Source organism: Ochotona princeps, chromosome 13 (genome assembly GCF_030435755.1).
Source record: "Ochotona princeps isolate mOchPri1 chromosome 13, mOchPri1.hap1, whole genome shotgun sequence".
NCBI lineage: Eukaryota > Metazoa > Chordata > Mammalia > Lagomorpha > Ochotonidae > Ochotona > Ochotona princeps.
Genome location: NC_080844.1, coordinates 38770386 through 38841090, shown reverse-complemented (window position 1 = coordinate 38841090; position 70705 = coordinate 38770386).

The following is a 70705-nucleotide window of genomic DNA, read 5'->3' as shown; positions in this document are numbered from 1 at the left end:
GTGTGCTATGAGTGGTGCACCTGCATCTGGCCCTAGCCAGCATTGCTGGCGTCACAGACACCAGTGATCCTGTTAGTTTGCAAACTCCCTCCCCGCTACCCCTCCCCTCACTCTTCTCCTCTCTAGATCCCAAGTGTTGCCTCCCCAGGTCTCTCCAGGTCATGGCACTCCTGTTCTTCCACAGCTGTCCTGTGAGGGAGGTAAGGAAGCTGAGCTTCTGCAGGGGAAGGGTGTGGCTTGCCTGCTTCAGGTCCAGGACTTTTATCTGCCTTTTGGCTGCTTTGTCACCTAGAAGGGTGGCAGGTATGGCTTATTCTTCCCATTCTGTTGATATAGAAACTGAGGCCTGAGGAGGTGAAGCAAGGCTTCTTGGCTTCCACCCTGAGCACCCATGAGGACTGGCACGTAGCAGGTGAAGGGTTTATCATAAACCCCTTGGAGCATGACCTGGGAACTTGGGCCCAGCCAGGAGAAGTGCATGCACCTGGGAATGAAGGATTCTCTGGTATATAGCAGGGTTTCTTAACAATAGAACAGGCACCTGGAGGAGAACTGTGTGTCCCAGGGACCCATGGAGTCCTTCGGCACCAGTCTGTGTGACTTATACGTGGACAAAATGGTCCCTTTGCTAATGGAGAGGCAAATCCAGGGATAGGGTAGGCAAGGTAGCCTTCCTGGAGGAGGCAGCATGTACAGTTGGAGAGAGAAGCACTTTCAGGGCTGAGGGTTAAAAGGCCAGGTGTTTCACATATGCTCATTTCCTCCTCACAAGCCATGGGGAAGTCACTGTTCTGTTTCTGGAGCAAGTTGATTGTTTAAAGTTTACTGACTTAGGAGCCCTTGGGGTGGCATAGCTGATAAAACCCCACCTTGCCACATCTGCACCCCATTTGGGTGCTGGTTCACATCCAGGCTGCTCTATCTCCTATTTGGCTCCTTGTTAACACACATAGTAGAGCAGTCGATGATGGTCCAAATGCTTAGACTCTTGCATCCATGTGGGAGACCCAGATGAAGCTCCTGGCTCCTGGCTTCAGCCTGACTCTGTCATGGCTGTTGTGACTATTCGGGGAGTGGACCAGTGGATAGAAGATCTCTTTCTCTGTCTCTCCATCCCTCTTGGATTTTTCAATAAATACATCTCTAAAGTTCACCCATTTAAGTTGTAAGATGCAGTGGTTTTTCATTTATTTACAGAGTTGTGGAACCATCACCACAATCTAATTTTATAACATCTTCATCACTCCCCAAATAAATATTTTTTTTTTTAGAAAATTTATGTATTTCATGGAAGGCAGAGTTACAGAGAGAGACAGAGAGATGAAGATCTTCTACCCACTAGCCCGCTCTCCAAATAGTCATAATGACAGGAGCTAGCTCTCCCATGTGGGCTCAGGGGCCGGAGCACTTGGGCCATCCTCCACTGCTTTCCCAGGTACATGAGCAGGCCACTGGATCAGAAGTAAAGCAGCCAGGTCTTCAACTGGTACCCGTATGGGATGCCTGCATCAGAGGTGGAGGCTTTACTGCTACACCACAGCGCCGGAACCCAGGGAAATCTTGTATGTGTCACTGATCACTCTCTCCATTCTCTCCCTCTGTCTCCTACATACCAGACCACCAGGAGATTGCCATAACCACTCCTTTGGTTCCACTACCCAGATGCCATCACTGCCAACTTCTGTCCTGGTTGTGGCTGTCTGTGCTGAAAACCTCCACATCCTTGCCTCTCCGGGTGTTGGCTCCAGTCACTGTGCTCAGCATCATGTACATGAATGGCTCTGGGGAGAAGAGCAACCTCTCTGGCTTTTGTGACCCATCATCTTTTTGTGCTTTTAATAGGCAACTGCTATCACATCAAACTAGGCACTCATGGTTGTATTTGGCCACCATAATCTGATTTAGGGGAATGGGCTGTGCAAGGCTGCAGGTGGGGATCAGGGAAGGCGTCACTCCAGGAGATGAGGAGGCAAGGGGCCTAGAGTTGAGACAAGAAGGCCAGGCAGGTGCCTCTGCCCTGTGGTTGTGAGAGCACCTGCTGATCTCACCTTGGCTCTAGTGTATGTTGTCTCAGTAGGTGTCTTGACGGCAGCCGGGCCTGGGGTCCCTCCCTGGAATCCCTGTCGGTATATGATGCTGGCTGCCAGGCAGGGAAGTGCAGACTGCCCTTGCCCAACATGGCACCTCCTTGCAGTGTGCAAGCAATGTGGCTGCTGAGTGCGCTGCCTCCTGCAGTTGGACACCCAGTCTGCCACTGTGTGGGGTTCCCCAGATGCATGCACTTCTGGTCCGGTGGGCTCTCCGTGCAGACTTATCCATGCTGGTGTGTGGGTGGTGGCCCTCAGCAGGCTAGGTCAAGAAGTAAGTGTCTGTACCTCTCTTGTAGTTGGGGGGGGGGCATGCCCCAGCCTTCATTGCTTTTGTTTCTCAGATTCTTAGGAGCTGCCATGTCGCTCCCAACTCTGGCTACAGAAGTTCCTGTTTTTTTTTTTCCCTGAGGTATGCTACTTCTGCCCGGGCTCTGCAGGTGCATGGACCTGTGTGAGCAGATGTGGCTCCTGCAGCCTGCCAACACCTCTCCAAGAGCCCTTCCAAGTTCTCTGACAGAGTGAGCTGCAGCCATGTGATTCTGGCCTGGGTTAGGAAGTTCTTCCTACTATCCCAGCTCTCCTCCCTTAGGGCTGTGCCTAGGAGCCACCACTCTTCCCTTGCTCTCTCTCCCTGTCCTTCAGTGGCTCCCCATGGCCAAGGTATCAGTACCTGCTATCAACACCTGCCTTGCCCCATCTACGTGTTCTTGATGCAGACCCCATGTCCATGCTGTCACTGTGCTGCCCAGATGCCACTCTCTTGCGAGGAGACTCTCAGCCCCTCCACTCCCTTGTGAGGAGACTTTTAGCCCCTTTGGGCACTCAGCACCCAGCTAGCAGCTCTGGGGAAACCCTGTGTCAGCTGGGCAAGGCACCTTTCTCCTAAGATGGAAGGTTCACCAGGGGAGGCAGGGAGATGTGGACAAGGCTTGGTGAGCTGGGTCAGAACCCTCTTCTACTCCTAGCCCTGCTTGCAGCTGGGAGTGGCCCTGTGGTCATGGCCAGGTAACGGTGCCATCTTGAACCTTCTGACTTTCCCCCACGGGGTGTGGAGAGAGAGGGGAGGAGCAGTCGTGACACTGGAGTCGCTATCCCTTTCCTGGTTGGTGGCCATGATTTGTGTCTGTGCGAGCCCAACTTTGTTCTGAACACAGAGTAGGAGGACAAACTGTTCAATTGTAGTTGCCAGGCTTAAAGCAGGCTCTGGGGGATGGGAAGGGATTTGGTGATGAGGGGCTAGTAGTGGATGTGGAGAAACCGAAGGATTTTCCCAGGAAGTTGAGCTACAGGGGTGTGGGGTAGGGTGGAGGTGCAGGGCAAGGTGCTTCAGGGGCAGGAACCCATGGGCTGGGAGGATCTGGCAGAATCGGCCAAGGAGGCAAACATCCAGGATATGTGAGGGAGGGTGGAGAAGGGTGGGGCACCCAGGGATGCTGGAGGCAGTGAGAGATCACTCAGGGTCAGTCTGATGAACTTGGACTTTGTCCACCGGGCGGCAAACACTCAAGGATGGCTTTTGAGCAGGAGGGACACATTGGAAAGCGTGCCTTGGCTCTTTCCAGTTCTGTCTCTGTGCCTCCCTCTCCCCTGCTGGGCACAGCTGATGCCCTGGGGGCTGGCTGTGGCTGGGCACTGCATGTCCTCCTCCAAATCCCACTGACTGTTCCAGCACACGCTCTGGGATAGGGCATGAGACTCTCAAAGGCCACAGCAGCCAGGAGTGCCCTTGGCCTCCGGGGGGTGAGGCAGCTTGGAGGGACCTGGTCGTGTCCCTGTTTGCTTTCGCTGGATTAGACTGAGTTTAGAGGCTAAAACCAAAACAGCCCCTCCTCCCTGGACGAGTGGTCAGAGTCGGCCCTGGGGCCCCAGCTTGCTGGTTATTTTTAACACCCAGGGTGTCTTATGGCTGGAGGGAGGAGGGCAGAGAGGAGGTTGTGCTTTGGGGGTCCTTGCTTGGGGACACAGTCTTCTTAGGAGCTCCACCTTCTTCTACAGCTTCCAGGAATCCTGTCTGGAAAGTTAAAGACCCAAGGGGCCATTCACTAAATCTGAATGGGATGTGCTGGCTAAGGTCACCCTAGTGTCCATGGCTGCGTCTTTTGCTCCCCAGTGGCTGCGTCTTTCCTGGCCAGGCTGACTCTGTACTTGGGGACTAAGTGGAGTGAGAGAAGGCTGGAGTGGAGGGCAGAGTGGCAGGAACGACGAGTCTGTGTGAGAGAAGGACTGGAGCTGACATGGACTCGGTCACACACGCCTGATGGCTCGTTTTAGTTGCTCTGATAGTGGCTCCAAGCTTGAGCCTCTGCCCAGCATGGGGCAGTCCACCAAAGGGTGGCAGCACCAGGTTTCTAAGGTTCTCTGAGGATGGGCCATTAGCTGGGCAGCACTGGGCCAGGTGTCCTTCTCCCCTTCATCAGATCTCTGCTGGGCACCTGGACGTTTCTGAATGCTGAGGGTTACAGGTCACAAGACTCCTGTAATTCACAGGGAAGAGGGCCCCACTCTAAATTAGTCCACTCAGTTGAATGCCCAAGAGCAGAGCCTCTGACCTCTTGTGGGAGGGGGATTAGTCATACAGATCTTGCTGGAAGAGGAGGCAGCTGAGCTAGGCCTTGAAAGACAAGAGAACTGAGCAGACAGCAGCTGGGTCCAAGTGCTGTCAGCAGATGAAGCAGTGTGTCCCACTATGCATCACGTACTAGCTCCTGTGTGGAGCAGCAGGATACAGGAGGGCTCAAGGGCACCCGCTCCACTGGCTGGCCTTGGACATGTCTACGCTTGTATGTGTCTGCTCTCTGCACAGTGACCCAGCCAGCTGCTTGGCTGCTGACTCAGAGTGAGCGGAGGCAGGAGGTGGGGAGGCTGGCAAGAAGCTACGTGGGCTTGACCTTGGGCTGTGGTCACGCAATGAGTGGACAGACGTTTTCAGAGGTCAAGTCATTGGGACTGAGTGGCTGATAGGACGTGCAGGCCGGGGTAGGGGAAGTGGGGAGGGAGGAACAGGGCTGGCCTTGTCTGCCATGGCTGAGCAGTCCCAGGCAGAGACCCAAGGCTAAGGCAGTAGCAGCAGTGACAGCAAACCTGGGCTGTGGAGATTGGGAGCCAGGGCTGAGTTAGACACAAAGAGCTGGAAAGGATGAGTGTGTGTGACAGTGGTGGAAACCGCAGGAGGGGAGTGGTGGCCCAGGGAGGCAGTGCTGAGTGAGGAGGTAAGCTGTGACCTTTAGGGTGGGTGGAGAAAGAATGGGCCCCATGGGCGAACTGGGGTGATAGAAGAGGTTGAAGGGCTACTTACCATGGGGATGCCACATATGCCAAGGATGCCCCCAGCTGAGGGAGACAAGAGTGGGCACTGCCCAGACTGGGCCCTAGAGTGTGCTGAGGGTCAGGAAAGGCAGAGTGGCATGGGCATGAACACCATAAACCTGTCACTACCAGTAAAGAGTCTGGCTGTCCAGAGAGATGGGGCAATGCCCAGAGGTCCTGGGCACACAGAGACCCCATGCCTACCACATACAAAGCTGAGGTGGCACTGGCTTCACCTTACGGTTCTGGAAGACGGTGATGGGGCAGAGCTAAGGCTGTGTGTGTGGAGGTGGGCAAGGGTAGTGGGTCTCCCAGCAGGTGTTCCAGAGTCCTTAAGTCAGGTGTCTCAGGGAATCGATGAGGGCAGAACAGGTGGGAGGGTGGAGGCGAACAGTCCACCAGGGTACAGGAACCATGGGAGAAGGGGCTTGGAGGGGCAGCAGTTGGATCTCATTCAGCAGCTGGTGACAGGCCTTGGAGGAGGGCAGGAGGGTGAGGGACATGGCAGGGGTGGAGGGGCAGGTAGGCCTGTGGGGCATATAGGCAGCCAGAGAAGTTAGGACAATCTTCAGGCAGTGAGTGAAAGGTGTGAGAACTTGGCAGCTGACTCGAGGGAGTGAGCTCTGGACACAGGAGCAGCACCCCAGAGAGGATGGAAGGGGTATGCTTAGAACAAGTGGTAGGGGCTCTGGGGAAGCATGGGAAGGAGGCGTGAGCAAGCTGGGTGAGGTCAGTAAGGGTGGACAAGGGGTCCCCATGGGGAGGGGGAATAGAGGAGGGGGAGGAGCAGGACAGGGGACGTGGCTAGTTTAAAAGCCCTGTATTGACGTATTGGCCTATCCATTCATTCATCCATCACTTCCCAACTTCTCATCCAGGCTCTCTGAGTTGTGTTGATGTGCCTGGGAAGCAGCAGTGAACACAATCAAGCCCTTCCTCTCATGACGCTGCCCTTCCAGTCCGTGGTTGGGATGAGGTGGGACAAGGGCCAATATGAAACGTGATAGGAAGCAATGAAGTAACTTCTAGAGTGTGCAAGGCAGGGTGTCCAGGCAGAGTGCAGTAAGATGGGTCTGGAGTAGTGCGGGTGGGGCCAGGGGAAGTTCACAGCATGGAAGTCAGGTTCTGGGAGTGGACAAGCCAGACTGGTTTGGCTGAAGTGGGCCCAGGGCTTGTGTGGCCTTGGTGGTCCCTGGGGCAGATGGGAAGGATCTTCCTGGTTGGGTGACAGCAGGTGGCCAAGACTGGAGAAACAGAGATGCAGGACAGCTGTGAGGGGCTGAGCCGTGTGCAGGGGGCAGTGCCCACAGGAGCTGGCCAGGACTTTGTGCTGGGCCGCAGGCTGCTGGGGTCTTCCTGATGCACCTGCTCAGGTCTCAGGTCACCATTTCCACCTGCACAAGATGCATTGAGATGCTGGTGGAGATCAAGGGCTTTCTGGATCCAGTGTCACTCACCTGCTGCGTGCCTTTGGGCAGTTCCTTAACCTCTGGGCTGGGTTTCCTTATCTGCAACTGGGGGCAGTGAGGGTCAAGTCGAATGGGATCTTGCATCTCCCAGCGCATCCATAGTATCTGCTGTGAAAATAAGCACAGCCAGGATCCTAGTTTGCCAGGATGCCTCAGATTGGAAGAGGTCAAGGGTTTTGGACAAGAGTCAATGAAGGGGAGCAGTGTGGCAGGGCTGGCTTCTTCTTTTTCCCGGTGTGGTTCTGGATCCAGGCTGGGGAGTAGGCAGCCGACATCCTACACCCCACTCCACTGCCCACCTCACTGCCCATCAGCAGCAAGCACGTGACATTGTGGGGAGGCGTTTTCCCCTCCTGGTGCAAGATGTGACTCAGAAAGACACGCGGGACACGCGGGGGGAAATGAGTTTCTTATATTTACCCACCTCCCGCCCCTAAGTTCTTTCCATCAATGCCACTCCCTTCCCGCCCCCCCCCCCCAGCCCCCAGGCCCTCCACGCCTCCCTCCCCATCTCACAACTTGCTCCCCAGCTCAGGGAGCATCAGCACTGCTCTCCGGCCAGGGGAGGGTGGCAATGGAGGGGAGGAAAAAAAAAAAAAGAACCACCGAGGCAGGAAGACAGAGGCAGTACTATCAAAACAACCTTTCCTCCCTGTGTAATCTGGGCAGCGGCCAGGAGAATGGGTGTCCACCGCCCTCGCCCCCTCGCCGCCTCTCCCCCTCCCTCCCGAGCTGTTTTCACAGGAAGCGAATCCTGGAGCACTTTCAACGCGCCCCTCGAGGCGGAACAATGAGGCCCTTGAAGCCCGCGGAACCCGGCTGGCTTCCCCTCCAGTTCGCCAGGGTCTTCGCGGAGCCGGCGCCGAGGGGCGCCGGGGGCATCGGCGGGCCGGGGGGGAGGGGCCGGCCGCAGGGTGTCGCCGCGCCGCACGAGGGAAGCCCATTAGCCAAATAATAGGTTTGGATCCGACTGTTTTGCCGAGGTACCCGGCATTTATGCGGCTCCCCGATTGGGGGCGGGGAGCTGGGAAGAGGCGGCGAGGATCCAATTACGCTTGCTCCAGCCCTGTCGCCCGGAGGTTGCGAAGGGCCGGGGCCGGAGCCGGGGCTGGGACCGGGGCTGGGGTCGGGGCCGGGTGGGGCGGGGAGGGTCGGGGAGGAGCGGGATCGGCCGCCTGGCTCCGCGCTCGGGGCCCGCGGCCCCTCGCCGCTGCGCCCGCCACGGCGCTCAGCTGCCTCATTGTTTATTGTGGAGCCGGCCTCCCTCTCTCCCTCCTTCCCTCCCACCCCGTCGCCCTCCCTCCTCCCGAAAGAAAGAAGAGCCAGTGTGTGCAGACGAATGAGTCATGAATAAACAAACAGCATGGTGGGGGGGGGAGCTGTCACTCCGCTCTGACTTCCTGGCCGCCATGCGCTCAGCCACCTCCTAGAGGGCCTTGCAGGTTGGGCCGGCTGCTAGGGGCCCAGGGATCCCCATGCCCAGGCTGGCTGGCCTTGTCCACGGCATTCCTTCCGGCCTCCCACCCCCCCGCGTGCATCATGGCTCCTTAAGAGTTGCATGCCCGTGTCTGGGAGGCCCTGGATGCAAGCTCCAGGTTGCCTGATTGCCTGGGGTTTGACAAGCACCAGCCAGACAGTGAGCTCTGTCATCCTTTGGGGATGCTCTGTGTGTGTGTGTGTGTGTGTGTGTGTGTGTGTGTGTGTGCGCGCGCGCTTGCGCACTGCAGGCTCAGGGGTACTGCAAGAATCGCTGTGCCCATGGTGTGTGTCTGGCGTGTGGCATGCACTGCAGTGTGTGTGTGTGTGTGTGTGTGTAGGGTGTGACGGGGCTCCTGACATGGAATTTGCTTCTGCCACTTGAAGCTAGCTTAGCGAGTCTCATTTCAGTCCTTTTTCTTGTCCCTTGTTGATCCCCTGGGTCATCTGGGGCCATCTCTGTGAGGTCCACGGCCCCCAGCAAGGTCTCCAGCCGCTGTGACCACACACAGGCTGAGGGGCTGACTCATGCCTGCTCCCACTGAGCCGGGTCTAACCAGGGCTTTTCCCCCTGCACCCGCCCCAGGGGTGGGGGCCTGGCCAGCCCCCATGGTGGGGAAGATGCTCTTTCTTGGCGTAAGGGAGCTCTCCGCAGCTGGGCTGGTTGGAGGAGAGGTTGGAGGAAGGGAGGGTGCAGCCAGATGTTCAGGAAGATGGAGGTCCCAGGCAAGGAACACAGTCACTTCTTCCAGTGTCCACTGCTGGTCCAGGGCTGATGGCTGGGCCTTCAGGAAGGATGTGGGATGTAAAGACCAAGATCACTATGGCACAAGTGACAACCCCAGACCCCTGCTGGCTGACTGGGTCTAGAACCTTGCCAAAGCTGGTCCTCCTCCTTGCTTCCTTCTCCCTGTCTGGCCCCAGCCCCTGCTGATCCAGCCTGCAGAGTCTATGCAGGGACAGATGGCCTGAAGCCCTTTGCCAGGATGGCTGCTGCTGGGCCCTCCAGCAGGGAGGCAGGCTCTGGGGTAGGCCAGTCACAGCCACTTCTCTAGGTGGCAGCAAGCAGGAGTTGGGAAGTCTGAGCGATAAGTAAAGTGTGGCTAGGAAGTCTGAGTCGGCTCTAGCTCTGTGACACAAAGCAGGTTGCTTAACCTCTCTGAACCTGTCTTCCTTGTGAAAGGCATGTCTTGACCCTGCCTCGCTGGGGTGATTTGTTGCAGAATTCAGCAGGAGTTTTCATCTTTGCCAGTCCTGAATACCCAGTGGAGCTCGGGCTGGAAACTTGGGAAGGACTGTGCTTTGTCCACTCTTCCTGTCCTTGGATATTGCGCCTTGGGGTGGAGCATTTGGGCTGTCCAACCTGTCTGTTCCCTGACCAGAGGGAGGTATAGGGACAGAACTGGAGGATTCTGAAACTGTTCCACATGCTATTTGTGGCAGAGGTGGTGGTGGGAGGGAACTGTCTCTGATTCCAGGGCGGTGTGGGGTCTGCGCTGACTTGGAAGGACAGCTAGGTCGCGGGAGCATCGTTCTGGGGCTTTCCCTGGGGCGGGGGGAGGAAAAGAAGCCCCCACCCCTCAGATCTCACACTGATACATTGTTTGGTTGTCCTGGGAGGAAAAAAGGGAATGTTAAGTAATGAAGACATTTCATGTGCAAGTCTGGCTTCTCAATTTCTGTCAATAGTTGAAAGATCTGGCCATACCAGCTCACATGTCCACGTGGCTCCCGTGGCTGCAGCCGAGCAACGGGGACCCCTTCAGGCAGAACACATACCCTCCCATTGACCGCAGTCACCGCTTCTCCCTATTGCCTGGTTCTCAAACTTGAGCGTGCAGAATTGGGCCCGGCGGCGTGGCCTAGCGGCTAAAGTCCTCGCCTTGAAAGCCCTGGGATCCCGTATGGGCGCCGGTTCTAATCCCGGCAGCTCCACTTCCCGTCCAGCTCCCTGCCTGTGGCCTGGGAAAGCAGTTGAGGACGGCCCAATGCTTGGGACCCTGCACCCGTGTGGGAGACCCGGAAGAGGTTCCAGGTTCCCGGCTTCGGATCAGCGCGTATCGGCCCGTTGCGGCTCACTTGGGGAGTGAATCATCGGACGGAAGATCTTCCTCTCTGTCTCTCCTCCTCTGTGTATATCTGGCTGTAATAAAATGAATAAATCTTTAAAAAAAAAAAAAAAAAAGAATTCCCTAGAGGACTTGCGAAAGCAGCACAGCCTGTTTGACCCCACCCCGGGGTTCCTGTGTCAGTCTGTGGGTAGGTCTGAGAAGTTCTCTGGGTTATGCTGAGCCTGCTGTCCCAGCTTTACACTCTTAAACACGAATAGGTCACCTGCTGCTAAAGTTGATATTTGATCATACTTGGCTTGTTTTTCCATACAGGAGAGGAATATTTCTCTGTGTTCACACTGTAGCAAGTTCTTGAAAAAAAAAAAAAGCACACCAAAGGACACAGTGTCAATTGTTCTAGCAAAACGGAGAAGTTTGTATTTCTTGGGGGGTGTGGGGACTCTTGCCTGTGTTTGCATGTCAACAATGGGCACGTAGGTCACCTGAACACAGCCTCAGGTACTGCAGTGTGCTGGTTCTCCTCGCCTCTGCCCTCTCTTCATGCATTTGTGTTGTCTGCAAGGCCAGGCAGGTGTGTCAGCCCTGACTGCCTGCAACAGCCAGGATGCAGACTGGATTCTGTCGCCGCATTGTCAGGATGTGGAGACACACAAGGAATGTGCCAAACGAAGCACATGAAACCAAGCCGCATGCGCACGAGAGAGTGCTCAGAAGTTGTAGAGTGATGAGGTGTGGAGCTGGGGAATAAGGCAAGGTGAGTGGTCAGGGGAGGTTCTCTGATGTGGGGTGCCTTATCTGAAGGCATGGTGGGACCTGGAAACAAATGGGGTTGGTTCAGTTCCTATCTGTTTTGATTCACTCCCAAGATGCCCACAGCATCTGCTGCTGGGAGCCCAGAGTTCAGTGTTCCCTTGTGGATGGCAGGAAACCAGTTGCCTGAGCTGCTTGATTGTCCTCACATGGTCAAGCTCAAAGTGAAGCATGGAGTAGGACATGGGATTGGGAACCAACTCGTCTCATAGGAGCACCTCCTAAGAAGGCTCTGGAGTCCTACCCAGTGAGCTTGATGTCCAACTTGTACTGTGCCCCTAGCAGGCATCGCTAATAGATATTATTTTTGTCCACACAGAACCCTATTGAACACAACCCCCAGAAGCTGATGTCCATGAACTGGGATTGACTCACAGATTGACATTTGTCAGCTCCTATTGTTTTGGGAAGAGCTGTCTTGTCCCGTGAGTTGCCTCTGGACTGGAACACGGACCTAGATAGGACTTAAGGCACCTGAGCCAGACCTGGAAGAAGCAACTAGACCAGCCTGTTAGCTAAGGCTGAGAGTCATGGGGGAGTTGTCAGGTAGTGAGCAGGGGTGCAGACTGATCAGAAAGGTCCTTTGGAGGAGGACTACAAGTATGAGTGTAGGCAGGACCTAAGACAGCCTCATGCTGGGGGCAGGTGTATCCCACTGTGAGTTCCCTGGAAGCAGGTGCAGGGCTGGTCCCAGGCTCCTGAGGGTGAGGCTATGAAGGAACAGAGCCAGCCCGGGCCTTGCTCCTGTTCTACTCATGATGACATGTCACCTTCCCCAGAAGGTTAGAACAGCCTTCCTGTTCCCCAGCCACCAAGCAAAGGTGACCCGAGCCACTTAAGATGGTTCCTCCACAAGCAAGAGAAACATGGGGGTGGGGCAGAGCGGAGGAGGGGAAAGTTCATGTCTTTTGGCTTCACTCCTTAATCCACTTCTGTGGAGCTCTAAGTTTGAGACTTGATGGGCCTTGGGATTGTTCTGGAATAACTGTGCTGTGTTCCCTGGGAATGCTGGGTACTCCAGCCATTACTCCAGGTGTGCCCTGTTCTGCTTTGGCCTCCTCCGTCTCCAGGCCTGCAGTTTCCTCCTCTGTTTCATCTGACCCACAGGAAACACCCTCCCCGCCTTTGTAAATTTTTTTTTTTTTATTTGAAAGACAGAGTACAGAGAGAGAAGGAGAGGCAGAAAGAGAGAGAGATCTTCCATTCTTTGGTTCACTCCCCAAATGGTCACAATGGCCGGAGTTGAGCTAATCTGGAACCAGGAGCCTGGAGCTTCCTCTGAGTCTCTCACATGTGTGCAGGATCTCAAGGATTTGAGCCATCCTCTGCTGTTTTCCCAGGCCATAAGCAAGGAGCTGGATCAGAAATGGAGTAGCCGGGACACAAATTGGCCCCCATATGGGATGCTGGTCCTGCGGATCGAGGCTTATCCTGCTATGCCACAGTGCCAGCCCCAAGGGAAGGGCCCTTTCTTCTCCAACTTCTGCTCCCAGGCTCCCTGGCTCCCTGCTCCAGACAGTGTGGCCTGCAGGAGGCCTCTGGTCCTCCAAAGCCCTCAGCTCTCCCTGCTGCTCTCCACACAGGGTCTATGGGGTCACATACATGTGTCTGTGAGAGGCCGAGGCCACCAGGTTTCCTGCAGGCTGTCAGGGGATGCTGTGAACAGTTCCGAAACTGGGTGAGGGGGGGCAGTGCCACTCTCTCAGGCAAGGAGACACCTGCTCACCTGTGTGTGTGGTGGGGAGTGGGGCTGTGAGCAAAACAGATTGGACATTCCCCACTTTTGATTCTTGGTTTCAAAGCTCACAGAGAGCAGGCTCTGGGAGTGGATGTGAATGGTGTGTGGTGGAGGCTCCAGGGCCTGTCCCCCTGTGGCTGGATGTGTGGGGTCTAGCTGACTCAGTTTCCGCAAACTTCAGTTTGTAGAATTATAAAATGGGGTCTTTGTTCTCAGCTCATAAGTTTCTGGGGGAGATGACAGGTGCCAAGGTTGTCTTTGGTGTGTCTTTCTCTTCCTCTTTTGAGCCTATCATCCTATGGAAGATCTGAGTTCAGTGTCACTTCCTCCAGGAAGCCCTCCTGTGTTGCCAGTTCTAATCCAGTTCCTCCACTGTTGTCTTCCAGTCTCTCCCCTTCCCCCCAGATAACCTTATCTGTGGAAGTAAGTCATTTTCAGTGAGATGACTCCTGTTTTGAGACTGTGGGCTCCCCGAGGGCAGGGGCTGTGCCTGCTTGATTCTCCTCTTGTGTCCCTATATTTGATATGTGACTCACACAGATGGGCATGCAGCCTTTGTTAGCAAGTGTGGCCCCAGACACTCTGTAGCCACTGTTCCTTGCAGGTTCTCAGCTGCGTGTTCTGTGCTGGGTTTTCCCGTCCTGCCAGTAGCCAGGGCAGTGAGGTGTATGCCTCCCTGAGAGGCAGCTTTGCGCACCAGTTCCAGCCCCTGTCTGCACACAGGCTGACTGTGTCAGAGGCTCTGTGCTCACCTGGGTGACAGTGCTCAACCTGGGAGTCAGGAGCCAGTGTGCACATTCTCCAAACGGCTCTGCTGGCGCTTCCATGGCTTGACCAAGTCACTCAGCTTCGGCTTCAGTCCCCGTGGGCCTTGGTTTCCTCATTTGTCTGATGAAGGCCCCTTGAGACAAGTGACAGTGAAATAGCAGGCGCTCACTGCACTCACTTGACAGTTCGCAAAAATTTGCAAAGCCCACTGTGGCTGTTTTCCTAGGGTCTGGGGAAGCTCAGGGCACTGGGCTGTGGATACACCTCCAGTGTGGATACAATATACACAGCAGGACCGTGGCGGAGCCTGTGACCTCAGGATGCCCTGGTCTGGGTCCAGGACTTCCCCTGAAGGTGACTTCTGCCCTGAAAGCTTAAGCTGCGTCCCCCTAGCACAGAAGGGAATACTGAATTAGCCGTCGTTTCGTTCAAAAGGCGCTCAACATCCTGGGGTGGCAAAGGTGGCAGCCGTGGGCTGTGGGTTTTGCCCCGTATATGGTCAGGAAGTTCCGGGTCTGTGGCTGCTGCTGGGAATGCCCTGCTCATGCAGACTTGTAATGTGCAGAAGGGGACTTCATAAACAGGGCTCCTCACAGATGCCTGGCCAGCCTGTCCCTGCAGCCACCCACTCTCTAGGTTTTGCCTGTTACTGTGAGACCTGTGGCGGGCCAGCCAGCAGCCCTGGCAGTTGGGCAGCCCTTCTTGGTCCTGCTGACACAGGCTCCCTCCTGGTCTCAACCCTCCTGTCCAGGCCCTGCCCTCCCTCCTGGCAGGCTGCGGTAACAAGATGCCTTTTGTGTGTGTGGCAGGGGAGGGGGCTGCGGGCAGGCTCCTGCCTACTTCTTGCTGCTGAGTCACAGTTCCATGCTGCCCGCCTGCCCGCCCTGGGCTCTGGGGACAGAGAGGTGCAGGTGACTGGCTAAGTGGCACAGAGCCCAAGACCTTGGAGATGACCTCAGGCAACCCCTTTCTAGTGAAGATGGAGTTGTCAAGCCTCAGAGAGGGGTGGGAGCCTGTCCACCCTTTGCTGGAGATTACCATAAAGGACAAGGTCCCCTGCTTGCATCATGAGGGTGCTCCCAAGCTTTTGGTGAGATCCTAATGGGGATCTGACTTCCCTGGGGAATGGTGAGGTGTGTCTGTGCTCAGGAGTGCTTTGGGGTGCTCATGGGAGCTAGTGTGTGTCTGGCCTCACCTTCTCCCAAGACATCCGAGCTTGCTGCAATGGCACTGCCCCTTAAAGATCACCTGAACTTACCCTTGCCCATGGTAGGAAACCTGGCAGGGCAGCGCATTACCTGAGCAGGTTTTCTTTCTCTGTGCCCCTTGCACTGGGCAGTGTGAGGCTCATGGGTTAGGAGTAGAGGTAGGGATAGGGGATGTCAAGGCAGAATTGCAGGGTGTATCCTGGCTTTTTCATTTCCTGGCTTGCACCTTGGGCAAGTTACTTCTCCTCCATGGACCTCCATGTTCTCATCTGTGAAATGGGTACCTTTCAGAATTGGTATGGAGATGAAACCTGTGCCGACGAAGCTTTTAGTCCAGTGTGTCCTTGAGGAATATTAGCTGTTGTGATTCCTGTGCTGGGGACTGAGTGTGCCTCTCTGCCTCATGCTGCTGCCATGCTCTCTGCCTCATGCTGCCTGTCCACTAGAGCTGGGGCCAGGACCCAGGAGGTAGGGCAGGGTGGCCAGGATTGGGGCACTGGAGCTTGAGCCCCTCCCTCCCTCTCGGCAGGACCTTGGTTAGGGTGTGGGGGTGGGGAAATTGGCGACTGCCTGTTTCCGGTAGCTTCTGTTGTGAAGGCCCCACCTCAGGCAGAGGACGACCATCTGGGCCTGGGGGCTTGTGAGGGGCCTCGCCGGCCATCTGCCTGCTTGGCGCTGACTGTATCTGAAAGCCAGCAGGGTGTCCGTGGGGCCGGGGCTGTGGAGGAGGCCCGGGAGGCTGGCTCTCAGGTCTGGGCAGGCTGTCAAGGCCCAAGCTGCTGGGAGGAGGCTGGGCCCATGGTTTCCTGGCCTAATTTCCTTGACTCAGGCTGCACAGGACCCAGTGGTCAGCAAGCCAGGCTGTCACACTCACCAGCACAAGGAATACGAATGAGCTCAGGGTGGTCACAGCCTCTCTGGTTTACTAGGTTTTCCATGTCGAGGTGGGACCCACAGGCCCAGATCTCAGTCCAGGCAGTGCTGCCCCTCTGTAGGCTGTAGGCTGGCGCTGGGTCTGTAGGCTGGCGCTGGGGGTTCACACTAGGACCGGCCCTTGGGCTGCCAGTCATTGACACATATACGCAGGGAGAGAGACTGAAATGGAATGAGCGCAGTCCAGTATATCTTATCCATAGAAACTAATACTTCAAGGGTGGGGCTTTGTTGGGGAGTGAGGCAGTTATGAGAATAGATATCATATGCATTGCCAGGGTGAACTGCTAGTCACTGAAGTTTCCGTGCCTCAGTTTCCCCTCTGGACATGCTAGAAAGCATACCTCGGGAGCTGCCCCAGCATTGGAGGAAATGCTAGCTCTGGGCACACACTTGAGATGTTGCTGCTGCTGCCTCTGCCTAGGGTGTTTTCCACCAAAGAGAAGATAAAGAGGAAAAGCCAACCTTGCCAAGGTGGGCCCATGGCGGTGGCAGGCAGTGGCAGGTGGGGGCTGTGGTGCTGCAGCTGGGGAGGGGGTGGCAAACACTGATGCATGGTGCTTTGCCTTCTGGAAAACAGTGCAGCGCATGGTTGGCCAGGTTTGGTGCCTGTGTCGTGTGATCTCTTCATGACAAGGGACAAGAGAGAGTGGGCAGCGTTTTCCAGTTTTTTAAGGAGCTGACATAGGGCCAATTGCTAGACTTCAGAGGGAAGCCGCTGACTGCCCGGCTGCTCTGGGCCCTAGCCAGAAAGTGCCTGGAAGGGGGACAGGAAGGAAGCAGACACTTCTGCAGGAACTGCCGAGGGCCCGGCCCCATGCCAGGTGCCTTGGCCCAGGCAGCAGCAATGGGATGCACTTGGAAAACGCCAAACCTGGTTCTCAGCGCTTGGTGTGCAGTGATGCAGTTCATTTGATCCTCCTTCCACCTCTGGGATGAGGTATGATCGTTCCCATTTTACAGATGGCTTAATGGAAGCACCCCTGGGGAAAATACCACGTGCAAAGCCAGCGTGGGCTTCCATGGATCCCAGGGAATGAGATGCGTGATTGGCACCACTGTGTCCAAGATGGGAGAGGTTGAGTAATTCCTGTAAGGGCACACAGCATGAGCGTGCAGCAGACTTGGGCTTGAACTCTGTTTTTGGTGGATGCAACGCTGAGTTCCATTCCAGGCTGTGCAGTGTGGCTGGTCCTCAGTCTCCTGGACCTAGCTGGAGCTGGAGCAGGGATGCGGTGTAGGTGGTTGCCGGCAGCTTCTGCAGCTCCAGAGGGGCTGGTGGGAGCAGGTCCAACCCCTAGCGCTGCTGCTCTGAGCCTTCTTTGGTTTCCCTGCCAGAGAGGGTGTTAGACTTTGCGTGGATGTTGGAGCTTCCAACCCGGACCGAGAGGAAGTGGTTTGAAATCCCAGTTAACCTGCCCGCTAAGCCGCCTGCTTTGTTATCAGAGGGCTGACAGGAAAGACTCAGAGGAAGAGGCTATGCCTGGGACCCGCCGGCCTGAAACACAGCCCCACGTGCTACAGGAAGGAGTCAGCAGGAGTGGGGTGGGCTGGGAGTGCTCCTGGGCTACAGCCAGGGCTCTGGTGGGGCTGTTGTGGTGGGAATTGGCTCAGGTGTTGGTTGACACCAAGCCTGCAGTCCCCCTCCCTGCTTGCCTCTGAGATCCCCTTTTCCAAACCTGTGCTCTGCTCTGCCCTGCCCACCCTTCCTCCCAGGGATGTGTCCGGAACCTGGGAGCTCTTTGATATCAGGGTCCTTGCCTCTGTATTTGCACCTGCCACCTGTAGCTTGGCAATCTAGGGCAAAACAGAGATGGGACTCTAGCTTCAGCCTTAACAGTGAGTGTTGCTGAAGACAGGCCACCCTCAGAGGCCTCACTTTCCTCATCTGTGCTATGGGTATACGGTATGACACCTAAACCTGTGGAGCACCGTTAAGTGGGGTTATGGATGAGAAAGTGCTTTCACAGGTCCCCTTGTCCTGGAGTCTCTTACACCTATTCACCTGCTGCCTACTGCTTCCCCACATGGCCTGGGGGTGAGTCGGCGTTAGCAGCAGTGATCTCAACATGGGGCCAAGTGTGGGAGGCTCTGGGTAGACCTTCTATTTCATGGGTTATTGGCAGAGTCGGCACCAGGCACAGGGCTTTTCTCATGGCTGTCTCTTCTCTCTAGATCTGCCCCTATGTGACGTGCTGAGAGCACAGGACCCTGAGCACCTGCTTCTTGTAGACTCTGCCTCTAGCAGGTGTCCAAGGGGCAGAAGCATCTTTGATCTTGGCTGACATCCTTCTGTGTGTTGAGGTCTTTTTGAGGATGAGGCAATTTGGGAAACTTGGGCCTGGCTTTACCCTCCATACGTTAGCGTGGACCTCTTTTTCTTCTCAGTTGTCACCTGAAGGGCCAGGAAAGCCAAGAGCAAGGGCACAGAGCATGCTCAGGGCTGTCCTGAAGCATGCTTCACTGTCCCCACTCACAGACGACAAAACCAAGCCCCTGCCAGCATCCTTGGCTTGGCCATGGCCTCCCATGAGCAGGTACCCACAAATGTCTGCAGTCTGAGTTCTTGTCCTGGCAGGGAGCAGACAGCAGTGGGCCTGTGACCACCATGGGAACGATGGGGCCAGAGGAAGGCTCCTGTCAGTATGGGAGGCTTCTGTGCTAAGCCATAGCAGCTCAACCAGTGTTGCAGGCCCCTCTGCTGCTTGGAGCTTCCTCATGGAGTGCGGGTAGCCTCTAGCTCACCCATTGTTATTCTTCTTGTCTGTGAAATGAGAGGTCTGGTCGAGTGACCCTTGATAATGGGAGTGCATCTGCCCATCCATTTATTCCATGTGTCCATCCAGCTCTTTGTGGATCTATTATTTATTCATCCATTCATTGATCCATCTATAGATCCATTTTTCCATCTGTTTGTCCATCTCACCACCCACGTGTTCATTCACCAACTGTCTATCATGTATTCATTTGTCCAGACATCCATCTCTCCACCCATGTGCTCATTCACCAACTATTATATATTTATTTGTCCAGACATCTGTCTGTGAATCTAACCATCCATCCAACTGTCCATCCGTCTGTCCGTCTGTCTATCCATCCACCCACCCACCCATCCATTTATCCATCTAACTATCCAACCATCTACATCCATCCAACCATCCAGCCATTCATCCATCCATCCATCCATCAAGCCAACTAGCCAGCCATTCATGTGTCCATGCATCTGTCCACCCACACCCATCAAGGCACCCATGATTCCCTCCATACCTCCACCAAATCCCACATCAGCTCTGAGCAGGTACTCCCCTGCAGAGATGAGTCACAATTTCTCCTACTTCCAGGGTCTTTCTATCTTGGCAGGGAGGCCATTCCTGTGGACAAAGAAGCCATCATTAATTTTGCCCGTGTCACCTTTTCTTTGAGACCTGCTCAGGTGGCCCAGCTGTGATACCCCTCTGAGCTGCATTTAAAGAGGGCTCTCCAAGTGGATGGGAGGGAACAGTTCTGGGAATGGTAAAGGCCTAAGAAGATGTGGGGTATTTAGGGTCTCCTGGCTCTGGGTTGAGGGTAAGCTTCGGCAGCAGCCACTGGTGAAGCTGTTGTGAGGGGCGGTAGGAGGCGGAGAGGGCGGGAAGGGGGCGGGTGTCTGAGCCAGAGCAGAGCATGCTCAGAAGACAGCCTGCTGCAGGGAGCAGTCTGTTGACTCAGATGCCACAGGGAAGGGCAGTGGCCATGGCGTGGTGGGCCCAGGAGGGCACAGGGCTGCTGGAGAAGGTGATGTGCTGCTTGGGCCTGGTCATCCATGATGGTAATGTTTACCCATGAGGGTAAAGTTGGTTTCCTTTCTCTGCCTAGACTTTTTTTTTTTTTTTTTTTCCCTCCCTCTCTTCTCTCCTCTGAAGGCCAGGAGGAGGCCTGTCCAGACACAGAGCAGACAGAAGGGCTCAGCCTGACCCCTGTGGAAGGAGTGATGTTGTCTGCATGTCAAACTCTGTATCTCCAAGCAAAGGAGAGCATCTGTCCCTATAAAGAGCCAATTACGCTCCTGCCCAATGCTGTGGTTCCCTGCCCGTCATTGGGTCTCCAATCTGCTTAGGTGGGGAGCAATCGCTCCTTAAAATGTCACATTTAGCATATGCAAATAAAGAGGTAATTGTCCCTAATGGTAAATGAACTTACCTGCTTGCTGTGTGGTCCTGATGCGGAGAGGGGTTGGGATGAACCTGGCCTGCTCTCCTAGGCCTGCCTCAGCCAGGGTCCCTGTCAGCCTTCCCCTCCATCCTCATCCAGAAGATGGCAGTCAGAGTGGAAAGTTGCACCTGTGGATGCCTCTTCTCTTTTTGACAGGTGCGGACACTGAGCCTGGTGGGTGGGAGGAACTGAACGGGGCACAGGTGGAGTAGAAGTCAACAGCAGCCTGAGCTGGAAGCAGAAAGGCCCTAGGGGCCCAGTAACTGTACAACCATGCAGACAGCATGCAAAGTCAACTCTTGCGTCTAGCACTTGGTGGGCAGCCTGCAGCTTTGATGATTGCAGGTCTGGGGAGTTTGGCTGTGACATCTGGAGGTCAAGGGGAGGTGGCAGGAGTGAGCCAGGGCTTTAGAAATGTCTATGATCACTTCCCAGTGGAAGTGTGGTCCTTCCCCACGCTTGCTTGTGTCTCCTGAGACCACGAGGAAAGGTGAAGTGCATTCAGAAGGAGCAACGGTCCCTGAGCATGAGGCCGCCCAAACTGTGCAGAGAGCTGGCTCCCTGAGCGAAGGTGTGCCATTGGCCACCTATGCCCTGTGCTGACCACAGGATGAGGGGTTCAGGGAGCTCCAAGCCTGTTGGATGTGGGGATTTGGTCTCACTGTTCCAGGTATCAAAATGCCTGCCCTGGGGACCAGAGTTTTGGTGTCATGGGTAGTGCTGCTTCAAGCCCTGGCTGCTCCACTTCTGCTCCAGGTCCCTGGTAATGTGCCTGGGAATGCAGCAGAAGATGGTTCAAATTTTCTGAGTCCCTGCCACACATGTGGGAGAACTAGATGAAGCTCCTGGCTTCTGTCTGGCCCAGCACTGGCTTCAGTCTTACTCTCTCTAAAACTCTGATAAATAAATAATTTTTTAAAGATCTGTTTATTTTTATTAGAAAGGCAGACTTGCAGAGAGAAGGATCTTCCATCTGTTGGTTCACTCCCCAAATGACCACAACGTGCAGAGCTGAGCCAATCCAAAGCCAGGAGTCAGGAGCTTCTTTCTGGTTTCCCACGTGGGTGCAGGGGCCAAGGCTTTGGGCCATCCTCCACTGCTTTCCCAGGCCATAAGCAGGGAGCTGGATCAGAAACAGAACAGCTGGGGCATGAACTGGCATCCATATGGAATCCTGGCAGTTGCAAGATGAGGATTCAATTTAGCCCTTGAGCCATTGAGCCAGGCCCAAATGAAACAACAAACAAACAAACAAAAAAAAAACAAACACAAAGCAAAAAACAAACTACTTACTTGGGATTTGGCCTGTGCTCCACACCAAGTCCTACCTGGATTCCTGGGAAGTTGGTAGTGCTGTGGAGTTGGAGAACCCAGACTCAAGCCTTGGCACTTGAGCTTGCAGGGATTCCTGCCTCCTCCTGTTCTTGTGGAGGTGCCTGACACATGGAAGGGCTTCCTAGGGATTTGTTTTACAGATTGCTTTCCCTGTCCGGTCTGTCTGTGGAGGGACCTGACTCCTTCTGCAACTCCCAGGTGCCTCGTACCTCCAGTAGTCTCTCATGAGGTGGCTCAGATGCTTGGTTCAGCCCTCCCTTCCTCACTACTGGCTGGCCCTGGGACACTTGTGACACTGGAAAGCCCTGATTGTCTTTGGCTAGATGCGAAAGAACCCAATGACTCTCCTAGAGGCTCAGGGCCTCCCCTGAGGCTGCACAGTAAGACTGAAGACTGGCTGGTCTATCATCAGTTTTGCTGGCCCATGTGCTTGTGTTGTCACAGTGAGGCACATCCTTGGGGGACAGGAGCATTCACCTGCTCTAGGATGAGGCCACAAGCCTGGGACACCCTGTGCTGACCATGGCAAGGGTAAGGGTGGGAGAGGCCTGGTCTGAGCAAGTGATCCATAGGTAGCTCGAGTAGGAAATTGCATGTGCTTTTTTTTTTTTTTTAAGATTTATTTATTTTTTAAAAAAATTTTTATTGGAAAGACGGATTTTACAAAGAAGAGAGACAGAGAAGACGATCTTCTATCTGCTGGTTCAGTTGCCACGTGGCCACAGTGCCCAGAGCTGAGCTGATCCGGGGCCAGGAGCCAGGATTCTATTCTGAGTCTCCCATACAGGGTCCCAAGGCTCATGGACCGTCCTCTCTACTGCTTTCCCAGGCCACAAGCAGGGAGCTGGATGGGAACAGCTGAGGCAGGAACTGGCACCATGTGGAATCCTGGCAGTTCCAGGGTGAGGATTTAGCCACTAGGTCACAACACCAGGTCCAACGAGTGCTGTGTTAAACCACTGAGTTTTTGTGGCTCGGAGGCTGGTGGTGCCTGCAGCAAAGCTAATGTTGGACTCATTCCAGGGGCCATGCAGGCAACCTCAGTAGGAGAGGAGGTGGGTTACAGGCAGTTCATGAATGATGCTGAGTGTGGGGAGCAGATAGAGCCTGTGCATCCCACCCACAAGGTATTGAAATGTGTGGTTTTTGCATACACCATGCCAGCCTGGTGATGCCCATCTGTGGGTGACTCTGACTGGACCAAGGACCTCAGTTGACTCCCTATAATGGGCCTGGGGACTTCTGGGGGTAGGGGACTCAGGAAGAAGCTCCCCACAGTGTGCAGATTTGTTCTAGGATGTACACATGGGCAGAGCAAAGCGCTCCCTGCAGTTCACAAGAACTAACCAGCCACAGGGCCTGCAATTAGCATTCAATGCTCCAACCATGGTGACTTTCTCCTGTGTCTCACAGAGAAGAGGGATGCAGGCATTTAGAGGTGTAGAGAGGACACCCTAGCCCTTCTTCCCTCGTTTTGAGGCCCATGGCTAGACCTGGATAGCTCTCCAGGGATCTCCCAGACTCAGAAGTCGAGCTGTTGACAGCTGGGTTTTGTGCTGGGTCAGAGCTGGAGGCCTGGCCTCCCTTGGGATTTCATGGGGAGCACTCCCCGCCACCCCAGCTCTGCTGGTCTCCTCGGCCTGTCTTCGAGGCTGCCCAGAAGCCATCTCCCTGTGATTAACGAGCATTCCTTCTCCTCTCTCTCACCTCTCAGCTTAGGCCCTGCACCAGGGGACGGATGGGATGTGGCTTTGGTTGTTGGGGTAGGGCTGGGGTTTGGGGAGCCAGGGAACGTAGGCTGCAGCTGCTTGCTTGGCAGGACCTCACTCGCAGCTGTGAGGCTGCTGGGTGGGTGGGGGCCAAGAGGTGGGGTGGGTCCAGCGAGTAGCCAGTGTTATTGCCTGCACTCTCTTGGAAAGACAGACACACACTGTGGTGCAGGTTCAGAACTGATAGGCTCAGAACCCAGCCCCTGAGCTCTGTGGCCAAGCTGTCTCCTGCTGGCTCCAGCTGCCAGTCAAGTTTCTTCCTGCTCTTGCTGATGGCCAAGCCCAAGGCCTCTCTTGCTCAAGCTAGTGCGGTTTGGGTTTGAGGGGTTGCGGCAACAGTGGGCTCAGGTCCAAGCTCCAATTATCCTGAGCAGTGGAATTTGGAGCTGGGAGAGGTCAGGCTGGGAAGCGTTGTGAGCTAATGGAAAGCTGGGACTGTGGGCTCCTCCCAGCTTAGCTCATCTCAAGGGACCGGGCAGGCCCTGAGTCTTCCTAGAGTGCGGCCATAGGTTCCAGGATGTGAGCTCAGCAGTCCTGGGCGGGGGTCCTCTTTCCAGCCCATCTGAGACATGCAATGTTCCTTGTCCAGTGGGGCTTGCCAGGTCTATTTTTTTTTTCAACCTGGAACAAAAGCTGAGAGGGGTGCAAGCTAGGAGGCTTCTTGAGTGACCGGCTGGGTGCGAGAGAGCAGAGGACACTTTGTGCGGAATGATTGTGTGCCTGTTGATGTGATTCCCACATTCCTCCTCCTGCTGTCCTTCTGAGCTCCATCCATTCCTCCTGTTCATTTATATATCTCCCAGTCAAGTCCATCCATCCCACCCATCATTCCATCTGTCCATCCATCCATTCATCCATCCACTTATCCAGTTTGTTACTGACTTCTCCATATATCTGTCCAAGCACTCATCTATCCACCCTTTCATGTTCATCTGCCCATCTGTTCATCCATCTGGTTCATTATTTTTTTAAAAGATTTATTTATTTTTTATTATTGTAAACTCATATATATATGTATATATAGAGAGAGGAGGAGAGACAGAGAGGAAGATCTTCCATCTGATGATTCACTTCCCAAGTAACCGCAATGGCTGGAGCTGTGCTGATCTGAAGCCAGAAGCCAGGAGCTCTTCTGGGTCTCCCATGGGTACAGGGTCCCAAGGTTTTTGGGCCATCCTTGACTGCTTTCCCAGGCCACAAGCAGGGAGCTGGATGGAAAGCGGAACTGCCGGGATAAGAACCGGCTCCCATGTGGGATCCCAGCAAGTTCAAGGCGAAGACTTTAGTCACTAGGTCACGATGCTGGGCTCCATCCAGTTCCTTATTGAGTCACCCATCTCTCTATCCAAGCGCCAGATAAGTCCGTCCTTCCATCCATCCATCCATCCATCCATCCATCCATCCATCCACCCATCTGTCTTCCCATTCATCCATCCATCCATTCTTCACCATCATCATCTAGGTAAGTATGTTGGCTATGGGCCAGGCTTTGTATCAGTTGCTAGGATACAGGGAGAAACAGTTCACCAGCCCTGCCCTTGAAAACGTTCCCAGTCTGGTGACCAGATACCTTATAAACACCAATGTCTCCCCGGCAATATCATGTTGTAGTGAATGTGAATGTTGTTTCATGAATCCAGAGGATTAACTGACTCCAATTCAGATAACCCCTCCTCTAGGCTACATTCTCAGGTTTCATTGTATGACATGGAAACTTAACAGGCAGAGAAGAAGGCAAAGGGCATTTTTGGGCTCGACTGGGCCAGGTTGGAGCACTGCAGATTCATGGTCTATTTGAGGGCATGCAGCATTGTGGCCATGGGGGCTGCAGGATGGCAGCTGGGAAGGGAGTGCTAGGGAATTGTCTAGAAGAGTATTCTGGGCTGGGTTGCAGAGGGCCATGACTGCTGGGTTAAGGTTCTTGGGTGTCTCCCTGCAGACCTCAAGTCTCCAGGGAATGGTGGAAAGCAGTGGTTTGTGTTAGGAAGGCCAGAAGACAGGTATACCTGGGTTTGGACCCAGCTCTGTCACCTTCTATTCTGTGGTCTTGGACAAGCAAGGTGACCTTCCCATTGCTGTTTTCTCTTTCCCCAAAGGGAGGTTAAACTGTCTGCCTCACAGAGCTGTAGTGAGCTGCAACAGCTTACCTGTGAAGCACCTGGCACAGGCCTTGGCACACAGCAGATGCTTAGGAAGCACTGTATTCCAGGTTTGGTTGGAGCACAGCTGCAGTGAGAGCTGGAGTCTTGCACTAACGACTCCAACTTGTCGCATGTATCTGAACTGGATTCTTCATCTTGTGAGCCTCTGTGTCCTTATCTACTTCTCATCATCAAAGTAGCCACCTGTTAGGATTGCCTTGAGGAAGCAACAGAGGATGAGTAGGCTTTTACAGTGATGGTGATACAGATACAGTGAAGGTGTCAGGCCCAGCTGACCTAAGATACCTCAGCTGCGGAGAGATCCTGGGGACAGCACCCACAAATCCAGCTGCTCTGGCGCTGGGCCGCAAGCAGCAGGTCCTTGTTCCCCACCCCCGTCTGAGCTCCATGGCTACAGCTGCTAACCTCAGGGAGCAGCAAGATCTGACATGTCTATGGGCTCAGCAGCACCATTACATAACTCTTGGCTTCTGTGCCATCCTCACTGCACCTGCCAGGCACCCTGAGCTGCCTGGCATCTGTCTGACCTCAGTTCCCGATGGGTCAGGGAAGAAGTCAGAAGCAGATGTGTCCAGGAGAATGGCCACCTCCTTAAGACGCCCACTTAGCATGCCCTTCTGTGGATGACCAGGAAGGGTGGAGCAGGGAGTGTGTCCCTCCCTTTCACGTATCACTTAGCCTGTGACAGTCTGTATTAGTTCATCTGAAAAATGGGTATGCCACACTGATTGCACAGGTTTTTATCTGGGAAAGGGGGTGGTATGGAAGGAGATGATGAAGGGAGTTTTATTTGTAAAATATAGTTGACGTGTGCCTGGTACCTAATGGCAGAGTCACAGACAACAACGTCCTTCAATGGAAGGCCAAGGGCAGATCAGGCAAGTGGGTTACAGCAGCAATGCCTTCCAGGAGCAAGTATTCTTGGGGGGGATTGGGAACCAGTTAGGTAAGCAGCAGCTGCCAGGACTTGTTCACCTGACTCTTGCTGCATCGCACACATACACGCTTACCTACACACGAGCTCACATGACAAGGCAGGACACATAGCCATGCATTTGCATAGCACATAGACACAGAGCTCCACACACACACACATTCTCATGTAGATGGTGTTTCATTAGCACTCACATACCCATGCAGGGTCCCATGCCTGTAACTTGTCTACACATCTGCCATGGCTTCCTGCAGGATGGCTTTTCAGGGGACACAAGCAGCCTGCTTCCTTGAGCTGGCCCTGGTCTCCCAGCAGCCGAATATCCTGAGGCAAACCCTTGAATGAGGACTACCAGCTTTTGGGACCTGGAGTGTCAGGGAAAGATGACACAGAGCCTGATCCCTCACAGACTCATTTGCAGACCTGGCAGCTGTGTCTCAGAGGGGGCTGGGGAAATACCCATCGTGTACATCAGCAAAGGCAGGCTTCTTATCACGCCTATGATAAGTCTTCTTATAGCCTGTGACGCCCTTCGTCCTCCTTCCTTCCCAGCCCTGATCATGGTTCACCCATCTGCCTCTGTGCTGGACTCCAGCTGACCAGGGCAAATTGGATGGAGAGCGTGTGTGTCTGGGGCTTCTGAATGTGCAGCGTTGATCTATGGTCTGACCTTATCTGCTACTGCCATGGTCTACGCATACCAGCCCCCTCTGGGCATGCTGAGATGTGGCAGATCATCAGCATCACACCCTGTGGTCCCTCCTGCTGCTTGTGAGACCTAGGCAGGTCCTTCGATAGCAAAGGCTGAGCTTGTGCTGAGGCCGGACTGCACTAGATTCCTGCACACGAGATGGTGCCGAGAGTTTTCTGGAGGGTTCAAAAGGGAGCCAAGGTGAGGGGAAGGAGCTGGAAATGGCAGGTACAGCTTTTGCCTCATTTCGATTGGTCTCAACTTGAAACAAGAGCACTGGGGATTTGAACTCGGGCATCAGAAAGTCAGGGACAGAGAGCTACCCCTTTGTAGGGTAGACAAGAGGACGCCCAGGAAGAGGAGGTACTGTTATCATGGCATCCCGTCCCCAGAGATGGGGTCAGAGGTTCCTGTGGGACATAGTCCCACCTGCCACACTCGCCATGCCCACTTCTTCTCCATGTGAGTCTCCCCAGATTCAGTCCTACTTGGCTCTCCCTGTGATTATCTGGGCTTACCAGGTTCCAGGCCCCAGGGAGGGTCTGGGTGTAGCGAAGTGTGGACAAATCAGTGGCATGCCAGGCTAGCTCTGCTAGGGGCTTCTGGGAGTATCCATGGTCATTTCCCACTGGGCACTGGCTTCTTCCCTCCAAGATCCACCCAAGGCCAAATTCACCAGGGCTGGGTATTGGCATCTGTTGCAAAACAGGGAAGAGACACCCCAGGAAGTGTGTTTTCTCTTGCAGAAAGACCTGGGCTGTGCCACTGCGTTGGAGCTGGGTCGGGGAAATGGAAGTGGGGCAAATACCCATGTGTGCGCTTGATTTTCCTCTCACAAACTTTCCTTTTGCCAAGTCAAGGAGGCAGCACAGAGAAGCATTCTCTCCTCTGCCCTCCTCCCCAGCCGGCCCTCTCCCTTCCTGCTGGGCGATGCAGCCCTGGCCTGGGAGCTACTGCTGGGGAAAACAGAAAACCACAGCTATGCAACACCCAGCAGGCCTGCATCATGTTTACCAAATGACAGAGTCTTGGGCCTGACTCCAGAGAGGCTGGGGCTCCCTGCGGCGTCTCAGCCAGCTCATCCACGGCCAAGGCTGTGCCTTGGAGGCCGTGAGGGCTGGAGAGGCCCTAGGCGGTTTTGGGGTCCAAGTTGCTCATTTCATCAGGGGGCCCAGAGAAGGGGGAGGATGAGTTGGCGGTGCACTCACAGAGCATGGGGATGTGGTTTAGGACACTTAGGAGGGAGAGGGGTCAGAAGACACCCATTTTTGGCAGCTGCAAATGCCGAGGGCCAGGGCCCTAGTATTTCCTCTGGCTGGGAAAGGAGGAAGGACCAGTGTGCCCCTTTCATCCCCGCTGGGCTGTGCCTTCCCCTCCGCACGGTGGATCCAGGGGTCTGTAATACCCTCCTTGGCAGCAACTGCCTGTGCTTATCCCAGCCCTGCTCTAACTGGCTTCACTTTTGCAGGAGACTCTGTGTGGCAGGACCCACCTCCAGGCTGCCCCGTGCCCAGCCTCTGTGGCCTTGAGGCCACCAGGGGAGTGGCCAGGCTTCCTGGTAGCTCACTGGAGCCCTGTCTGGATCTGACATTGTGATTCCTCTCCCTGTGTCTCTTCCCCACTCCCCTCAACTGTCTGATAGCTCCTTCACCTCTGCCCATGCTCCTCCTCCATCTCAACTCCAAATGGGGTGTTCCTGTGACTTTGAGCCTTGGCTGCTCTGTTTGCCTGGAAAATCAACGTGAAATGAGAAAGCGTCACTTCTTTCCATGGACATGCCCATGTTTGTGCAGCTGTAGACCTAAGATTCACATCTCAGTTCCAGTGGGGGCTTCCTTCCTGGGGTCTCTGCCCTCTAATGAGAATCACCATTCCCCGTACCAGGCTTGGCATCTTCCCCACTACACGTCCTCATTCTCAGGCTGAAAGCCCTAGTTGGTTGCTGGTCTTTTTTTCTTGCAGTTGAATAATGCCCCCCTCTCTCACACACAAACATGCATCTAAGCACACCTGCACACACACACACACACACACACAATCTCAGCTTCTAATCCTGGAACCTGTAAATTTGTGGCAAAAAGGATTTGGCTGATGGGATACAGTTTAGGACTCTGGGATGGGAGGTTGTGCAGGAGAGCTTCAAGACAACCACAGGGTCATTGTAGCAGGGCAGCAAGGGCTCAGCATGAGTGGCGGGAGCCTTGACAACAGGACGAGAGGTTGGAGTGCTGTGGCCATGAGCTGGGGGTGCCAGCTGGATGGGCACTGCCAGAGCCAGGAACATTCCCTCCTATAGGCCTCCAGGAGCAGCCAGGCTTTTTGACAGCTTGATTGTTAGCCAGTCTTGCTCTTCTTTCATCACTAGCTGCATTCATTTAGCATCGAATCCTTCAAGTGTTTTCTTAGAAGAGAGACCTCTCTGGGTCTGTCTTCTGTCCCGCAGAACCTGCCATTATCATCTCTTTCAAGAGCCCCTGTGAAGAACTTGTAAACTGGTCCCCCAACTCCTAGCTCAACAGTCACGGTATGAGCTGTGTGTGATGGGAAAAATCCCCTCGCCCACAGGCATGAGTCACAAGCTAGCGCAGGTGGGTAAATTATGTCGACTCTGGGGAACCAGAGCCTATGCCAGCCTTGCACCTACCTGGATCCCTACCTCATACCTCCCTTTTGGTTTCATGGCACAGCAGTAGTAGGTGCTTTGCCCATTGCTGTGTGCTCACCCTGAATCCTCCAGGCTTCTTCAAGAATTTGTTGATTTGGACTTCCTGTGTGCTGCAAAGGTTTTTGTTCAGGGGAGCTCAAAGCTCTGTGGAACCCTTCAGCCTGAATAATTGAACTAAGTGTGTTTCATTGATGCCCAATTCTCAGGCGGCACCTCCAGAGGCTTTTCACTCCAGCCCTGACTTGGGAATAGATGACGCCTCATGGGTTGTTTCCCCAGGACGCCCTATAGGAGTTCATGAGCTGTGCATTCATGGTCTGCCTGTGCGGGCATGTGCTAGCATGTTTTAGGGGGAACAACCGAATTTTAAATAGTTTATTAAAGAGCTGCTAAAGGCGCCTCGGATATGAAAATTTTCCAAAAAAAAAATCCTCTATTTTGACGATTTAAGTGTTAATGATTCAAAACCATATGGATTCCATTTCCCTCCCATCCGCAGTTTTTAGGTTTTTAAAGAGTATCCAAGAGACTGCTTAGGGCAACACACATTTATGATTCCATCAATACGACAGCTTTGCGAGAGCTGCTTGACAGAGCAGAGCAAAGGCAGGGCATGTCGGGCCGGGTCTCTCCCAGGGCCCTGTCTCCTTAGCTTCTCAATGAAGGTGCTCTTGGCATGCAGGGAGAGTGTTCAGTATGCAGCACGGTGGGAAAGGAACATTGCATCCCGGTGGGGTTTTTGCAAAACCTCCAGAACTAATTTTAAAATGACTTAGGTTTTGGCAGACTGAGGAGGTGTTAACTCAAACCCGGGTGTATTTCAAGGGAAATGTAATTAGAAAAATGTTCTCCTAGTTAGCTGGGAGATGGTGCCGAACACTCCCGATTCTCATTGGGGGGTTATTGGACGAGATCAAAAGGGTGCTGCCAGCAGGGTCAGCATGCACAGGCACGTGGCCTTCCCACCTTCCTCTCCTGCCAGGCCCTGGCACCTACACCCACACTGCAGGGATTGGAGGAAGGGGATTCTGTAGGGACCACAGAAGGGGGTCTCTGATCACAGAGAGCCTGTTACTGCTGGACTGGTGGTCTGCCTGATGGTGACTGTAGATTCTGAACTATTCAGATTCCCGGGCTTAATCCCTTTGTGTTACCAGTTAGATGACTCTGACAGGTCCTGGCATCTCCAGTGGCAGAGCAGTGGTTCTCAGCTCTCCGTGGCCTCCCACCATGTACCTGTCCTTCCCCAAACCTGTCCCTGTCTCAGTTTGCCCTGCCTGGCTGGGTGGCCCTTGGCCTGGGACACAGAAGGTGTTGTTCTTTCTCTAGGAGAACAGCACCAAGGGGCCCACCTCCCTGGTGCAGCAGCTCTACCAGTTCCCTGGGCCTGCCTTAGCTGAGGGCCCTGACACACACCACTGGGCCTAAGGCCTAGCCCCAGCTCTGAGCTGCCCTGGGGGATCCTGCGTGTACCATGCCATTGACTAGCATGGGGCTTCACATGTGGTCAAGCAATCCACAGATGTGGAACAGAGAGGGTAAGCTGTCAGACTCTGGCACTGTTTCTGCCCCTTCTCCATTGGACCCACCCACTCATTAACTTGTCTGTATCCCACCACCCACCCATCTCTCTTTCCACTAACCCACACATGTATCCACCCATCCACTCCCCACCATGAATGAACCATCCTTCCCTCAGCCACCACCCATCTGGTACTCAGTCAACAGACAGGGTACTCTGGGTACTTTCTCATGTACTTTAGACCCATCTTGGAATGCCTCCAGTCCTGGCACCTTGAACCACCCACTGCCAGGCCACCTGCTGAGCCTTTTCTGTGCTCAGGATTATGCCTTGCCTTGCTCTCATTTTGGATTTCTCTTGTTCAGCCCCCACGTCCTCTAGCGATGTCTGCGATCCCATAGGCGGACTCCATGAGAAAGGCTCCCTTTGCCTTTCTCCCCAGAGAGGGTGCTTTCATGCTCACATCTGTTTTTATGATTTGAGCTATATTTTCCTGAACAATATACAGAAGGGTTTGTCAGATTTCAGTTTTCTGGAAACGTACCCCACTGTGTCTGTCACTTTGTAACTTGCTTTCACTTGACTTGTTTCTCCTAACACCACTGTACGATTTGCATCTTCCTTATTAAAGTAATCACCCTGTCATAGGATCCCCCTGTGTTCTCTCTGCTTGAATGACAAATTCCCGGGGTGGCCCGGAGTCCATCCTGACCTCACCATCTCCCTGAGCCTGGTAGTCTCTGTCAGAGGACCACACAGGTAAGATCAGACCTTGACCGAGGTGGGCCAATGCAGCATCGAGTCCTGTGATCCGTGACGGGCACCCAGAGGAGACGGAGACTCCGTCCTGGCTCCTCAGGGGCTGCAAGTTAAGGGTGAGGCCAGAGGCATGGATGTAGGAGCGCAAGGGAAGAGTAAGCAACGCCAGGGGTGTGGGGCAGGTAGAGGGTTGAGGAAGGCTTGGCAGGCAGTGATTGGTGATCAGTGATGGGGGTTAAGCGCCAAGTTGCCCAGCAGGGGGGAGGGAATGGAACACTGACCGCAGCAGACAGTGGGCCCAAAGCTGCTCATTCCTGTCGCCTGGCCTCAGGGCTGCTTCCCCCAGAGTACTTTGTCCTCTGGCAGTCCAGGGCTGCACACAGAGCAGGTCTTCTGCAGCTGCATGCCATTCACCCATTCCTGACTGTCTGCCAGTCTTTGGTTTCAAAGATTCACCAAGCACCTACTACCAGCCTGGCTCTGGGTGCGTGCTTGGATGTAATCCTAAATCCCAGGGCTACAGCTCTTGCCTGGAGTATTGTGGCAAGGGAAGCAGGCAGCAAACAAGCAAATAGAGGAAATGTGGGAGAGGGGAGAGCTCCCTCCCAGCACAGGAGAGAAGCAGTGAGTCATAGATAAGGTCCTTTGTAAGAAGGAAGGGGAGGGGGAACAGCCTCTGCTAAGAGGGGTCACTTGCACTGGGGGTCTGGGAGATGGGCAGACCAGGGGTAGAGCATACTGAAGGGGAAGGGCCCTGTCTGTTCAGAGCGGTAGTGACTGTCTGGGCTGGGGCAGATGGAGGGAGAGGAGGACCAAAGCCCATGTGCTTGTTCAAGGTAGGTGAGGGGCTTTGGTCTGCTGTTAACAGGATACAGAACCAGCAGAGGCTCTTCAACAGATGGATGGTGGGATTCAATTACTTTCCAGATGGATTAAAGGTGGGGATCCAGGACTGAAGCTGGAAAGGAAGTTGGGTGGCTTTTGTGTGGCCAGATTCTTATGGCTGTTGGTAGCAGGGATGGATCAGGTGCCTTGGGCCGGGTCTCTGAGGCCCTGTTGCCATGTCTTGTGGAAAGGAGGGGAGGGAAGATGAAGACAGGGAGGAAAAAGAGTCTGGGGTTATGGGGAGTAGCAACCTTGAGGCCCCAGGTGGCTAGGGGTGGGTCTGCGAGGCGGGTAGGCATGGAGGCTGGGGTGGGAAGGGGGACTTCCGTGTTACTCCCTTGCGTGAAGGGTGGCTTGGTGGAGCTGCCCAGCAGGAGATGGCCTGGCTGGGGCAGCAGCTCACCTCTGTGGAGTGGCGATGATGCCTGGTAAGCGGCTGGTATTTTGTTTCCCTCACCTGCCAGCCAGTGCAGCTCACAGCCTCTCCCTCAAGCCCACCCACAATTCACATCTTTGGATTAATGTGCCCATTTCCCAACTGGGAAGACAGAGGCTCAGCAAGGGCAGGGATGAGTCCAAGATCACACACAGAGCCAGACCTGGGCCTCTCATTTCTACTTATAGGCCACCTCTGCACAATGGCCTAAAAACCAGCAACCTTGGCTTTCTTGGGATCCTGTGTTCCCCCTACGATACACTCAAGTTTAAAATGGTTTAAAAAAGTCGGGGTCAGGGCTCAAGCCCAGACCTGCCTTGTGTATGTCCCCCTGTGTTCTTGCTGTGCTGGTGACCAGAGCTGGCCAGGGGCTGACGATCCCCAAGGAATGAACCAGTTTCCTCTTCTCTGTAAGGGGAGAGCAGGTGGAGGAGCTAAACCATGGAGGACGGTGCTTCAGGGGTTGCACCGTGGTGCCAGGTACTGCAGACCTGCAAAGCTGGGTCTGGGTTTGTACCCACCGGCAGAGAAGAACTGAGACGAGTCTTGGCAAAAGGATCTGCTCAGGGTCACACAACAAGGTGGTCAGGGCTGGGGTTGGGATCCAGGAGGTTGTAATATAAGTTCTGCCTGCCCTAAGCCACTCACGTCAAGGTGATGTTACATCAGCAAAGGTGTCATGTTAGGGCTGCGGACATTGGGTCCCTGTGCTTGGAGCTGTTTCCTGGGGACGAGCACTCAAGAATGCAAGTGGCCAAGCCCCATCTGGAGGCTCAAGATTCTCTAGGCCCTTGCCTTCATCTGCCTGATTGCGCTAAGCCCTTGACAATGTTATCAGGTTGTCCTGGGAAGCGGAAAGGACAGACAGATACCCTGACATGTGGGCTATGACCAGATTTGCTCATGGCTGGGTAGGTGGTGCTCATGTGTCTCTGCTCTGCTTTTGGCTCTGGGGTGGGGTGGGGCGATGGGTTGGCTGCTGAGAGAGGAGGAAGACCAGGGTCTCTTCCAGGGAGGGGGCCAGTTGGGTCTCCTGCTGCTCCACCAATGGAGCAAGTGTGTGATGGGGGCAGGGCTGCACTGGCTTTGCTTCCCAGATCAGCGTGCCCGAGTCTTCCAATCAGTAATTATTGAGCACTTACAGTGTGCCCCCAGCTGGCCAGTAAATATTGAGCACCAACTGTGTGCCTTAGCCAGCTAGCAAATATGGAGCACCTATTGTGTGCCCCCAACTGGCCAGTAAATACAAATAAGCACTTACTGTGTGTCCCCAGCCAGCCCATGGTTCAGTGAGGGTGCCAGCAAGTGACCCTGAACCCTCCTGGGATGCAGCACATGAGGGGTCCTCTTTGGTGAGGACGCTGGCAAGGAGCCCAGTGTGACCCACGGAATGTGCATAGCTCCTGGTGGGGCATAGTGACAGTGGGGCCAGGACCCAGAGGCTGACCTGCAGGTCACACTCAGGAGGGAAAGGGACTTCATTTCTTTTCCTAACTCACCAGTGTACGATTCAATGACATTTGCTAAAGCTTCAGGGATATGTGATCACTGTGTCCCATGGGCCACATATGTGAATAAGACTTTGGTGTTCTTTCTTTATACACCAAAGATTCCACAAATCCAGGCAGCAAGATGGCTCTGGCGGCTTCAGAAACATGCATGAGACGATGTCATAGTCACAAACCCACATGGGCCCATTTTACAGATGGAGAAATTTGGGAAAAGTGAGGGGACAAAAGCTAAGGTTGGCATGCATGGGTCTGAGGCTCACCCCACAGACCCCATGGCGTTATTGGACCAGTGCTATCTTCAGGCTGAAGAAAGAATTCAGACTGTTGTCTGGGGCCCAGGCATCCATGTCTTCCTCCAGGGTGTGGCAGTGGCTCATGTTAATGCCTCTGGGACAGGCAGTGCAGTTCCAGGCACAGGGACCTAACACCACTGTAGCCTCAAGGTTGGAACTTCGGCCTGGCAGGTGCTGGGCCTGCAGTTGAGGGTGGCGAGCCATGGGGGCAGCGGGAGTCTCTGGTTCCTTCTCTCCTGGGGACAAAGGCTTCCACGCACATAATCCCAGGCAGGTTGGCCGGCGGTATCCCTTGACAAATGGTCCATGGTTGCTCTCATTAATCCGTGGAGTGGTGTGTAATAACAAAATGCTCCTTAAAGTGGGGACGTGACTTGAGTGACTGCACTTTCAGGTCCTACAAAGGATCATTAACTGCATATGCAAAAGTCTGACAAACATTCGCTAAACTCCCTGAGTCTGCTATGCCTTTGGTCATGTAAAGGCCAGCAGCAGCCCCCTAGGAAGGTGCAGACCTGGGGTCTGGGACCCTGCTGCCCAACGTCGGAGGCTCCACCATATTCAGCATTTCTGGTCAGCTGGGAAAAGAGGGGAAGGGTAGAGCCAAGGAACCTTTATACTGAGGAAGACAGTGTCAGAGGCAGCGGTGCCAGTACTGGGGTGCAGCGGGCAAAGCAGCTCCTTGACATTAGCATGCCATATCAGTGCTGGTCTGAGTCCCAGCTGCTCTGATTTCAATCCACCTCCCTGCTGATGCATCTGGGAAAGCACTAGAAGATGACCCAAGTACTGGACTCCCTGCTACCCATATGGGAGACACAGATGGAGTTCCTTGAGGGAGAACCAAGAAATGGGACATTTCTCTTTGTGTCATTCCTCTTATTAAACAAATAAACACATTGGGACCGACACTGTAGCAGGTAAAGCCACAGCCTGTGGAGCAAGGTTCCAGTTCATGTCCCGGCTGCTCCACTTCCAATCCAGCTTCCTGTTAATGTACCTGGGAATGCAGCAAAGGATGGGTCAAGTGCTTGGGTCCCTGAACCCATGGCGGAGACCCAAAAGAAACTCTTGGCTCTTACCTTCAGCCTGGTCCAGTGCTAGCTGTTATGGCCATCTGGGGAGTGAACCCATAGATGAAACACCTCTTTCGCTATAACTCTAGCTTTCAAAATCAATACGCAAATCTTTAAAAAACATTAAAACTATGTGTCAGAGGCACCCTTGGCTGGAAAGAGTGTGGACTCTAGCCTTTGTTAAATCCAGAACTTGAACTTGTTAATATGCACTTCATATTTACTTGCAGTATTTCTAGGGGGAAGTTTGGTGAGATAAAATACTTAGGCAATGGGCTCCCAGGAGACTCTTCTCCCAGTCCTCTTGGTTAAAGTCAGAAGAATTGCCTGGGGCCACAGGGGTGTAACAAAAAGGGCGATAGAGGAGCAGTGGAGGAGCGGAGCTTGCTGTTGGTGTGGGCAGGGAGGTTGAGGCCCTAGCTGCATTTGCGCAAGGTCTAGGTGCCAGGTGCTAGACTTTTGCCCCATTTAGTCCCGAGTGTTCAGTTATTGCTGCTTGTTCTCTGTAAGACTTGATGTCCAATCCTTCTGGGTGTGCAGGAAAATTCTGTTACACATCGTCCTCTGAACCATGGAGGAGAGGGGTGAGGCTGAGCAGGACAGGAGGAAGGCAGTGGAGTGGTTGCTGGGGTGGCTTTGGAGCAAGGTGACCTAGGATGGTAGGAGTCAGTCAGGGTGGCCCAGGGCAGTGTCAAGGGCCTTGCAAACAAAGACTTGCTCCTGGGCTCCAAGGGGGAGGGACTCTGCTTCCTCAGGATCTCAGATCTCTAATGAAGCCACAGACAACACTGGCATGCTCTTTTAAATACTCATGCACCGGCCAGCTCTCCCAACAGTCACGGTTGGTGGGGGAAGAGAGTGTGAGGTGGGGCATGGATGGGAGAAGCTTCTGGAATTGGGCCTTGAGTGTGGTCTGTGAATGTGTGCAGGGGGTACCAAGGAGGCTGGAGCTGGGGGACATGGATGCATACAAGTGCTTGTGTATGTGTATGCATGTGTGTTTACATGCACATGTGCTCTTGGTGAGGCTTGGTGGAGGGGGGAAGCTGGGTAGCCAATATCAGCTCAATAACTATGTTCCCAGGCACATTAACAACTCTCTGGTCTCAGGATTTTTGCACTGGTCAACCTGAGCGGTAAGTTTCTTTTTTCTTTGTTTCAAATTCCCATTTATACGAAAGGAGAATGAAGCTTCAGAGAGCAACTGCCCCACTCAGCATCACACACCTGTGAATGCCTCCTCTTGTAACCCTCATGTACGCACTCATGGCCAACAGGACATTGGCTCATGTTTGCTGCCCCTTGCCCCCCACTGTGTCCCCACTGTCTCCTCCGCAAGAATTCGCTCCTCCCTCAGCCAGATGCTGAGCTCCAGGCCTGGGATCACTGTGTTCACTTAACAGAACACCCCTCCATCCACCCTGTTCACACCTTGCCACTGCCTCCACACGAGTGGCGTCACGTGTCCCCTCGGATGGGCCTTGTTCATCCTGGTGACAACAGTGGCTGAGCAAGGCGCTGGCACATGGGGAGGAGTCTGTGAACTCTGGAGGAGAAGGGGTGGAGCTCACTCACCCCTGAAGTGGAGGATGGAGCCTGATCGCTGTGCCCCAGGCTCCCCAGTCGGGATGCCCATCAGAAGGTCCCGCTTGCTTCGTCTACCCTGGGATCCTGGCACATGTATGTATAGGGCAGTCCCCACCCCCACGCCTGCCCCGTAGGTGTGAGACCAGCCTGGCAGACTGATTTTCAGTGGTCTCACCAACAGAGGGGCCATTCTCATCTGAGGGAAATTGAGGTTCACAGCAGGTCCTGGGCTGGCCAGGTTCATGCATTGGGTGGAGGAGGCAGGCCTGGGACGAAGCACCAAGGAGCTTGCCTGGCCTGTAAACCCAGTTTGGCATCTGGAAACCCAGCTGCGCCGATATTCCAAAGTGAGAGAAGGGATGGCAGGTAGGTGGAAGTTGGCCCCAGCTCCCCTGAGCTGTGGGCCCTGGTGGTGAGACACATGCCTGCCTCCCTCCAGTCCCTGGATTTCTCCTTCTCTCAGAGTCAGCCCAGCCTGTTCCACCTGGGGCTTCTCCCATGCAGCAAGACAGAACGGCAGGAAAGCATTAGAAGATTCCCTTCTCGGTAGCTCCCTCCCCTTTGCGGTTGGGCCACAGAGGCGCTGCAGACACATTCTGTCCTGTCGTTCTGTCACCTGTCCTTGCAGCTCCTCTGGCTGTTGGCCTCCCCAGGCTACTGTGAATTTGCAGCCTGGTTTCCTAGGAAGTAGCCTGGGGGACAAAGATGGGAGCATTTTCCTCTGGATATTTTAAAACAGTTATCTTCATCCACGACTCTTCCTGTTAAACCAGTCTGGTCTTTTGGATCAACTAGAACACACAGCCCAGTGTCCTGACTGCCCCAGTCTTGCTGTGGGATCACCGTTGACTTGTCAGCATTTGGCTTCTGGCACTGAGAGCTAGTCATGGCCAGCTCCAAGCAACGCACAGTGGGTAGGAAAACGGAGGACAGTAAAGGATGTCACCACGCCCCACACACTGATGCTTTTGTATTCCCAGGGAGGGGAGGGCTAGCGTGTGAATTGTAGCAGGCACAGGGCTGGGTGGCTATAAGACCCAGAAGGCACGCCTTGCCTTGGGGGGACTGGGTTCTGGGGAGAGTCTAGGATCTTCTTGGGGGGATGTTTATCTGTCTTTAGTGGACAGTAAACGTGTGATGAAGGCACGATGGCAGGTGGCTCATGGTGAAGCGAGGCCTGCATCGGTTAGGAAGGGTTGGATCACTCAGAGAAATCAGGAGCCAGTAGCTGAGACCCACCCCCTGTGTCAGACTGAAAGGGGAAGAACAAACAAAGGCTGGGTGTCCACTGTCGACTGGAGAGCCCCAGGAGTGTGAAAGGTGCGATAGAGGCCTGGCGTGATGGCCTAAAAGCCAAAGGTCTCGCCTTGAATGCTCTGGGATCCCATAAGGGTGCCGGTTCTAATCCAGCAGCCCCGCTTCCCATCCAACTCCCTGATTGTGGCCCGGGAAAGCAGTAGAGGACGGCCCAAAGCCTTGGGACCCTGCACCCATGTAGGAGACCTAGAAGAAGCTCTGGGCTCCTGGTTTTGGATGGCTCCAGCCATTGCAGCTGCTTAGGGAGTGACCATCAGATGGAAGATCTTCCTCTCTGTCTCTCCTCCTTTCTGTATATCTGCCTTTCCAATAAAAATAAATTATTTATATATATATATATATATATATATATATATATATATATATATATATAGAGAGAGAGAGAGAGAGAGAGAGAGAGAGAGAGAGAGAAAGGTGCAATAGGCCAGGCAGCCAGGCTATGTTGCACTCTGTGAGCATGCTAAGCCTTGGCTCATGGCTCCTCCTGCCTGCTATAGGTGGAGCAGGTATCTGTTTGCAACCCAAAATCACATAGCACTGCACCAAGGGTAGGGGGTCGGGGAGCAGGAGGCACACTAAGAGGCCTGAGCTGTCCAGGGAGTGATCTCCACCTGACAAGTGTTTCTAGCTGCTCTCTGTGGTGGGCATGGCCAGGTAGGTGAGGTTGGCTTGTGGGGTGGGACATACCGGAGGACTATGCAGCCAATGCCCAGCTCCAGGTCAGGACCCCAAGTGATGTCTCAGCTCCCAGGGCCCAGATGCCTGCCAGCCAGCCAACACAATACTGCCCCGGGACTGTTTTCTCTGATGAACTTGGCAGCTGATGCCTTTCTGATTCTCAGCTGGGTCTTCAGCTTGGGAAATAGTCATCATGTCTCCAACATGAGTGTCCATTTCTCAGGGCTGTGACCCAGTGACTGTGGATGAGACAACCTTTCCCCAGGCTCTTAAGGCATCTGCAGGGGCCATGAATCTTGCTGTCCCTCTGGCTCCCCTTACTCTCTCGGGCTGTCATTTTCCTTTCTCACTGTTCTCCCTGTCCCTTCATCTCCTCTTCCCTTCTCCTTCATGGCAGAGAAAGCCATGCTGACTTACCAGCCCCCAGGACTGAGAGAGCACAGCAGAGTCACTTCCACCCTTGTCTGGAAGGTTCTGGAACCTCCTGGGAGCCCCATGGAGTGAGGATCCTGGACACTTGGCTCAGGAGCCTGTGCCATGAGGTTGGATGAAGGTTCTGGGGCAAGAAGGGGTGGCAGCCACGCCTGTGACCATATGAGTATTTCCTCCTTTGTGTCCAGATGTGGAGCCTGCCCCAAGGCAGGGCAGCCTCTGCAAAGAGAGTGGGGACTTGCCTGGAAGGAGAGAGGGTGGAGGTGCCACTTGCTCTGGGCACTCATACCCTGTGGGACGCATGGCACGCACTCCAAGTCTGAGCAATACCCAGGCTTGCTAAAAGAGCCAGGCTGTTGAGAGGTCATGTATGTCATGTATGCACATGCTTCCTTCTAGAAAGGATGTCCCATCCACCAGGTGGCCCCAGGAAGTAGCCTAGGAGAATGGGAGCAGAAGCTGCTTGCCTGTCTGCTGGGACACTGCAGGAACAGTGTTGCTGTGGCCTGGACAGTGACGTCCAAGGCCCCTCCCAGGCCTGGTCTTGTCGGGCTGCCCCTGCGCTGGCTGCCTCTCGGATGAATCACAGCTTTTGTTGCTCCTGCCGGCAGGCTGCCTGGCTGGGTGCGGCACAGGGCACGGCCTAGGCCTCCCTACTCCCACAGGACCCGGTTACTGCTTCCTGTGTCCCTGGGGTTGCCTTTTGTACCCAACACCCGCCCCCCCAAAAGGTCGAGAGCTGAAGGCATTGGTTAAGCAGAGAAGGTAGAACACAGACTCACACAGACTCACACAGGGAACTCTGGCTGGAAGGAGAGAGGCCGCCGTGCTCTGGCTTTTATCACAGCCCTTGGAGATGAGTATTCTGACCTAATAATCAAAACAAGCTGTAATTGCCAGCAGACTCTGTCAAGGCTGTGCAGTGCGGCCACGCAGAGAGTGGCGGGTGAGGTAGGTACCTGCTGTGCACAGCCCGCCAGCCTGCCTCCCTCCTGCTGGCAGCCAGCAGATCCACGCGGCTGTCCAGGCACGGGCACCATTTTGCTGGTCCTGCTGCCTGCTGCCCTGCCGGCAGCAGGGCATCCCTCTGGGGACTCCCAGGCTCTCTGGGCAGGGAAAAGTGTGGGGGGGCAGCCAGCCCCACACCTGCTGGAGCCCTGTGATCGGAGGTTCCCTGGCCTTTGAAGGAGGAGCTTTGAGGAAGAAGGCAGGCCAATGGACATCGCCAGGCAGCCCTCCCCTTGCTCCCCGCCGCAGGCTCCACCTGCTCCTGGCTGGCGGGCCAGTTCCCTTGGGTGCGACATCAGTGAAACTGGAAGGTCTTCCTGTCCCCACCCTAGCTGGCCTCCATCTCCTTTTCTGTGTTGTTTCAGACCCGCCCTAGGCTCCACTTTGCTTTGAAGGTCAGTCATTTCCATCCCTTTTCAAAACAGCCGCGCTGCTCTTGTGGGACCCAAACATGGATTCTCTCTGCTGAAGAATGAGCATTGCTCAGCAACAAAGTCCATTCCAGAAATATCCACAGGCATGCAGCCTGGAGCCCTTGGAGGCCTGGGGACACTGAGGAAGGAACGTGGCCCCAGGGTGGGGCTGACCTGTGAGGGAGTTTGCGCTGAGTCCTGAGGAACCATGTGGGCAAAGATGAAAAACTGGGCGCAGCGGCGGGGTTTTTGAGAACCATCTGGTGCTCCTTAAAGACTGGTAGGTGGTGCCATAGCTTTGAGGCAGGAGTGCCAGGGTGGGGGGAGGGGATTTTATAGACGGGTGCACAGAGCAAGTGTTCTTGTGATGGATTTAGACCCCTAATCCTGCTTGGAGAGCTTGGGAGTCTTCATCTGGGCCTGTGTGCTCTGAGTTGTGGTTAGCTTCCTGAAACACTGACCTACTGCACCCACCATGTCCTTCCCTGGAGCTGAGGCTCTGGGGAAAGCTGGACACAGCAGGGAGACTGTAGGAGCACCGTCCCACGAGTGGGAAGACTCGAAACGAGCTGGGCAGCATGCGGCTCAGAATCCTCAGTACTAAGGTGAGCTAGACTGGCTCAAGCTGCACACCAGGGAGCCTGCTTTGTTTCTACTTCTTGTCCCTCCAGTTCCTGGATGAACTGGAACCCACTCTGAATGCCAGCTATGACACTACTTCCTTCCTTACGCCAGACACAGGTGGTCCTGTGCCCTCCCCACCACAAACCCTAAATCCTAGGCAGGCTCCAAAGACTGGCCCAGAGTATGGCATCATTGCCCACAAGGTCCTGGAGTCTCCAGCCTCACCATCTTAGCAACCTCAGTCAAGGTCAGGAGGGCATATGCTTTTGAAAAATTAATTAATTCAGCAGAAAATGAGAGACAGAAAGAGAATCTTTCCTCCATTCACCCCCCAAATGTTCTTAAGAGGTGGAGCTGGGCTGGATCAGAGCCAGGAGCCCAGGTCTCCCAGGTGGGTAACAGGAACTCCAGTGCTAGATGCTCAGCTGTTGCTTTCCCTGGAGGTGCACTGGTAGCAAAAGGCACCAGAAGCAGAGGCGCTGTGACTTGAACCTATGGGAAACTGATACTGATGCATTCTTCCCCGCTCTGCACATGCTGCTCCTGGTTGGTACCTGCACACTGACTCCCAGCATTTCTCACCAGCTCAATCACTCCCTGCAGAGCTTGGCTAAAATGCTCCCAGCCCTAGCACCACGTCACTGAGCCATCCTCAAAGTCCTTACCAGGGAGGCCAGACAAGGGCCAGGGGCATTGTGGGCTGTGACGCACCTGGCCCCTGTTTGGCCTTACCCAGTCTGACCACCTGCCCGGCTGACAAACACATGCTACTGCAGGACTCCCCCAAGCTGCTTGGATGGCAAAGAGAAATGAGGACCCCTGGTGCCCAGGAACAGCTCACTGAGGGCTTCCTGAAAGAGCATGAGCAGGTGGTCTTCTACAAGGGCCTTTCTCAAACCCAGATGCACATCAGAAGCTTGAAGGTGGGATGGTGGTAACATAGAGTATGCAGTGGGATGGACCAAGTTCTACAACTGTGGGGTAAGGTCCCATCCAGAGAAGGTGACCCGCTGGGTGCTCGGTGGGACTCTCTGATCTCCCTTGAAGCTCCACAAAGGCCCTAAGATCCCCTTTGTTTTTTCTTGATAGGCACAGAAGAGAAAATTCAGATGATCCCTGTTTTGTTGCCTCGGCTGGCCTTTTCTGCACATCCCTAGCCTTGATGGAGAGCCCAGGGAGTTATTTTAAAGGGAGACTGAGCAGCGTCCTGGTTACTGGTGTAGGATGGTGAGCAAGGCTAAGGAGTCTCTGTTCACAGGGGCTCCAAGGCTGCCTTCTGCCCATTTTCTACATAGGAAGGATTTTGTAGGCTGTCCCCCAGCGCCTGTCCCTTGGTCCCCCATGAGAAGCCCAGCTGATCTCCTGCCCTTGAGACTGGGTACTCCTCCTTCATGCACCCCTGGCCTCAAGCTCTCACCCGCTGCCTCCTCCTCGTCGTCTAGACCCTGTGACCTGGCAGTACCGGCAGCCAGACAAGCTGCTGGAGTTGTGGGGGAGCATCCTGGTGGCAGTGCAGAGGATCCCCCATCCCTTCCCTGTTGGCTTTCACTAGCTCCTGGGAGAGCCTGAGTCCCCAGTGATGGCTCCTTGCCCTGGCACCTTCCCTCATCCCAGTGATGCTCGGTGTACTCAGGGGGAGGGGGTGTAGTAGGGGGACATGCTCTGCTTCCTTGAGATCACCTGTCAGCTCTTCATGTGTGGCTCCTTCCCTGTGGATCCCTGTGTAGTTAACACCTGCCACTGGGGACTCACAACAGATATTTGCTGATGGAGCGAATGAGGACACTTGGGGACAGGCTCCCTTGAGGATGAGTCTGCGAGGGCAGGAAGTGGTTCTGAGCTCAAGAAAGGGCTTGGGGAAGACCATTCCTGAGAAGGGAGCTGTGTGAATGAAAGCTGGCAGCTGGGAGGGTGTCAGGAGAGGGCACCAGTCCTTGAGGGTCACACTGAGGGATTTGGGCTTCACCCGGCTTGGAGTTTTAGGGGAGACTTTTTTTTTTGAGTGGGAATGACATCATTTCCTTGATTGATTTCCTGGGTCAGTTACTCTGGGTGTGGGGAGAACAGATTCTACTTGGGGAGGGGGACAGAGAGAGAGAGAGAATATTTAGGTACTCAAAATTCTTGTGTAATAGTCTCTTTAAAAGCATATATATTTAATAGAGCCCCAAAGAGTGACAAGGGACTGCCAACCTAAATACACGCCACCACGGGCAGACAATGGAGTTTGAAATTATTCTGTTATTTACATGGAATCAAAGAGACCACTTTTCCAGGAGGAGTTGCCTGCAATGCCAGTGGAAATGCTTGTGTGTATTTAACTCTCATTTCCTTTCTGCTGTATCAAAATAATTTAATTTTCTCCTAGTCTGTCCGTGCAGCCAACAGAATATAATTATTCAGGAAAAAAAAATTGTTAGTCTCCTAGCCTTGTTTATGAGACGACACATCAGCTTCCCTGGGTAGAGGAGACGCCTGATTTTTGTAAAGCAAAGCTGAATAAAGTCTCTGTCACATGATCGTGAGCACACGGTTAGCATACCTGCAGGAAAAACAAAAGACCCTAGGGGCTCCCAGGCTTGCCGGGCGCACTTGTGCATGTTAGAGATGCCATGCTTCCCCCACCGTGCTTATCTGTTTTGAAGGCTGTGCGGGCTAGAAGGGAAATCTCCATGGTCTGTATTTAGAGTTGGCATCTGATGTGAGACATTATCAATCAAGTTAAAGGAGATCTAGAGCTCTCCTGCACCCTCACTCCCCACCCCCCTCACACACAGACACCGTGTACCAACACACTCTCCACTGCCTGGAATCAAGCCTGGGGCCAATGGCTCAGCCTAGATGGTATTAGTGCTGGAAAGGGATTTTGAAATTGTTCAGGCCAATGTCTCCTGTTAAAGATTAAGTTGACTTGGGGCAGGCATTATGGCATAAAGAGTTAAACCAGTGCCTGTGATCCAGTGCTGGCATCCTGTGTGGATATTAGTTTGAGTCCCAGATGCTCCACTTCAGAACCAGCTCCTTGTTAATGACCTGGGAAAGCAGTAGAGGATGGCACAAGTATTTGAGCCCCTGCACTCATGTGAGAGGCCCAGATGAAGCTCCTGACTTCCACCTGGATCAACTAGGGCTGTTGTGGCCAGTTGGGGAGCAAACAGCAGATGCAAGATTTCTCTCTCTCTGTACTCAGCCTTTCAAAGAAATGAAATCATATTCTTAAAAAGAAAAATATAGGTAAGGTGATTCAGTATAGCCCAAAGAGCGGTGGGGGCTTGCCCACAGGCATTCAGCAAAGCAAAGGCTGAGAAAATTCGCTCACAGCAACCACTGCTGCTGGCCCGTGTTCTTCTGGATGGCTGTGTCGTCTGTTGAAGGTGCCAGTGTCAGCCAGAATTCTCTGCATTAGACACTATTGGCTCCACCACAGTTCCTGTTTGGGAAGAGGAGCAGAGTGCTCTCTGAGCTGGTTTCCAGGCAGGTTGAATTCTAGTCTATCTGCCTTGTTCCTTGGGATTGGCGAAACGTGGGGAATCAGACCTCCTCTGTGAAACAGCCAGATTTATGCATTTCTGTGCACTGAAGCTCCCTGCTGGGGACCACCCGGGCTTGTCAGGTGTTCGGCTGGGATTTGGTAAGTTTGCTCCTGGTGCAGTCTGTTCTCATTGAACTCCTAAGCACAGCCCTCTGTCTCTGTCTTCTCTCTTGGATATCAGAATTCTCATTCTCTGTTGACGCTTCGCCCACTGGCCGTTGTCCAGCATCTGCTGTGCACAGGCTTGGTTTGGGTGGATGGAGGAAGGGACACTCAGGAGGACAGCAGGGGGCTCCGCCCATGGCAGGTGCTCACCGACACATACTGTCACTTCTTGGAAGGCAGGCCCCACCTCTTATCAACCATTCACCACTTGTTTCACTAAAGGACTCCACGCAGTTGGTTGACATTCCTGAGTGCATGCAGGTGGGGTGTTTCATTTGCTCATGTCACGAGGCCATGCTTTCGTGTTGTCATGTGTGTTTCTTTGTTTCAAGATTTCTACACAAACATTGAGTGCAAATAACCTCACAGGTGTCCCTTCTCTGGGATACTGTGTGGGTCCCGAGGCTGCGACAGGCCCTGGCTATTATTGTTACTGCTGTTTTCCAGGGGAAGGGATGCTTTGTATGCATTTTGCTTCAGATCATGCAGGTGAGCAGTAGCTAAGATAAAACTCAAAACTTGCTGCCGTAGAGGTGAGGTCATGTGCCAAGGTGGGCACCCTGAGAGGTTGTATTTTAGGAGTGCTGTTGGTGTTTGATGGGCTACTGGAGGAGCCATAGGAAGAGTGTGGTGCTCAGCAGAGCAGAAAGGCTGAGGAAGGAGACCCCAGGACAGCACGTACCCTCTGTAGGGGTTCTCATGGGCACCCATTGGGCTTCCCAGGGAGTGGGCATTTGACAGTGTCTCAGAAGACATTGTTTGCTGGTGTGACTGGTGGGTGCTACTGGCATGAGAGGAGGGTTGAAGGTGATGCTAAACCCCCTACCAAGCAAGGGATGCCCCCACTAGGTGTCAGTGGTGCCCCCTGCTGAGCACTCCTCTGCAGAGCCAAGAGAGATGAGGTCCAAAGTGTGGCCCAGAGACACGCCCAGGAACCCCTCTCACTGCCTGGCATTCCTATCTTTTCCGGGCTGTGTGGCCATATCCCTGTGCCCATGACCTCTAGTGCCCTTTCCCTGTCCACACCCCGATTTATTGCCAATCTCATAAAAAGCAAAACCTGGGAGGGACAGAATTAGCTGGCTTCTTGCAGCCGATTTTGACTTAGGGTCAAGGAGGTGGCAATTGCTGTGAGGTGGAGATGCACTATTTCAGGAGCTCTGGGACTGATTTTGGTCCCTCTCTGAGGGAATGTGCACAGCTTCCATCTCCCACATGCCCCCATATTGGGGTTGGTGGCGGGTATTGAGATTTGGAAGCTGTTCCGAATGAGTGTGTAAGATAGACAGGAGAGGGCCAAGCGTGTTAGGTTAATGGCTAAAGTTCTCACCTTGCATGCACCAGGATCCCATATGGGCACTAGTTTGTATCCTGGCTGTTCCTCTTCCTTTCCCATCCAGCTCCTTGCTTGTGGCCTGGGAAAGCAGTAGAGGATGGCGCAAAGTCTTGGGACTCTGCACCTGCATGGGGGACCTGGAAGAAGCTCCAGTCTTCTGGCTTCAGATCGGCTCAGCTCTGGCCGATGTGGCCACTTGGGGAGTGAACCAATGGATGGAGGATCTTTTTCTCTGTCTCGTCTCGTCTCTGTAAATCTGACTTTCCAATAAGTAAAATAAATAAATCTAAAAAAAAGGCAGGAGGAGCGTGGGCCCTTGACGGCGACTAGCTGGATTCCCTGGTAACAGAGCAAATAGGGTTTAGGTGAATTTTGCCTTCCAGCAGCTGTCAGGTTAAGCTGATCAGTGGCACCAAAAGCTCTGTCTGCAGGGCACTTTTGACTTAATGTGACAAGGGACTGCACCCTTCACTTTCTGGGCTCTCTGTATCCTTCACTCTCATGGATGCCAAGTCTCAGTTCTTCCCCACCCCATGCCAACTTGGCACCAGCTGGGGTGGCCCACATGGAGCTGAGATCAGGAGTTCAAGGCCTTGGGCTTAAGGCCTTGACAGAGGTCACAACAGGCAGGGGCCGCTCTGAGAAGACCCTATTCTCCCTTGGAGTGTTCACTTACCCATCTATGCAATGGGACTAGTGCTAACTGTAGTGTAGGGTCAGTAGGAGACCGATTGTCTTCCTACCAGTGTTACCAGGCTAGTACTGGGCCTCAACCTGGATGTACAGGGTAGGGATGTCTTGGTAAAGGGACATTGTGTTGGTTGCATCCAAGTGTACATATCATGGACAAGAAATGACCAATGACCTTGATTTCCAGACATGGTGCCCTGTGGGCCTCCTACCCCTCCCTTTTCTTTGACCCCTCCAAGCCTCCTTGTCTTCTGTCATTTCTTGATTCCATCCTTGTCCCTCTATTGCTCCGCACTGGCAGAGTGGAGCCTAGCAACAGCTCTGGTAGGCCAGAGTGACAAGGCTGGTGACAGTCGTGCTGTGCTTTTACTTTGGTGACCTGGAGGAAAAAAAAAACACCTGAAAATCAAATGTTTGCTTTTTGTGCTGAGTCAAAAAGGTCACCCCAGCCACACAGCTTTGTTAAAACATGGACTCAAAAGCGGCCACTGTGCTGGGGATGCCCCTGGGACAGCATCCTGCACATTCTGGAACAGGGATGAATGTTTCCTGTACATCCTGCAAGATGCATTTCCTAGGGGTCCTTGGGCTCTCAGAGCTCCATGCCCCTGCGTTCATTCATAAATTCTGCAGGTGTTGATAATCTGGCTCCCCAAGACTGTACTGGCCGAGGAAGGCTGTGTGGCTGGCGACTAGGGGTGGGGGCGCTTACAGCGTGTTCACCACTCCCACAATGGAATGGAATGAGCTGAAGGATCCCAGGGACTTTCCAAGGGGCACTTTTCTATAGCAGATGGGCTGGCAGAACCTCAAGATGGGAAGGCCTCCTTCCCCTTATTCCTGCCCAGGGGCTGAGGACAGTGCCAAGTTGGCTTCTCTCAGCCACAGAGCAGGTGAGGTGGAGGCAGAGTGGCCCCAGGCACTCCCGCGGCACCCACTGTAGCTCAGCCTGGATTGTGGTGGGGGGAAAGGGTCTGCTCTCCCATCACATTTACAGTACGTCGGTGCTCACAATCGAAGTAATCTCAGTGCTAAGGATCTTCATGGTAGGACTGGGCCAGATGGGGTCAGATGGGGCCCAGCAAAAAAAGCTGAGTGGGAGAGGGAACCGCATCACTAGCAGTGCACCTGCTGCCTGCCGGCCTGGGACCCTGTGGAGCATCTCTTGTGATTTCTGCTTGGCTCTCAATGACAGAGACTGGAGGTGCCTGCCCTTTCTCCTGTTTCCTAATGAGAAACCCATGTCTTGTCATAAGCAAGTTCAACAGAAACCTGGAGTCTCCATGGAGCTGGGTTTGCGCTGTCTCTGTTGTGGAGTTGAAGATATCTGTGGAGTTGAGTCTCTGTGATTAGGAAGGGAGACAGAGCAGGAGTCCTTGCCCTGCTCCCTTGTTCTTTCGTCAGCTTGTTCCTCCTGTAAACACTCGCTGAGTTAGTATCTGTGCTGGCAATATTCTAGCTAGGGGTACAGCCATGAACAAAATAGACTGAAATGCCCTATGAGGCACTTAGGCTGCAGTGAGGGCATTGGGACAGAGGTGGCTGAGCCAATACCTATATACTTGCGCTTCTTCTACCATCTGACATGTAGAAATACCCATTGCATGGAATTCAACCTAATAAGTGCAGTTTCCAGATGATTATAGGTGCTATGGAGTGGGTTCAGGGTCCAGGGTTAGGATGAGTATTGCTAGCAGGTTCATCTGACTGCATCATTCCCTTTGTCTCTGTCAAACACTCCTGGCATCGGGTTGGGCCTTTAGTGGGGTCAGGACACCTGCAGCCCACAGTGCTTGGGATCCTTGCCTGCCTCTGGCTCCAGTTTCCTGCTGACGCAGACCCTGAGGGGCAGTGACAATGATGATTCAGGTGATAGAGCGCCTGCCACCCCCCTCGGAGACCTGGGTTGATTTCCCAGGTCCAGGCTCCAGTGCCTCCCCTCACCCCTCCCTTCCCCTCTACCCCCACCCCACACTGCCCCATCTGGGGAGCGAATCAGCAGATGGCAGTCCCCCTCCCCCAGCCTGTCTGCTTCGCAAATGAATACATTTTTGAAAATGCACTTGACCAACCTCCCCATGTAGAAGAAGGAGCCCCGGACTTCTGTCTGCATGCTCAAGGGCCCTCATGCTGTGGTCAGCCACACCTCTGTGCCCCCTCCTCTCCTTGCTGTCAGCCCTGGAGCTCCCAGAACACAGGCGGCTCTGTCTTGCAGGGGCGGCAGGCGCCACTGACATGGGCCTTGCGCCATTGTCCCCTGTGCTCCAATCCCAGCTGGAGTGTCAGTGCCTCAGAAGCGCCTTCCTGAACCTCAGCCGCCTGCCTCCTCCCAGACAGCTTTAATTGCTCCCTCCTCTGCACTCACACACCACTTTATTATAGCACTTAGCGCTGCTCTTCTCTGTACAAGACGCCGTGATTTATTCATGTGCCTCATTAATGGTCGTATTCCCAGTGGCTGGTGCAGTGCCTGGCATGCACAAAGCTTTGGGCAGGTTTGATGATTGAATGAAGGAAGAGAGGGTCGAGCGGCAGGTGCAGAGGAGGGAGGGTCCAGCAAGGCTTGTGGGGAGGGAAGGAGACTTCATGGAAAGAAAACAGACTTCTGGGATGGAGATCACTGAGGCCCATCCGGCCCACACCTGCCCACATCTGTCCACACCTGCCTGTGCCTTCCACGCCTGTCTATGCCTAGTCTGCCCAGCCTGTTCATAATGGCCCAGACTTGTGTTTGCTTGTCTCTGCCTTTCTAGGCCTGCCCAGGCTTTGCCAGCCCATGGTTTTATGTACCTGCTTACACCTGCCCATGGTTGTTCATGCCCAGTTTGCCCACACTTACCCATACTTGTACATACCTGTATATGGCAGGCCTGTCCACACGTGCCCATACCTGCCCACATCTTGCCCATGCCTCTGAGGCCTGTCTGTGCCTGGGCTGCCCGTACTTGCTCACATCTATCCGTGCCCGGTCACATCTAGCTATGTCCCACATGCCTTCACCTTCTCATCATGCCTATGCCTGCTTCTACCTGCCTGTGCCAGCCTACCTGCTTGTGGCCAGCCTTCCCTCTCCTGCTACCAGTCTCTGCCTCTACTCATACCACCCTCTAGCACTACCCCTGCCCTCCAGCCCTGAGAGGCTGGCTTTCCTTGGCCCTTGTACCCCTTACCTGTTGCTTCCTCCAGGAGTAACTTCTCAGTCTCCTTTGCAGAGACCTCTCCCAGTGCCCCAGATTAGGGAGCTGGTTCTGGAGCAAGCGTGCTGACTACCCAGTCTGACTCCTGAGAGCTGTAACACCTGCTGGGTGGGTACAGTGGCTGACTTGATGGGTCAGCCTGCCTCAATGCCAGTGTTGGCTACCTTTTTCTGTCATTCCTTAAGTCAGGTTCTCTATCAAATGGGATTACCTTTGTCCTGATCTCATGTGGAATCGAGGTGCTTGTGGGAAGTTCTCTCTCTCTCTCTCCCTCTCTCTCTCTCTCTCTCTCTCTCACACACACACACACACACACACACACACACACAAATCAAGCATGCAGTAGGTGCTTGGTCAGTGGGTCTTTCTCGCACATGTGGGGTAAGAGGTAGCAAGAGGAGGTGGATTGGTCGGATCCTGAGAGCTGGGACTAAGCAGAAAGGGGACTAGGGTGGCAGTTCTGTGGGGAGCCAGGGCAGCAGTGAGTGGGCTGAACCTTGGCTTTCACCTTGATGGGGGTCTCTCTGCCCATCAGGGTGGAATTTGCTGGAGGAGCCCAAGACGCCAGGAGCCAGCGTTTGGGTTCCTTGCCACACTGCTTCTCTCTACGGGATTATCTATTCCAGGCCACATCCCTCCCGCCAACACTTCCTCCCTCACTTCACTCCTCTGCTTACTCCTCCATCATAAAAGTCTCTAGGAACAGGTTTTGCTCCAAGTGAATGAGGCCATAAATTCTCTGCTTCTGACAGGCTGACAAGAGAGAGAAATTCGGTAATGGAGCTGCAGCCCTGCTCTCTGGCCCTGTGAAGCCTGGGCTGATGTCTGGTCTGTCCAGGGAAGAGGCCCAGAGCCAGGAGGAGGGAGGATCAGGCTCCTTGGGGGCCCTTGTACCCACCTGCAGGCTCATCTTTCCTGAGCTCAGGGGGCAGATTCATTGTAGCCACTTGTTCAGGTCCACAGCAAATTTTTCTGATTTGGCTTCTTGGCTAACAGACATGTGGATCTGGCGGGGCCTTATTCATTCATTCATTCATTCATTCAGCCCATCAGTTGAGGTCCCCAGCATGCAGAGGAAGGTGCCAACTCCCTCTCTGCTTTCACCGTCTCTAAGCAATCTTCCCACAAAGGCCCCAGATTCTTTGCAATTCCAGTCATAGCCCAAGATTGATTTCCCTGGTAAATAAAGAGCTCCTACCAATCATTAAGAAAAATAAACAACCTAATAGGAATCTGGGCGAAGGATGTGGATAAACAGCTCACAAAAAGGGAATACAAATGGCTTGGAAACCAATTACATCTGTAAGGGGACCTGCTCTCCCTGCCGAGGAGGGAAGAGGCTGTGGAAATGTCACAGATGCCCTCTTCCTGTCTCTCCTTCAGGCAGCTCCTTGCGGGGTGTGCCAATGAGGGAGTAGGCTGATGAATTCTATGGAGATCCAGCTGCCTGGCTCTTGCATGTACACCCTACCTGCCCATAGAGACTCAGCAACTTTTACACGTGCAAGGCATTCACGGTATCACCAAGTACCCACCGTGGCAGCTTGGCTGAAGAAGTTATGATAGATTTCTACAATTGGATGTTATGCAGGCATTGCAAACTGATAGTAGGGAGCTCTGATACATTTTTAAGGGAACAGGGCCAGAAACGCAGTCGACTGGAAGGCAAATGACATTGCTATTTGTATAAAAGTACAAGAAATGAAAAACGTGTACAATTCGTAGGTACCTGTGTTTACTTCCACACGTTAAGGACAAAGCCCCTATAAATAATGCTGCTTTGGAGCAGTGTAGCCAGGACTCCAAGACTGAGACTTGGCTTTCGGGGAGCCTTTACCATACCTCTTTGTGCCTTTTTGATTTTGAGGTGTGTAACTGTACTACTGAGTCAAAATGTACATCTGTGGGTATTTAGCAGGAGCCTTCCTGTAGTGTTTCAGTGGATGGAGGTCGAGAGTCAAGAGTCCAGTAGGTGAGGGATGAGGTGAGTGTGCACCTGCTTAGCCAGTTCCCAGAGGTGCCCTATGGTTGGATATGGTTGGAACAGAGTGTTGGAAAGTCTGAACAAGAACGTGGCTAGTGAGAAACCCACGATGGGTGGAGGTGGACCTGTGTATCATGTAGCAGAGTTTGCATTTCATTGCTATGAGAACCCACTCAGGCAGGGACAGATGTAGGGGTCTGTATTTTAGGAAGAACTTTCTAGAGGCTGTGTGAGGGGTGGTTTGGGCACATTGGATTCTCTACCCTATTCTCCCTGGTTGTTGTCTATTTGTCTTCAAGAATCTCTCCTGTATGGGGAGACCGGGGCTCAGGAATGGGACAGAACTTAGCAGAGCTCTTGCAACTGCATGGGTGTCGGGATCCCAGTGAAGCCTGAAGGGCTCCACAGACTTGAGCTTGGAACAGCGCCCTGTTTGGGATGTGGCTCTGGGGGCCCTGGGTGTGCTCACAGTCCTGGGAGAGCCAGGATTCCAGTGACAAAGCTTCATGTCCCTTTAACTGCCAGGGCATGACCAATTAGGTCATTGGTTGCCACGGCAGGATGTTATCAGCCAGCTTCCACCACTACCTGCCGACCAGTGGCCTGCTCCCTGGTCCCGCATGCTGGGTTGTGTGTAGGCTCCACAAGCCCCTGATGGGATCTGTTGCCAGAGAAGTAGTGAGCTTCTTTATAGCCCTTTCTTCTTTAAGGACACATCCAAGATCAGAGGCTGACTCCTGACAGGAAAGGGTAGGAGGCTTTCTTGGGAAAGAGAGGTCTGAGTGATACATTTGGCACCAATTATATGGAAACTTCCAAATTTCCTGCTCAGTTGGTTTACATTTTTCTCTCATTTCTTCACCTGCATTTTTTAGGATTCTCACCACTGATCGGCTCCACAATTTACTGCAGACCTCCTGGTTGCTTAAGGGCAGCCCTGCCTTGGGCAGTGTGAGTCTTAGTAGTGCCTCACACTTCCTTTCCTTGCTAGTGGTGAGGGGTTATTTGGTTTCTCCCACTATACATTCACAAAAGGTCATGACTGCTTGCCCAAACATTGCATGCAAGGGCAGCTTGGCTCTCTTTGTCACAATGCTGGTGTCTGCATGGCTTGTGTCCCCGGGTTAGGCTTATCAGACCTAACCTAGGCTGGCCCCAAAACTATACAGGTGCCTGCTGATAGCCAGGGTGGGATAGCAGGCAACTCAAGAGCAAGGTTCTACTTGGGTTTCTGTGATACAGGGTAGCCACTGGCCAGTTTAATTAGGTGCATGAAGGAGGAGAGGGCGCTGCTGAGGCCAAAGTGACTTGGGCCCAGGAAGTGCAGAATGCTCTGTTCTATCTCTGATGAGGATTGGGGGTGGGGTGAGGAATATCCGAGTTCGCAGTGCACACTGCACAGGACACTGGTGGAAAGCTGTGAGGGTTAGGGTGATGTGCAGTCCTGGCACTAGCATCCAGGTTAACTGCTTCTGCAAGACTGCCACTCTCTCTTTCTCTCTCTGTCTGGGCATGGACTGTCTCGAACCTGCCTGACTTTTCCCAAAAATCATCACCTGGGGCTGTCATTTGGTTCTGCCACCAAGCACGCTCTGGGTCATAATGCGTTCCCAGGCACAGTGGGAGTGAGCCGTGCTGGCTTTCCCTACCTCCACTGCAGAGGAGGAGTTGGGGAAATGCAGTTCAAAAATGATGGCGTTCTGTGCAAATGTGCACCATGCCACACAAATGGCATGGCCATGCTACCCTCAACGTCACCTGCAAACCTCCCACTCCTCCAACCCCGTTTCCCTCCACTCCATCTTTCTCCTCCTTACAGGAACCATGGGAGCTCCGTCTTGACCTTTTTAACTCCTTAGCTGAACATACCTTACAGTTTTTTGAGTTTAAGGGCAGTACAAGTTTATTATAAGACATCCAGGATATCCTTTGCTGAAAAGAAAAGTACTCAAGATTTCCAATTTGACGTCATCATGTAATGATGGGGGGCTGGGGAGTATCATTTTTCTTCTCTAGATTTGGTTTCCCGGGGAAGCCAGGAGATGTAGGCTGGCAAAGCTGTTAACAGGTGCACAGCTCCGTTGCACCTGCTGTTGTTGGACTCTGCTTCAGCATCCTTCCCAACACAACCTCCTGGCAGCCTCCAATATGGCTGGGAGCAAAAAGCTTTGAGCCTGGGTGCCTGGATGAACTCTAACAGGCTCTGACTTCCAGGGCACAGGAGTCCAGTCCCTGAAAGAGAGATGAGAGAGCCCCTGGAGGTGTTTCAAGGCAGCTGGGGGCTTCCAGCACCTGGTTGAAGTCTCTGAAGTGTGGTGTGGTGGACCATGGCTTCCTTGGGGAGTTCCCCGAAAATGTTCGAGAAAGTTAAAAAGGAAAGAATGAATCTCACCAAGACCAAAGGATGCAGGCGAGTGACTTGGAGAGCTCCCACCCACGTACCAGCTTGGCTCCTGTCCCAGCTCAGGGTGAGGCTGGGTGGGGTGAGATGATTTTGAGGCTCTCTCTCTCCTTCTCACTGCGGGGAATGGGGTGGGGTGTCAGGGATCTGCTCCTAGCAGGCATGGGCATGCATTTCTCATAGTGTGGGAACACCAATTACCCTAGACATGCATTTCTCTGGCAAGGAAATGGAGACCCAGAGACCATGGGGAAAGGAAGCCAGTTGCTGGGGGCCTCCTGGCTTGCAAATGACAGAATTTCTTCCAGGTCTCCCTGGTGGGTGGCAGGAGCCATTACCTGCTGCCTCCTAGGGTGCATGGGAGCAGCAAGCTTGGAGGTAAAGGTGAGGACTCCATTTCAGGCTGTGTGGTATGCGACTCAGGCATCCCAAGTGGTGCCTATGCCCGGGAACCACATGCCCATTGCCATTCCTGGACATGACCTTTCTATGAGCTACCTTCTGACGCATACAGACAGCACAGGGAGTCAGGGCACTGGATTCTGGTCAAATGAAGTGTCTGGATCAGAGCTGCTCTGGGCGCCCCCCAAGGGCATTCCCAGTGCCGTTGGTTATCAGGATAGCTCTTCCAGGCAGCCTGCCTGTGTCCTTTCCCCAGCTCTGCCACCCACCTGCAACTTGGTTGTGCCTCAGTTTCCCCACCTGTGAAGTGTGAATAATAACCCTGCCTCCTGCTCCTTTGTGGGGTGACTGCGAGGATGGAATGAGTCAATCCACTTGCCACAGGGAACCCAGCTGAAATACTGGGTGCTCGGTAAGTGTTGCTTGTGACATAGAAGCCCTTGATCCTCAGCACTCGGGGCTAGGCAGAGAGAAGTGAGGATGGCTGGGCACAGTGGGTGGATGGGCATGTGAGTGGGCCCTTGGCAGCTTTCAAGGTGAACCATTTGGTCCCAGGGTAGCATCTTCACTCTGGATGGGTTCTCTTCCAAAAAGAGCTGGGCTTCAATATCTGATTTACATTTGTTGATCTCAGCTCCTCTTCCAGGAAGTTCTCCTGGATGGCTCGGCCAGCCTGCATATTCCCTGCTGAGGGCTCCCAGCCCCCGCGGCCGATGCCACCCTTTGGCCTCAGACAAAGCGGGCACCAGCAGCGGCAGCAGCCAGGCCCGCTGGCTTGCTCGCTCGCTTGCTCGGTGGCTTTCATGCCGCTGGGAGCTCCTGAGAGCCCGAGCCAGGCTGGTCTGCTTTGAATGCTATTTGCATTGCAATAGGCGAGCCCGGCCCTCAATGCAGGCCCCTTCGCTTTTGACAGAACAGCCTCACAATCGCCTATTGACCGGGCACCTGTTCTTGCCCCAGACATTATGCAAATGCCGGCCAGGAGCGAGGCCGCCAGTCCCCCCTAGGCCATTGTGCATTGAACCCTGATGGCGCCCTGCCAGCTCCCAGCCGGCCTTTGTTCCTTGACTGTGCAGGCGCCCCCACCGTCACTGCTGCCACCTCCAGCTAGCTCGCTGGAGGTGCCCTGTGGAGGAGCCGTCCTGCTGAGAACTCCTTGGGTCCTTGCACCTGAAGAAAAGGCTGGGGGAGCTGGAGGCAAGGGTCACGCTGAGGCTGGGTTGGGGGTCCAGAAGGAGGCAGGGAGGGGGTCGGGGGAGACTGGCTTGGGCCCTTCCCTAGGGAGTACAAGGGGTGGGGGGTGCTGGCGCACTGGCAGGCGGAGGAGGGGGAAACCAGGCCCATGCCATCTGGGGGAGGGCAGATTATAGTAATCGCTCTCGCATCTGCTGAGGGTCTTGCAGTGTGCCTCGCTCTCTCCGTGTGAGGCACACCTGCCGGGCACGGGATTGTGTGCCTTTCACACACAGAGGAGAGGGTGTTTGGTGCCTTCTGGGGAGCAGCAGGGCTAGGGCTCCGTGCTTCTGGGCATGAAGTGTTGCCTTTGCCTTCCTCTTTGCTCTGCACAGCTCTCTTTCTCTGTGCTCTGGGCCTTCTCTTGCTTCTATGCTCTTGGCTTTGCTGTCTTTTACACCTGCCCAGCGTTCATCGGAAGCAGAGTTGTGGGAGCATCCTCCTTGGTGGGACCTAGCATCAGCTAGGTTCCTCATTTCCTGGCTCTTGGGACACACCTGCTGACTTAGACATGCTGGGTCCCAGGTGTGGGCCAATGTGAGGACTGCTACCTTGAGCTCTCCTTCCCACTTCTTTTCCCTGGCCAAACCTTGGCCCACACTGTTAGTTATTTAAAACAATGGTAGAGTTCTAGTTCTTATGATATTATGATATTATTACGTGCAGCTAATTCTTGCAACCTGGTTCTTTACCGTGAGCTGAAAACACCAGATGCAACGAGGTATCTTAGGAGGTTTATTCCAGCGGGGAAGGAACAGGGTAGAGGGGAAGGGGAAGAGGAGGAGGGGAAGGGAGGTAGGAAGAAGAGGGAGAGGAAGAGCAAAGAAGAGAGGAGAGAGAGAGCCGCACCTGGGCGGGGGGGGGGGGGGGCTTTTTGTCTGCCAGGTGTGGGGGTGGGGATTGGGAGGGATTGAGCGCAGGACCCAGGGGATTGGTGCCTGCAGGTGTATGCCTAGGGATGATTGGTGAGTGGGCAGGGTTGGGGAAGGGGCTGGAAGATTGGGGGTGGGATTCTCAGGTGGAATGCCAGGATACATCTGATTGGTGGATGGCTAGACAGGTGCAAATTTCATGAGCTGTGAGGAAGAAGAAATGGTGCCAGGTCCAGGGTGGGATATTCGAATAACTCCTTACACACACCATTATCTACCTCTGTGTTCCACAGTACCTGCCTGGACCCAGGTTCCAAGTGAATGAATCACCCTCCGAAGCCAGCTGTGCCAGTGGGTTCCTTCAAAAGAGAGTGCTCAAACTTGGATGCAGGATGAAAGGCACTGCAGTATGCAGCCCCTGTGGGCCCAAGAGTTCAGAGGAGACCCCTGTGGTATGTGTGCTGGAGGTCGCCAGGGGGACACAGGGGTCTTACTGCTACTCCCACATGAATGGAGAACCCACAGGCCACTGTGCATTCACAAGGAGACTCAGCCCCAGCAAGCTGGGTGGCCAGGGGCTGCAGAGGACATCCTAGAGGTAAGAAGTTTGCTCCAGCAGGTGCACCTGGCTAAGATCTCCAAGGGGGCAGCACTCCTAGTACCGTGAGGCCACCAACTCACAGCAGATGTCTTCAAGTAGTTGGGGGTGGGATACCCTGGCTCCAACATCTTTGCCTCGCAACCCTGCTCCAAAGGGGCTACCATGAAGGGCACAAGAGCAGGGCAGGGCCAAGCCCCAGCAGGACCTGGGTGCTGGCCAAGGTTCCCCTGGGCAGCCCTTTGGCCCTGACAATCTTCCACCTGATGCCAGAACTCTTTAAAGAGTTTGGCGCGAAGCAAGGGAATTTGATCTCATGAGAGGCTGGGGCAGGGCTCTCCTGAGCCAAGTGCTGGGCTGCTCTCACAGTTTGTCTTCCTCAAGTGCTGTCAGAATGCTTTTGGCCCCAAAGACAAATCCAAAAGGGAAACTAATAAAGTCTTACCTTCTGCACACTGTGCTCCTCACTCTGGCATCACAGCCATGTAAGTCTGAGCCCTGTGGTGTGGGTGTGGGTGTCCGGGCCTCACCACTTTCTCATAATTCTCAAAATCTGCCAGGAGGGTTGCCCTGATCATCTCCATGCCGCCTGCCTCAGGCACCACCTCCCGGAGTGCAGACTTCCTAATCCGTTCTATCCCAGGAGCATTTAGGAAGTGCCTAGTGGGTGAAAAAGATTAGAGAGAGATACCCCCATCTTCCAAGGAATTTCCTGTCCATGGGAAGGAAACACCAATTTTCAGGCCCTAAATACTTTCATGGTATATGCAATTTAAAGATAAACAGGGGTGGGTGTTGTGCCGCAGCCTATTAGCTCCCACTCGGGACACCAATATATGAGTGCTAATTCCAGTCCTCGCTGCTCCACTTCCAATCCGGCTCCCTGTTGATGTGCCTGGGAGGGTAGCGGCTGATGACTCAAGAGCGTGAGTCCCTTCCACCGGCATAGGAGACCTGGTTGGAGCTCCAGGCTCCTGACTTGTGCCTGGCCATGCCCTTGGCTGTTGTAGTCATTTGGGGAATGAGCTAGGAGATGGAAGATTTCTATCCCCACTTGTCTGTTTCTGTTATTCTGCCTTTTAAATAAAGAAATGCATCTTTCCAGAGAAGATAAGTTTATTTGAGCGCAAAACATTTTGAAGTCTAGGTATAGCTTTTTTTCTGATTCACATCTTCCATGAACTTGCTGAAATGCCCTCCTGGGTGAGGAGGCCTGAATGATGGTTCAGGTGAGTGACAGGAAGGAGGCATCAAGGGAACTCAGGGGCCGGAGGGCCCAGTTGGGGGATGTTTCGGATAGGAGGGCTATGAGGCAGAGCTCAAAGAAACTCCAGGTTCAAGAAGTTTTTAGATGCTTCTATGTGTGGGAGGGGGCTGCCCCTGAGAGGGAGAGTGCAGAGAGGGGCAGGGTGGGGTGACCTGGAGAGGAATGTCTGGGCTCCTGTTGAGTAGAGTGGGCGTTAGTGGTGCAAATGGCCGGTGAGGCCTGCTGGGAGTTGGAGGCTCTGGGCCTGCACTGGTCAGCAGGCAATCCATCCAGGGGTGGCAGTGGGGGTCCCCCAGACAGGATTCACAGGTAGTATCTGCTCTGCCTCCTGTGCTCTGACCCAGGCTCCCAGTTCCGGTCTTGCTGGCCTCATCAGGAACAGAGAATGTACAGGAAGATGCCTGAACTGAGTCTCAGTTCTGGGGGTCCTGGGAAGCACTTGGTTCCCCTGGCCAAGTCTGTGGTGGTATCTTTGAAGCAAGGTCTAAGAAGGGCATACAGGAGAGGAAGCCCACAAGACCCGGGCTGCCTGTGGAACCGCCACCGTGGGCTGAGCCCACAACAGCCCTGGGGTTGAGCTAATGAAGTTGTCCCACTTCACAGAGGAGGAAACATGTGCTCAGCCGCTGTCAACGGCTACGAACCATGACATTTCCCTCCGTGGGCTTGGTGCTGTGTGTGACCTGTGCTTCCCCACCCTGTGGTCCTCAGAGGCAGCTACACCATGTTTTCTGTGTGACACCGGAGTGCGTGGAAGACCACGAGCTGCCTCCTCTGCCTCCAGCCGCCACTGAGCTCCTTGGGAGCCCCTAAGACTGCAGGTGGCTTATGGCCAAGAGGGATGCTGTGGACCTGCAGTCCTGCTGGCTTTGTCCCCCGACGCCTGTCCTCTCCCCTTCCAAAGCTCTCATGGTTTCTGTGTGCTCCCCGGGGCTACTTGCGTCCCTTCTGAATGGCCTGTCAGCCTCCTTGTCTGTTCTGAACCGATCAACCCCTCCTGCCACCCCGCACCCCAGCCTCCTCTGTGTTTGCCCTGGTTTGCAGGACTCAGTGTCTGCCTGCAATGCCTGGGGACTGTTCTGGGAGTAGTAGGTCCGTGTCTCAGCTGCTTGAATTCTGATCTTACCAGGAGAACTATGTGTGAGACTCTGGACAAGTTTCTGGACCTTTCTTTGCCTCAGTTTCCTCCCCTGCTGAACAGAGATGCCCCGGCCCCTCCTCCCTGGGGTCGCTGTCAGGACACAGAAGCTGTGCACCTGCCAGGCTTTGTTTCGTGGCTATGGTGGGAGTAGCGGGCAGCAGCGGGTCGGAAGAGGGGGCCTGCTGATCTGGATGGTACTCTGGTTTTGGGGGTGTTTATTTTTATTTTATTGGTTGCTCTTGTGAGGAGGGTCAATGCCTGAGGGACAGATGGACAGCTGTGGTCTGAGGGGCCCCTTTTGAGGGGCACCATGAGTGCCCAGCGGGGCGCATTTCTGCTCTGTGGATTCCTGGGGGGGGAGAGGGGAGACACAGAGGGAGTGTACGCATCGGAGGCCCTGACAGTTCTGAGCTGGTGTTGGCCAGAGCTAGTTGCAACAGATTCCAAGTGGTGGGCAGCGGTGCCAGTGGGAAGTGACGAGGCAGGGTGGAGGGCTGAGAGCTTGAGACCATGCTCCCTGCTCCTCCCAGCAGCCACCTCTGGCACTGTGGCGCCAGGCTCCCCAGTGGCCGAATGGAAGGCAGAGATTCATTATGGAGCCCTGAGCTGGCCTGAGCAGCTCTCCCTCCTGGTGGCCATAGCTGAGCCCTACAAAGGCAGAGTGGGGAAAATTCTCAGAGGGACCTCCTCCTCCAAAGGCCTGCCTTGCTTCCCTCTTGCCTCTTTCCAGCCCATCTCCACGGAAATTGGGGTGCTGTGGCGAAGCTGGCACTGTTCCTCAATTCCCATTCTTATTCTTGAGGGGAAGCACTAGTCATGAGGGATGGCAGGACATGGGCATCCAGCCTCCTGCATGAGCCTTGCCTAGGATAGCTGTGTTCCCCAAGGGCCACCCGAGAGCTGCCACCTTCCCCCAAACATCTTTGACCCCAATGCCAGGATAGAGCTGCAGACTTGAAGGTGGGAGTCAGTCAGGCAAACATGGCAGCAAGACGGAGGATGAAAAGAGGGCCATGGGAGCGGGGAGAGGAGGAGGGAAGAGGGAGGAGGGAAAGGCAGCAGAGCAAGCAGTCCCAGGGATTTCCACCAGGCGGGGCAACAGGCGTGTGGGGTATGTGGAGAAGGTACGCAGGAGAGGGGGACAGGACCGGGTGCAAAGGTGGCCGCACTGGAGATCAGATTGCACCCTCGGGGCATGGAAGCCTCACCAGAGTTTTTGTGAGGTGAGCAGCTTGAGCTTGCTCTTCTAGAACCTTCTGCGTGGAAGCAGGGAGGGCTAAGGGCTGGATGTAAGGTAGGTGAGGACAGTGGCCTGCCCCTGGGTGGTGGCTATGTGGATGGAAAGACACACAAAGATTTCAGTCATTTCATGCTTCATCACTAACTGAATGTATTAGCAACAGGAAGCCAGAAGGGAATGCACGGGAGTGACAGCTCTCTCTGAGATTCCTGCCAAGGTTTGCATGGCTGCTTCTTGCCTACCTCCAGTGACAGGCAGCTCCCTCTCTGCTTGTTTCGCTGGGCAGAATGTACTTCAATTTGTGTCTTTTTACATTTAGGTCAGCTGGCTTCAAAACCTCACCATGTAACAGGTGTGTGTGTGTGTGTGTGTGTGTGTGTGTGTGTGTGTTCACACTCCTTTACTTCATCTCTGCCACATGTGCTATCAACCTGACAGAGAATGCTTCTTTCAGGCCTACCTGTGGTTAGCAAGGAAACCCAGGAATGAGCTGAGCTACACCTGTCACAGTATCTCCCGAGAGGGGATTCTGAGATGAGGGCAAATGATCAGGAGGCTAAGTGTGCGGGAGAACAGAGCCGGGCAAGAAACATCACTGATGCTACCCTGTGAAATGGGGCACGTTGCAGCGGTGCCTTGGAAGCCCACATCCCGTTCGAGTTTACCTTGGGTTCAAGCCCAGTTTCAGCTTCCTGCTAACGCATATTGGAGACAGTGGGTGTTGGAGGCTCCCAGGGGAGGCACCCAACTGACTTCTCTTGGCTCCTGGTTTGATTGGGCCCAGATCTGGCTCATGAGGTGCTTTTAGGAGTGAATCAGTTACAGAGGAAATGCCTCTCCTCTCTCTCCTTCCATTTTCCTTATCCATCTCCCCTCTCTACATCTCAAATAAAACAAATAGTACGATCAGGGAGAATTTAAGTCCAGAGGTTTCTGCCTGTGGAACCCACATGCACGACTCGGCCATTCTGCATCTATTTGGGAGCTGGGCAGCTGGGGCAGCCTGGAAGGCAGGAGCTCAGGCATGAGGTGTAGACAGGCCTGGGGAGGCTGGAGGCTTCTGAGGACTCTGTCCAGGGCCTGGATTTGGGGTGTTGAGTGTTTGTCAGGTGTCATCAAGGATCCGAGGCTGCAGGCCAGCTGCTGATGGGTGATGGCAGCCTTTATTCTCCCAGGGGATATCCAGGGAAGAAGGCTACTGGGAGGTAGCTGGAGGAGATGCTGAGCTTGGACAGGACCCTAGCAGCCTGCTGGCTGGTGTAGCTCCATACTCAGCAGAGACCATAGGGAGATCTCTGGGGGCAGATCTGTAGCTGGCCCTGTGCCAGGCTTGGGACAGGAGTTTCACTCCGGTGCAGGACTGCTTAGAGTGGAGGGGGTGGGGCGCCCTGGGCAGCACAGCCCACTAGCTGCCTGTCCCCCCTGGGGACCTGTGCCATTTGGCAAGGCCAAGCCAGACACTTCTGGGGACCTGGGAGCTGTTTCTCAGGAGTCGCGTAGGCTGAGCTGGAAGATGTGGGTCAAAACCAGCCCTGAGACGTTCTGAGTTCAGGCAACTCATGGCAGACATGTGCCATGGTGGCACCTGAGAGGCTGGACTGCACAGGATCCTGAGGGCTGTGTGGCTCCTGACAGTCTCCTGGGCTTTCTGGATTTCTGTGTGCTTTGTGCTTGGAGAAGTCAGAATTCTCCTTACCTTTCTTCCCTCTGTCTTTTCACAGAGTCATTGTCAAGAGCAAAAGAGGAGACCAGTGCGAAAGTGAGTGCTGAGCTGTCCAGACAGCTCCCAGTGAGAATAAATAGACACATGTGTGTGCACACAGGGCCACATGCAGGTTGAGCAGCAGGCGCTGAGCAGGGGAGAGTGACAGGACACAGAGGGGCATGAAAGGTCACGATGCTATCTGTGATAGGGGAAACAACAGGGCCAGACAGAGGGTTGATCAAAGGGCTTAATAAAGGATGGGCAATGATGATACTGATGGTAACAGTGATGATGATGCTGGGAGGAATGGTGATGATAATGATGGTTATAGGATGGTGAGACAGTGGTGAGGTGGTGATAGTGATGATGGTGGTGAACTCTGGCCAGGACATCAAAAATGAGATGAAGAGAAAGGGCTGAATGCAAAGTCTAACTGTAAGACAGATTTGGCAGGAAGAGAGTGGACCAGAGCTTCTGGCTTGAATGGTCCGTGCGAGTAACTGCTGCCCCTCATCCTGAGCCTGGAACCCTAGATTCGGAGTTGATCACCTAGAGAGAAGGTGTTTGAGATGCCCAGAGCCTTTAAGGGGCGATTCCCAGTGGGGAGTGAGTGCTTGGGGGTGGAGCCCAGCAAAGTAGGGGTTTGAAAGTCACAGGCTAGGGCCTGGTGCAATGGCTCAAATGGCTAATCCTCTTGCAAAGTGTCAGGATCCCTCCCATATGGGTGCTGGCTTGTGTCCTGGCCGCTCCACTTCCTATCCAGAAACCTGCTTGTGGCCTGGGAAAGCAGTGGAGGACAGGCCAAAGCTTTGGGACCCTGTACTCACACAGGAAATCCTGAAGAAGCTCCTGGTTCCTGGCTTCAAATGAACTCAGCTCTGGCTGTTGCGGCCATTTGGGGAATGAGGCAGTGAATGGAAGATCTTTCTCTCTGGCTCTTCTTCTCTTTGTGAATCTGTCTTTACAATAAAAAACAAATACATCTTTAGGGCCCGGCGCCGTGGTCTAGCGGCTAAAGTCCTCGCCTTGAACGCCCCGGGATCCCATATGGGCGCCGGTTCTAATCCCGGTAGCTCTGCTTCCCATCCAGCTCCCTACTTGTGGCTTGGGAAAGCAGTCGAGGACAGCCCAAAGCATTGGGACCCTGCACCCGTGTGGGAGACCTGGAAGAGGTTCCAGGTTCCCGGCTTCGGATCAGCGCAGCACCGGCCGTTGCGGTCACTTGGGGAGTGAATCATCAGACGGAAGATCTTCCTCTCTGTCTCTCTGTATATCTGACTTTGTAATAAAAATAAATAAATCTTTAAAAAAAAAAACAACCAAAAAACAAATACATCTTTAAAGAAAGAGAGTCCTAAGAAAGGCAGTGAGGCCATCTGTGTGGGGTTATGAGATTCCAGAAGAGGAGTAAGAGGAACAAGGGCAGGAGCCAGGGTCCTCATGAACACTTGGCCTGGAGAAGTGGAGTCCGTGGCAGGGGCTGACCAGGGCAGGAGTGGGCAGTGCAGGTCAGGGGAGATTGCGGTTGGTCTTGAGTGCATGCCAGGGTTTAGGAGGATGTCATTTGTAAAGAGATTCCTATGCTTAAAAAAATCCTTTCTAATGCAGAGGGATGAATTGAGGACCAGCCCAAGAGACTGTGGTCGTGGCATATTCAGGGTTCTGATACCCAGCACCCTACTAGTGCCCCCTGCTGCATCTCATGCTTCTGAAGAGATGGGCTGGGGAGGGCCCCTTTACTCCCCAGCAGCACCCAAGGCTGTCAGGAGTGAGGTCTTGGGTGGGGAGACCTGAGGCATGGGTGTAGAAAGTCACCAGCATTCAATACTGCTCAAGGCCAGCCGGCTGGACCAGCCAGACGCAGCACCCCCGCAGCACGTACTGTGCCAGGGGCCAGGCTTGGCTGGAGCTGGCAGCCTGGCCTGCGTTGCCCTCTCGGGTGGGCAGGCAAGCCTGGTGTGAGGCCGGAATGTCCTCAGGAAGCGGCTACCTCCCTCCAGGGGGTGCTTCTGGATTCCCAGCTGCAGCTCCTGCCAGGATGTTTTGCAATGAGCTCAGAGAAAGCACTTATTCCGGGAAGAGTCACCGGGCAGTGGAGTGCTCCCTGCCAGAAGGGGTCTGGGTGAGAGGGCGCGGGGCTGCGGTGGGGGGCCGGAGTGGAGAGCCAGCGTTGCAACGCTGGCTGCCTGGCTGGCTCGTTCCTTAGCCCCTCCGGGGGCCTTGGGCCTCTAAGCTGTTTATCTGTCTGTCTGCCTGTCCATCTGGATTAGTGAAGCTGGCTGGCTCACCCCGCTTCTCCAAGCTGTCTACCTACTACACAAGACAGCTTGAGCTCTGTTCTTTTTTATTTTGTTTGTGAATATGGCTCAAAAGTGATTACTGAATGAAAAGGTATACTCATTGCCAGCCCTGCTTCTTCCACCCAGCCCCTTGCCCCTATGCTTATGATTTTGTGCCCTCCATCTTAGGTTGTTGTTTATTCATCCAGCATTTCAATTGCAAATATAAGCAGATACACAGCTACCTTTAGCCCCTGCTCATTTCTGACCCCCAGGGGAAGCTTGCTATGGTCACGGTCATGGCTTTGCATTGGGGTTTTTCCCCCCACTGAACGTCCTGGCCTGGAGCTCACTGCCTACTGGCAACCCAGCCACCTGCATAGCAGGCACTCTGTCAGCAGTGGCAGTGGCTGTGCCATGGTATTCCAGATCATTGAGGCTTTCAAGCCAAGGTACTTGCAAACACGGTGCTGCTTCACTTTGTAGGTGCTCCAGCCAAGGCACCACCTCCTGTGGTGAGGCCCTGCTCTCTGCCTGCCCGGGCCTGCCTTCCTGCCCTAGTGGCTGGCATTGCTGTGCACATGTTGCAGAAAAGGATACTGAGGCAACCAGGCAATACAGCTGAAGGAATAACTGGGAAGTAATGAGGTCAGGCATTTGAACTCAGTTGTATCTGGACCTAAACTCCTTCTGCCTGGGGCTGGCATTGTGGTATAGCCAGCTAGGCTGCCATCTGCACTGCTGGCATCTCATGTCAGAGTGCAGGCTCCTCAACTTCTGATCCAACTCCTTGTTGATGTGCTTGGGAAGTGAGTGGAAGATGGCTCAAGTGCTTGGGTCCCTGCCATCCTTGTGGGAGACCTGGATGGAGTTCCAGGCTGTTAACTGCAGCCTCGATGAGCCTTGGCCACTGTGGTCATTTGGAGAGTGAACCAGCAGATGGAAGATCTCTCTTTCTCTGTCATTCCCCTCTTCAAATAAATTAATGCAATCTTAACAAATAAATCACAAAGACTCCTTCCTCACATGTCATGCTGCTGGGACATACAGTCTCATAGCCCAATGTTTTCATGTGTCAGGTAGAGCTCCTGAGCCCAGAGTGGGGCAAGCGGCTCTGCCAGGGTCACACAGCTGCTCAGCAGCAGCTCCCCCCAGGGGAAACACCCTTTATGCACCAGGCTTGTTATCTGAGCTCACACCTAAGTGCATGGGGGTTCCCCTGCTCCACCCACCCCAGCCTCCCAAGCAGAGGGTGACAAGCCTGCAGGAACCCCTTGGTGGAAGTGAGATGGTGCGTTTTATTTACAGAGGCGCCTGCTGAGTGAGACAAGGAGAAAGGAAACCCTTAGGATCCCTGGGTAGGGGGGTGGTGGAGGTTAGGGGGTGGAGGTGGCTCAATTCTGAACCTCCATCTCCAGCTCCTGGAGTTCCCATGCCCAGGCCCCTCTTTACTTATAGTGCCAGCCCACTGGGCTTTCTCCTGGGCCACTTCTAGGTCTCTCTTATCCCTTGCACATGTGTCACACCTTTATTTCCTTTGTGGCACAGTGGGCTAAGCTGTTGCTTGCGAGGCCAGCATCCCAAATGGGAGGACCAGTGTGGGTCCTGCCTGCTCTGCTTCTGATCCCGCATCCTGCTAATGCATCTGAGATTAGAGTGGAGGATGCTCCAAGTGCTTGGGTCACTGTTACCCAAATGGGAGACAAGAGTGGAGGTTCTGGCTCTTGGCTTTGGCCTGGTTCAGACCTAGTTGTAGTCCTCCAGGGAGTGAACCAATGGGTGAAAACATCTCTCTCTCCCTGTCTCTCCCCTTCTCTCTGTCACTCTACCTTTCAAACAAACAAACAAAAATTTAAATAAAAAAGTAAATAAATCTTTTTTTAAAAATCCCTGTTGTTTTATTCTTTAGGAGCTTTTTGGTAGATTCAGATATTTTATGGACAGTGTGTCAGCTGTTTCCAATTCTGTGATTTCCATATTTCACAGGCCCAAGAAATCCCTGCATGTGGCCATGGACATGCATATTTGTGTAGAGACGCAAGCCGGAACTTTAATTTTGTGTGTGGGTGCTTGAGTGTGCTAATGAGACTTCAATCACAAATGAATTAAATGCATGGGGCAGAACACAACCTTGGTTTAGTCGTCTTGGTTTGAATCCACCACTTTCTGAGCTGGAGTTGACCTGAAGGAGTCATGCCACTGATGCAGGCGGGCTTGCTGTCTTCATGCCTGAAATGGGCCTAAGAAGAATGTCTGCCTCTCCTGGGGATTTGATGCGCTCAGCACGGAAAGCTCTTGGCCCAGGCTCAGCCTCCCATATTGTGTTAGCAGCTCTGAGCTCTAACCCCGTTCTGTTTATTCTTTCTGGCGCTGGAAGAGAAATGGTGTGAATGCCGTCCCCTCAGTAGAAATTACTGTGTAGAATGTCAGCGGCACCCTCTACATTCGGCCTCTCCATCCCCTATCTTTTCCAATTGCCTGGGCTTAAGGGTCTTAGTGGGGACTTGGATCTCCGGGTGGGTTTCTCTGCTTGTGAGAAGTGGTGCTGCTGGCAGAGAAGAGGGCAGGGAAGAGTTTTCAGACACATTCCTGGCTCCATTTGTTTTCCCCTCCCGGATGTCATTTGTTGTAGAAGAAGCCACTCCAGAGGCTTGGAGCCGCTGCCTGGAGCAGCTCTTTCTGCTTGCACGCTTGGTGGGTGGTGATGCTGTGTATGTGCCAAGAGGGGTTCCCTTCCCAAGTGACTTTGGGAAACACTTCAGACAGTGCTGCCCCATAGGAAAGTCAGCACTCTCATTGGTATTGCAAGGATGCTGTGAAACTGCAGTAAGCAAGCACTTTGCATTGCACGCTTTCTTTGCATAATCCCAGCTTGCAGGCTCCCGTGGCTTGCACTGTGACAAGCTTGGATCTGCAGAATCAATACTATGGAAATCAACAGAGCCACGTGCTGCTCTCTGAGTCTCTGGTCAGGAGACCGGAAAGGGTGTCACAAAGCCAGGCTCTCAATAGCAGTGTCCTCAGCGATGGCTGGGGAACTGGCCAAAGACAGATTTTGCACCCGCAGGCTTGGGTGGGGCCTGGGGCTCTGCATTGCTAGCAAGCTGGGAGGGTGTATCCTTGATACAGGCCCAAGCACCATCCTTTGTGTATGAAGACTTCTCCGTTCATATTCTTACAGCAGTGGCTGGAGACCGGTCGCCACCTATGTGGCTGCTGAACCAGTCCTCAATCCCCATGGGCAGGGGGCTGATCTCATCTGTCCTCCTGGGACAAGCAGTCCTGTTAGGGGAAGCAGTGGCTGGGCCAACTCTGGTTTTGGTGGATGGGGTGCAATATTGGCAGAGAACGATTCCAAGATGACAAGCAGCCCCACTTATGCCACTGCCCCTGTCTCCGCAAATAAGGTTTGGATTGTTAGTGCTTTAATTTATTTATTTATTAATTTTTAAAGAGACATTTCCCCTTTCTTTCCTTGGGTCTGGAGTCATTAAACAGGGATTAGCTGGATAAATAGAGGAAGTGATTTTTAAACTGTTTGCAAACTTAATGTGAAGAGCCCAGCCTTGCAAATTATCACGTCTAATCAGAGACCCTCGCTTCACTGCTCCAGTAATTGTACTGGTATTAGTCAAATTCTTGTTGTCTCCTCATTAGCTGTGAAAAGGAGACTCAAGACGTACTTCATTAAAGTGTCCTGGAAATATATTGCTAAGGCAGAGATGGGGGCGGAGGAGGGAGGAGTGTGGGGGCAGGGCAGGAGCAAGCACATTTCCACGGGAGGATCTGTAGTCTCCCCTGCTTACCTGGGGAGAAGCAGGTGACCAGCGGTCCAGTCCAGACACCCCAGGGTTCTGAGAGTCATTCCCTTGCCTCCTTCCTGAGCCAGCCCTTTTCGTTCTCTGGACTCAGTTTCCATTTGTGGGACAGGGAGGGTGGGTGAGTTGGGGCCTAAAGGCCAGCTCCAGCTTGGATGGTCTTCTCCAACACAGGGACTTGCATTGTGCGAATGTGGCTTCCCGTGGGGGTCAGGATTGTCATCTAGACCCTAGTCTGGACGCACAATGCATGATTTGTTCACACATGGGATTGTCCTAGAACTTGAGAGTAGAATAGAGGCTGCAGGAGCCTGGAAAGGGGAGGGTTGAGGTAGGGAGGGCTTGACTAAAAGCAGTTTTGAAATACACCTTCATATGGGGAGTGAGGTTTGGGGTTCCATTGCCCATGCCAATTACCCTGATTTGATCATTACACAGCCTACACATGGATCAGAACAGCACACTATACCCCATAAATATGCACAGTTCTGATCTGTCAGTCAAAAATAATTTTAAAAAGGTGTCATTATCAACATTTTCTCCTCCCTCCCTCCCTTCCTATTTATGGAATGTCTAGGCCTGTAGCTATTTAAATTTCAATTAATTAATGTAAAATAAAATGAGGAAGTCAGTTTTTCAATTGCACCAGCTGCATATCAAATGCTCCTAGTCCCTGGTGGCTGGTGG